Source organism: Gigantopelta aegis, chromosome 11 (assembly GCF_016097555.1).
Source record: "Gigantopelta aegis isolate Gae_Host chromosome 11, Gae_host_genome, whole genome shotgun sequence".
NCBI lineage: Eukaryota > Metazoa > Mollusca > Gastropoda > Neomphalida > Peltospiridae > Gigantopelta > Gigantopelta aegis.
The window spans coordinates 3119140-3191228 of NC_054709.1; the positions used below are offsets into that span (position 1 = coordinate 3119140).

General features: G+C 38.0%; 2 protein-coding genes across 3 annotated transcripts; one reads left to right on the forward strand and one right to left on the reverse strand.

The window, feature by feature from the left end:
- Positions 1 to 204: 204 nt before the first annotated feature.
- LOC121385696 (solute carrier family 25 member 40-like) lies at positions 205 to 27719 on the forward strand. 2 transcript variants are annotated; one of them, XM_041516468.1, is made up of 10 exons: positions 205 to 330; positions 3060 to 3227; positions 8403 to 8575; positions 13025 to 13092; positions 15388 to 15515; positions 19366 to 19539; positions 21250 to 21359; positions 22971 to 23052; positions 24357 to 24434; positions 26678 to 27719. In XM_041516468.1, the coding sequence occupies exons 2-10, from the start codon at positions 3125 to 3127 to the stop codon at positions 26812 to 26814; spliced, it is 1053 nt and encodes a 350-aa protein (XP_041372402.1). In that variant the 5' UTR covers positions 205 to 330; positions 3060 to 3124; the 3' UTR covers positions 26815 to 27719. The 2 variants fall into 2 exon arrangements, with proteins under 2 accessions (XP_041372402.1, XP_041372403.1); XM_041516469.1 differs by lacking the exon at positions 205 to 330 and adding an exon at positions 346 to 523.
- A 12256-nt stretch (positions 27720 to 39975) lies between these two features.
- On the reverse strand, positions 39976 to 47015 carry LOC121385292 (GATA zinc finger domain-containing protein 1-like). Its single transcript, XM_041515912.1, has 4 exons — positions 46583 to 47015; positions 43873 to 43935; positions 42770 to 42950; positions 39976 to 40365 (listed from the first exon to the last, which is right to left on the reverse strand). The coding sequence occupies exons 1-4, from the start codon at positions 46919 to 46921 to the stop codon at positions 40058 to 40060; spliced, it is 891 nt and encodes a 296-aa protein (XP_041371846.1). The 5' UTR covers positions 46922 to 47015; the 3' UTR covers positions 39976 to 40057.
- Between the last annotated feature and the right edge of the window lie 25074 nt (positions 47016 to 72089).

Below are 72089 nucleotides of genomic sequence, written 5' to 3' on the forward strand. Positions count from 1 at the left end.
CAAGCGAGCGTGTTACCACTGGGTTACGTCCCGCCCCCTTCGTGGGCGAAGGTGCATCAAGCGAGCGTGGGCGAAGGTGTCGACTTACGCCGGCTCCTTCGTCCTAGGACAAGATTTTAATGTGATCTGTTTCATCGATAACAGTACTGTCAGTTTCTGTCTGAACAAGAGGAGAGCACTCTGTTAAACAAACATTAAATAACATAGAAAAACGTGACTGAAATTTACATACCAGTTCATAATTTACATAAGGGGACTTTGGTGTAGGGGTCAGAATCTATCAACAAATACGAAGACGCACAATGTGCATGTGGTTTGAGCGTGTTTTAGGTATGCTAACACGAATGTACCAGATAGGTGTTGTTTGCAAAACGGTCGCAGGTAAACGACCGATTTTCTGGGGAACTACCGGAGAAGTGACGGCAGACAGAATCTGCAGCAGAATTTATATCGGAATTATCAACATCCACATTGATCTGCATAACTGTACAGTGACACTCTTCGACGTCTAGGATTTTAATAAGTTTGATCTCTAGGATTTTAATTAGTTTGATCATTTAACATTGTAGCCAACTATGTAAATTTTATTGCAATTTATCTAAAAAAAATAAAATAAAATTTAGAAAAAAGTTAAAGTTAATTATGAAATTTTATGATTTGGAATTGAATTATGATGCAATGATAGTGCAATTTTAATATTATTGAGGTAAAGCCTAAACGCTATCACAATTTCAGCTAGGATTTAGAATAAAATATAATATATTGTATCCATATTAACTAGCTGATGGGGAAAATATAGGTGAGGTTGGCAAGATAAATATTGGAGTGTCAAAATGGCACTCAAAGGAATGAAAGGAGAGAAGGGATAAATAGTAATAACAAATTTTTTTCTTTTCTTATATGTATTTAAAAAATTAGTTTTAGTATTTTTTATATTATTTCATATTATTTTAAAATCTATTTTTAAGAGGTTGAGACAACCCTGGTTGAGTTTCATGCATGCACATTTAACTTGATCATATTTGTTATATATTTGATTCAAAAAGAGAGAGACTACAAAATACAAGGCGTGCGCTACAACAGCTTTCTCTGAATGTGCACGTTAAACTCTCTGACCTGACCAAAATACAATCACTATTGGGTCAGAAATAATAGTAAAATGAATTTTGGAAAACATTTAATGAAACATGTATATATATCCTAACAATACACGGTTGCTTTGTGGAATGACTGCAGGGTATGATCTACCATACATTTTCGGGCCAAGTTCAATTTCAATTTGAAAATGGACTACGGTACTTAAAAACATCTGGTTTTGAGGGAATTCTAGTTTACTTAGGGCCTGGACATATTTGGAAACACTACACCAGACGAAATATCACAATTACCATATTTGACATCTAAATGCTATCTTGAAATTTTAAAATGTTCCGAAAAGGGATTATAGCGAAAATGGATGCAAAAACGGAACAAGAATCATTACAAGTGAATGATGATATACCTTGGGTTCTCACCTGTTTGAACGTACACCAAATTGGACGCAAGGCCCACCCCTTTGCCAACCTTTCCCCCAAGGCTTTGAATTATAAATAGTTTAATATATTGAAGTTAATATTATTTTAAAATTTCCTATTTAGACCAGCCCGACTGAAAAATGCACCAACTAATGTAATTTACTAAGTTCAATAACAGTTATTATTTTTAGGTGCCTTTTATATATTGTTTTTCTTGTGTTTTATGAACAAACAAAATAAATAAAATGCTTTAACTATGTAAACTTATTTACAAAAAACATATTTGTAGGAGGATGGGACAGACTATTGTAAGTATCTCAGGGACGGAATGGATGTTCAGACCAGACATAACATAATTTATTACCTACGAGGTACAGCATAACGAGGGTCATATTTATCGTACGATTTCCCTCGTATGTCATAACTAAATCGTATGTCCTCCTGACATTGTCGTTTAACGATTGGCTGTTGTAAGAGTACATTTCTTTCTGATTAGCTGACACGACATTCCACAGATACTACTTTCTTCATTATTACATTTTTATTTCGAGTGTAAGCTGATCACATGCCGTAATGACAAATACGTGTTTTTAATTAATTTAATAAAACATTAACTTGTATTATATTACGATGTAGTTGTGACACATCAAACACTTAATTATGAATATAACATTCACAACTGTTAGAAATCTATACTAAGGTCGACGAGTCACTTTTCGCACCCTTGTTTTGGCTTCGTACATAATAAATGTAGCATATCTTACCGTAATTTCACTTGAAAGCCATATTTATTAAAAGGTACAATGTTTTAATCACAAGATTTTTTTCAAACACATTCAGGTGCGTTAATAATGTTCAAAAAAAACAAATTCAATAGCAATTTTGCACTGGAATTTTTCCAGCATTCTTAAAACAGAAATGTCATGTACCCAATTTATAGTTATTGTAAGGAGATGCAAAGTGACGTCATTGGAATACTGACGTCATTCAAATTCAAAACTAATTACTTCAATTACTGTGTATTTGTTTGCTTTTTAGTATACACATGCTTTACAGTTTACAGCTGTTGATACATGTGTACTCTTTACTTATGGGCGTATAAATATCACGTAACTTTAGAACAGGTTGTGATTTGGTTTTCAAGACATCAGTGAACAAACATTACTCCGCCGTTAAGGAAACGTTAGTTTGTAAACAATGACTGGAATGTTCATTTAGCAAGACAGTTCTACGGTAATAAACAGAATATTACATTCGTGTCCATGACAGACAATGTTTACGCTCTCGCTCGGGAAATATGATAATTTAGGCACTCGTGTCGTAAACATCGTCTGTCATGGACACTCATATAATATCCTCTATGCATAGATCTTTCAACTGTTAGGTCCTACATGTATATTAATTATTATTATTTTATTTTTTTTAAATTCCGTTTTCGCCAAATTGGTACCGTTTTGCCAACAAAAATGGTTCCGTTTTGGTAGTTGTGCCGTTTTAACCTGATCCCCCGAGAAGCCATTAAAAATGTTCTTCTCCTTCATACAGGTTTTCCCAAGAGCTATGGGAATTGAACCACTCTGTTACACAGACAGAACAAGCTTCAGACCAACATGACGGAGGAATACAAGAAATCAACTCGTCATGGGATTTTCATCACCCCCATCCAGCAGATGATTTCCTCATGCAGCGGTGCTTTTCTTACATCACTGTTTGGTAAGTACACAGGCCTCCGAGACTTGGCAATTTGCATAAACCATTTATCAGTTACGCAAAAACAAATTCAGCTAACCCATTTTGTTTTAACGTAACCCGTCATGACGATGTAAATGATGTCATAAATTCAGTGCGTGAACGAAAAATGGGTTACTAAAAAAAAAACGTTTTACAGGACCTCTGTTTTTTTCTTACCTCCCATTGATTTTTTATTTAAAATGAAAAAACAACTACAAGTACTTACTATTGAGCTTTCTTTTTTATAATTTTCTACTCCTGAAGAATTTGCATTTACACAACCAGCGATAGTTTTATTTCATTGCAAATTAATATCTGTATACTAAATTGTATTCTTTCCTCTATTATACTGGGGCTTTTTTTTGTATTGCTTCTAGAGCTATTCCTCAAGTTACTTTAGAATTTATTGAAAACCTGTTATATGTAATATATCAAGGTCATGTTGACTGCATGTCCTTTATATTCACCCTGGTTGGGGACAGGTCTTACTGTAACAGGGTTTCTGTGATTAAAAAAAAATAAAAAAAAATAAATAAAATACTCCTGCAAGCGACGCGCGAACAAAACTATCGGTCTTCCACTTTTTAGAAGCCTGAGTACATGCAACTTACTTACATCCTATATCTAAACAGGCCACTCAGGGCCAGCTCTGGCTGGTAATTGATAAATGATTGTAGCTGATGATATATAATTATATATGATTGTAGCTGATGATTAATAAATGATTGTAGCTGATTATTAATAAATGATTGTAGCTGATGATTAATAAATGATTGTGGCTGATGATATATAAATGATTGTGGCTGATGATTAATAAATGATTGTGGCTGATGATTAATAAATGATTGTGGCTGTTGATTAATAAATGATTGTAGCTGATGATTAATAAATGATTGTAGCTGATGATATATAAATGATTGTAGCTGATGATTAATAAATGATTGTAGCTGATGATTAATAAATGATTGTAGCTGATGATATATAAATGATTGTAGCTGATGATATATACTCTTCAAAAAAAAGAAACGCAAAAGGGTACAAATGGGTTATAACTCCGATTTTATGTTTCCTACCGGTTCATGCTTTGTGAATATAAGGTCATTGCATGTCCCAAACACATTCCCACGGTTACATTCGATAAAACGCAGCTACTGTACAATAAAGTTCCAAAATGTGAATATTCACAAAAACGCAGCCACGTGCAAACCATGTCACCACTGCACGTGCGTTGTCTGCACATGCAACATGAACACCGACAGTATAAAAGTGCAGGGTGTTCGCTTGCCTGGCCTCTGTATCTGGCCGACAGTTGACAATCCAGGACATGCCACGTCTCAGTAAACCGCAGAGAAACAATGCCATCGGCCGACTAGACACAGGCGAATCCAGAACGGCCGTTGCCAGGGCATTCCATGTGTCCCCAAGCACCATCTCCAGACTGTGGGACCGTTACCAGCAACATGGATCAACACGTGACCTCCCTAGATCCGGTCGACCACGGGTCACTACCCCCGGGCAGGACCGCTACATCCGGGTACGCCACCTTCGGGAACGATTGACTACTGCCACCTCCACAGCCGCAGCAATACCAGGTTTGCGCAGGATATCCGACCAGACCGTACGGAACCGCCTACGTGAGGTAGGAATTCGTGCCAGACGTCCAGTTCGAGGTGTCATCTTAACACCACAACACCGTCGACTCCGACTGCAGTGGTGCCAGATTCATCGACAATGGCCTCAACTGCGATGGAGACAGGTGTGGTTCAGTGACGAGTCCCGATTTCTGCTCCGACGTCATGATGGAAGATGTCGCGTGTATAGGCGTCGTGGTGAACGTTATGCGGCAAACTTTGTGCAGGAAGTTGACAGATTCGGCGGGGGTAGTGTCATGGTGTGGGCAGCCATCTCACACACTGGCAGAACTGACCTGGTCCACGTGCAGGGCAACCTGAATGCACAGGGCTACACTGACCAGATCCTCCGGCCACACATCGTTCCAGTTATGGCCAACGCCAACGCAGTGTTCCAACATGACAACGCCAGGCCTCACACAGCACGTCTCACAACGGCTTTCCTACAGAACAACAACATTAATGTCCTTCCTTGGCCATCGACATCACCGGATTTGAACCCAATTGAGCATCTATGGGACGAGTTGGACCGACGCCTCCGACAGCGACAACCACAGCCCCAGACCCTGCCCGAGCTGGCAGCAGGCTTGCAGGCCGAGTGGGCCACCATCCCCCGGGACATCATCCGTACTCTGGTTGCTTCAATGGGCAGGCGGTGCCAGGCAGTTGTCAACACACGCGGAGGCCACACCCGGTATTGACTCCAGATGACCTTGACCTTGGTGGTGTGTCCTATCACTTACTCACAATGGACTAGAGTGAATTGTGAACAATCCTGCAACATTTGGTAATTATCGGACTCACCATTCAATAATTAAATCAATTCTCCAAATGTTACGACAATGTGGTTTTGCGTTTCTTCTTTTGAAGAGTATATAAATGATTGTAGCTAATGATTAATAAATGATTGTAGCTGATGATTAATAAATGATTGTAGCTGATTATTAATAAATGATTGTAGCTGATGATTAATAAATGATTGTGGCTGATGATATATAAATGATTGTAGCTGATGATTAATAAATGATTGTGGCTGATGATTAATAAATGATTGTAGCTGATGATTAATAAATGATTGTAGCTGATGATTAATAAATGATTGTAGCTGATGATTAATAAATGATTGTAGCTGATGATGATTAATAAATGATTGTAGCTGATGATGATTAATAAATGATTGTAGCTGATGATTAATAAATGATTGTAGCTGATGATATATAAATGATTGTAGCTGATGATATATACTCTTCAAAAAAAGAAACGCAAAAGGGTACAAATGGGTTATAACTCCGATTTTATGTTTCCTACCGGTTCATGCTTTGTGAATATAAGGTCATTGCATGTCCCAAACACATTCCCACGGTTACATTCGATAAAACGCAGCTACTGTACAATAAAGTTCCAAAATGTGAATATTCGCAAAAACGCAGCCACGTGCAAACCATGTCACCACTGCACGTGCGTTGTCTGCACATGCAACATGAACACCGACAGTATAAAAGTGCAGGGTGTTCGCTTGCCTGGCCTCTGTATCTGGCCGACAGTTGACAATCCAGGACATGCCACGTCTCAGTGAACCGCAGAGAAACAATGCCATCGGCCGACTAGACGCAGGCGAATCCAGAACGGCCGTTGCCAGGGCATTCCATGTGTCCCCAAGCACCATCTCCAGACTGTGGGACTGTTACCAGCAACATGGATCAACACGTGACCTCCCTAGATCCGGTCGACCACGGGTCACTACCCCCGGGCAGGACCGCTACATCCGGGTACGCCACCTTCGGGAACGATTGACTACTGCCACCTCCACAGCCGCAGCAATACCAGGTTTGCGCAGGATATCCGACCAGACCGTACGGAACCGCCTACATGAGGTAGGAATTCGTGCCAGACGTCCAGTTCGAGGTGTCATCTTAACACCACAACACCGTCGACTCCGACTGCAGTGGTGCCAGATTCATCAACAATGGCCTCAACTGCGATGGAGACAGGTGTGGTTCAGTGACGAGTCCCGATTTCTGCTCCGACGTCATGATGGAAGATGTCGCGTGTATAGGCGTCGTGGTGAACGTTATGCGGCAAACTGCGTGCAGGAAGTGGACAGATTCGGCGGGGGTAGTGTCATGGTGTGGGCAGCCATCTCACACACTGGCAGAACTGACCTGGTCCACGTGCAGGGCAACCTGAATGCACAGGGCTACACTGACCAGATCCTCCGGCCACACATCGTTCCAGTTATGGCCAACGCCAACGCAGTGTTCCAACATGACAACGCCAGGCCTCACACAGCACGTCTCACAACGGCTTTCCTACAGAACAACAACATTAATGTCCTTCCTTGGCCATCGACATCACCGGATTTGAACCCAATTGAGCATCTATGGGACGAGTTGGACCGACGCCTCCGACAGCGACAACCACAGCCCCAGACCCTGCCCGAGCTGGCAGCAGGCTTGCAGGCCGAGTGGGCCACCATCCCCCGGGACATCATCCGTACTCTGGTTGCTTCAATGGGCAGGCGGTGCCAGGCAGTTGTCAACACACGCGGAGGCCACACCCGGTATTGACTCCAGATGACCTTGACCTTGGTGGTGTGTCCTATCACTTACTCACAATGGACTAGAGTGAATTGTGAACAATCCTGCAACATTTGGTAATTATCGGACTCACCATTCAATAATTAAATCAATTCTCCAAATGTTACGACAATGTGGTTTTGCGTTTCTTCTTTTGAAGAGTATATAAATGATTGTAGCTGATGATTAATAAATGATTGTAGCTGATGATATATAAATGATTGTGGCTGATGATTAATAAATGATTGTAGCTGATGATTAATAAATGATTGTGGCTGATGATTAATAAATGATTGTGGCTGATGATTAATAAATGATTGTAGCTTATGATTAATAAATGATTGTGGCTGATGATTAATAAATGATTGTGGCTGATGATTAATAAATGATTGTAGCTGATGATTAATAAATGATTGTAGCTGATGATTAATAAATGATTGTAGCTGATGATATATAAATGATTAATAAATGATTGTAGCTGATGATTAATAAATGATTGTAGCTGATGATTAATAAATGATTGTAGCTGATGATATATAAATGATTGTAGCTGATGATTAATAAATGATTGTAGCTGATGATTAATAAATGATTGTAGCTGATGATTAATAAATGATTGTAGCTGATGATATATAAATGATTGTAGCTGATGATTAATAAATGATTGTAGCTGATGATATATAAATGATTGTAGCTGATGATTAATAAATGATTGTAGCTGATGATTAATAAATGATTGTAGCTGATGATTAATAAATGATTGTGGCTGATGATATATAAATGATTGTGGCTGATGATTAATAAATGATTGTAGCTGATGATTAATAAATGATTGTAGCTGATGATTAATAAATGATTGTGCTTTAGCAGTGTCATTAACCAAAACAAAACTTTAACTGTGCTGGTAGAATGAGAAAACTGACTGTGTATGTTTGTACATGTTTTTGTAGTTACACCTTTCGATGTCGTGCGAATTCGACTGCAGGCCCAGAAGAAGCCGCTGTCCAAGGGGATGTGTTTCATGTACTGTAACGGACTCATGGATCACGTCTGTGCCTGCGTCAATGGCCAGGTGGCCGAGGCACAGTGGTACAGGAAAGGTGGACACTTCACTGGGGTGCAGGTAATGGCAGACCCAGAAATTATCACTTATTGTAGGGGAAGAGGTACTGTAATGGGGGGGGGGATGGGTACTCAGGGCTTCTAGAATTTTATAAAAAATCCACTAGCCATGGGATCAGTGATTTTAAAAATGTACTAGCCATAATTAAAAATTCACTAGCCGTACTTTAAATAAATACAATTTTACTACTAATAATAATCCGATATGTCGCCTAAAGAGGGAAACTGAGCTTAAAAATCCTTAAGATTGGTGGCGGAAAGGGGGACAGGATATTCATATTTACAAAATATGTAAATGCAGCATTTGACAAGTTGAGGGCACACCCAGAAATTATCACTTATTTTGAGAGGGGTGGGTAAGTACTGTAAAGGACTAGTGATAATGTTTGAGTGGGTGATTTTACCATATAGTTCTGTTTTGTTTAACGACACCACTAGAGCACATTGATTTATTAATCATCGGCTATTGGATGTCAAATATACATGTATGCTACATTTTTTTATTAGTAGCAAGGGAGATTTTATATGCACCATCTGTAATGCACTCATTGATTATGTCTACAGGGCTTCTATAATGTTTATAAAATCCATTAGCCATGGGATCAGTCATTTTAAAAGTTTACTAGCTGTGATTAAAAATTCACTAGCACTACCAGTACTTAAAAGGCATACTGTCACGGATTTAAGGACCTTATTTCTCACAAAATGGATAATAAATGAAAATTACATTAATTTTTTAATACAAAATCGAGCTATCGCATCACTTTAATTGAACCCTGATGGAGTGAAATCCATGTCAATCCTCTTTGGCAATTTTAGTTTTTGAATTATGGACCATTGCCATAATTCTGTTATTTTCACAAAATATCATTAATAAGTGGAGTATGGTGGTTATGTAGATGTTTGAATAAAGTACATTTAGGGGGAAATCAAATTTATTTTTATTAGATGATAATTTGTTAGGCCATTTTATAGGTCAGTGGTCTGTGACAATATGCCTTTAATACAACTTTTCTAATAATAATAATCAAATTTATCTTGCCTTCATGTAACATACTCTAATTTCATTGGTTATTTAGGCTTTGATAAAACCCTTATACCCCGCTTGGGCAGAGTCAAAATCTCTTATACCCCACCAGTAACATCCAACTTATGTTATTGTATTAATGTATTAATTACCGGCCTCGGTGGTGTCATGGCAGGCCATCGGTCTACAGGCTGGTAGGTACTGGGTTCGGATCCCAGTCGAGGCATGGGATTTTTAATCCAGATACTGACTCCAAACCCTGAGTGAGTGCTCTGCAAGGCTCAATGGGTAGGTGTAAACCACTTGCATAACTGGTTCAACAAAGGCCATGGTTTGTGCTATCCTGCCTGTGGGAAGCGCAAATAAAAGATCCCTTGCTGCCAATCGGAAGAGTAGTCCATGTAGTGGCGACAGCGGGTTTCCTCTCAAAATCTGTGTGGTCCTTAACCATATGTCTGACGCCATATAACCGTAAATAAAATGTGTTGAGTGCATCATTAAATAAAACACTTCTTTCTTTTTTTAATGTATTAATTCGTCTGTTACCAATGTAAATAAAATGTGGCTGTCAAACAATTTACCAACCACTCGGAAAATGAAATCGAAGAAAAGCGAGCATTTTAATATGGCGAAGCATTGTAATAATACAGCTAATTTTGAATTTGAATTATGTCAGTATTCCAATGATGTCACTTTAAATCTCCTTACAATAACAGAACCGGCCTCGGTGGCGTCGTGGTTAGGTCTACAGGCTGGTAGTTACTGGGTTTGGATCCCAGTCGAGGCATGGGATTTTTAATCCAGATACCGACTCCAAACCCTGAGTGAGTGCTCTGCAAGGCTCAATGGGTAGGTGTAAATCACTTGCACCAACCAGTGATCCATAACTGGTTCAACAAAGGCCATGGTTTGTGCTATCCTGCCTGTGAGAAGTGCAAATAAAATATCCCTTGCTGCTAATTGGAAAGAGTTTCCTCTCAAAATCTGTGTGGTCCGTAACCATATGTCTGACGCCATATAACCGTAAATAAAATGTGTTGAGGGTGTCGTTAAATAAAACATTTCTTTCTTGCTTTCCTTACAATAACACTAAAATGGGTACATGATGTTGCTGTTGAATTTTTTTTTGTTTGAACATTATTAATGCACCTTGATGTGTTTGAAGAAAATCTTGTAATTAAATATGTTGGCAAGATAAATTCATTGTAGAAGCATCACAAGGGATTTATGGATTTTTATGCCCTCTGTATGCTCTTGTACCCCTACCCGAAGGGGGGATGAGCTTAAAAACAGATTGGGGGTTGGTGTGGAGACAGGATATTCGTATTTTTAGAATAGACTTAAAGGCATATTGTCATAGACCACTGACCTATTTAATGGTTTAACAAAGTATTACCTGAACAAAAATATTTTGATTTGTCCCTAAATGTACTTTATTCAACCATCTTCATAACCACCATACTCCATTTATTAATGTAATTTTGTAAAAATAATTGAATTATGGCAATGGTCCATAATTCAAAAGCTAAAATTGCCGAGAGGTTCAATTAAGGTGATGCGATAGCTAGATTTGGTTTCCAACAATTAATGTAATTTTTATTTATTATCCATTTTTAGAGAAATAAGGTCCTTAAATCCGTGACAGTGTGCCTTTAAATGCAGCATTTGACAACTTTTGTTTCACTAGCCATCGGGCATGGCAATAGTAGTTTTGTACTAGCCCATCATGGAAGTGGAGCTACCATAATGTGACATTGGTCAGGTGGATGAGAAACAATACAGGGATTAACGTAAGACAGGAATAGATATTCAGGATACGTGTCAGTTATGGTGATAAACAATACAGGGATTAACGTAAGACAGGAATAGATATTCAGGATACGTGTCGGCTGTGGTGATAAACAATAAGGGATTAACGTAAGACAGGAATAGATATTCAGGATACGTATCAGCTGTGGTGATAAACAATACAGGAATTAACGTAAGACAGGAATAGATATTCAGGTTACGTGTCAGTTATGGTGATAAACAATACAGGGATTAACGTAAGACAGGAATAGATATTCAGGATACGTGTCAGTTGTGGTGATAAACAATACAGGAATTAACGTAAGACAGGAATAGATATTCAGGTTACGTGTCAGTTGTGGTGATAAACAATACAGGGATTAACGTAAGACAGGAATAGATATTCAGGTTACGTGTCAGCTGTGGTGATAAACAATACAGGGATTAACGTAAGACAGGAATAGATATTCAGGTTACGTGTCAGTTGTGGTGATAAACAATACAGGGATTAACGTAAGACAGGAATAGATATTCAGGTTACGTGTCAGTTGTGGTGATAAACAATACAGGGATTAACGTAAGACAGGAATAGATATTCAGGTTACGTGTCAGCTGTGGTGATAAACAATACAGAGATTAACGTAAGACAGGAATAGATATTCAGGTTACGTGTCAGCTGTGGTGATAAACAATACAGGGATTAACGTAAGACAGGAATAGATATTCAGGTTACGTGTCAGTTATGGTGATAATATAAGTACACACTTCCCGCCGTTATATATGATTTGCTGTATTCTGATTGGACAACGAATGTTATCCTTCAATAAACCTCAGAAGATGATGTCATTACATCAAATGGGAAGGAAGGAAATGTTTTATTTAACAACGCACTCGACACATTTTATTTACGGTTATATGGCATCAGACATATGGTTATGGACCACACAGATATTGAGAGAGAAAACCTGCTGTCGCCACTCCATGGGCTACTCTTTTCGATTAGCCGCAAGGGATCTTGTATGTGCACCATCCCATAGACAGGATAGCACATACCACGGCCTTTCATGTACCAGTCGTGGTGCACTGGCTGGAACGAGAAATAGCGCAAGCGAGCGCTGTACAACTGGGCTACGCCTCACCCCTGTATCAAGTGGGATGTCATTAGTTAAGAAATGTTATGGAAAGGACGTTAGAAACAGATTTTTTGTGTTTTTTAAACTATATTATTAAAAGAGTTTGTCATTTTTGTGCATTTTTAACTACATTATTAAGAGTTTGGCATTTTTGTGCATTTTTAACTAAATTATTAAAAGAGTTTGTCATTTCTTGGTGAGTATGTTGATGTATTACAGTCACAGATTTAGTATAAAATCGCTTTGCTATGCTACTTGATTTTATACAATTTGTGACTGTTGTACATCAATAAATGCACAAAACCCCCCAAACATTTCTTATAGAAAATACAAAGAATGGACGTCTGTTTATGCAGAGGGGTATAATTATATTACATTACTTCTTATAATTTTGATGACTTTAAAAACAAAATGATACTGTAATAATAAAAACTCCTGTAAAAACCCATCAGATATTTTTCCCTTCTTCAAAAGCTTACGGTACATACATTTTGTTTTTCAGGATGCGTTTGTCAAGATTGTCAAAACAGAAGGAATTGGATCTTTGTGGAGTGGCTTGCCACCAACTCTGTAAGTTTAAGTTGAAGAAAAAACCACAGAGAAAGTTGAACTGTATGGTGCATGCTATCGGAGAGGCAGAACGGGACGTAGCCTAGTGGTAAAGTGTTCGCTCGATGCGTGGTCGGACTGGGATCGATCCCCGTCAGTGGGCCCATTGCGCTATTTCTCATTCCAGCCAGTGCACCCCGACTGGTATATCAAAGGCTGTTGTATGTGCTATCCTGTATGTGGGATGGTGCATATAAAAGATCCCTTGCTACTAATGAAACGATTTGATTGTCCTGGACAGCTTGTTCTGAATGTGCACATTAAAACTCTCTGACCCGACCTGACCTAATGAAAAGAACATAGACTAGCCAGACTGAGTAAAGAAATACTCCAGGCAAACTGGGTAATCTAAATATACTAGAAAGAATGAATTATTCATAAGTATTGGGCATATTTAAAAAGAACCATTGGGCTATTTCTTGTTCCAGCCAGTGCACCATGTCTAGTATATCAAAGGCTGTTGTATGTGTTATCCTGTCTGTGGGATGGTGCATATAAAAGATTTCTTGCTGCTAATGAAAAAATGCAATCTGATTACAATTAGCTCTACTGGTCTACCAGTAGATCTAACAACATTGCGTTGACTCCCATGTCCAGGTGACATTTCATCTATAAATAACAATTTAACTATCGACCAAAAACACTTCACCCTTTATAGTATTATTCGGGAGCATACCAATTCTAAAAATACTGGGCGAGATTATTAATGCAATAGGTGAACTTGTTGGGTCTATTTCAACATTAAAAAACAGGGGGAAAAGTGCAGTAATAAACTCTGGATTGTATACTAGTATAAACAGATTTTATGGCTATACCATCAGTTTCTTTTTCGTCTTGGAACAAATTTTATATTGAAATTAGTTTCTGGCATACTTCGTAATTCACCCCAATACTTTTGTATACCCTTGGCATAATCCCGAATGGACATGAGCTCCAACTGGCTGCTGTTAGATCCACATGCAATAGAGAAGCTAATTTCAATTAGATTGTGATAAAATGTAGCAGGTTTCCTCTCTAAGACTATATATATATATGTATATCAAAATTACCAAATGTTTGACATCCAATAGCTGACAGTTAATAAATAGATGTGCTTTAGTGGTGTTGTTAAACAAAACAGACTTTTTAACTTTTGCTACAGATCATGTTTAACTTTCATGGCGATTTACTCATTTTCTCAGAATTATGGCCCTTGAACTTAGGAGATATGACAATTTGTTGGGCCCGGTAAGGGAATTTGCATTGCTTTAGCACTATTCTCAGAATGCCTGTTTTATTTTTACTGTAAGTTAGAAATATTTACATTTACCTTTATATTTATGCTTTTCAAAATATCTTTTTTGTTCGCACATGCTTGAAAAGGCCCTAAATTTGAAGGGTTGGCCTAAAAAGTCCCTATTTTGATGGTCTAGCCCTAAAAAGCCCTATATTTTATGGGCACATTCACAAAAGACCCTAAATTGGGCCATATAAGCCTTGAAATCGATAGATATTTTTCTCTTCCGGAAACATTAAATAAATTGCCAAAAATACATCGATATCTACTTTCATTTGTTGATCTCTGTGCTCGCTTGAACGTTGGTGTGTAAACAATGCCAAAATAATACCAATGATTCATTCATAAAACATCGCCAATGTTTGGTATTGTTGGTAACTTTCGGGGAGTGCATGATTGGTCATTCTAAAATGAAACACGTTTCTAAAATACTTATCAAGAGTCTTAATCTCACTGCAAACTAAATAAAACAGAATATTTTAAAATTATCTGAATTCAATCATACATTTATGCCTATGTGGATTCTACGTATTTATGTTTATGAAAATATGTAGGACAGTTCTCTGTCGATTCCGACGGCCCGCTCAAACACTCCCATTATTTTGTCAAGTTTGAATGTCATTGCATATAGCGGACAGCAAAGTTTTAGTCCCTAAATTTGACTTACATTGACCCTAAAAAGCCCCTAAATTTAGGTTTGAAATTTCTGTATGAACCATGTCTTATGAATCAACAATAGAATTCTAATTGGTAATCTGAGCCCATGCTTATAAAACCAGACTCGATCTCTAAAGATGTCACATGCATATGATTTGTATGGCGTTACCATGACGTCCACATCTTCAGACTCTTTAGAGTCTCGAGTCTAGACTGTAAACGTTTTATAAGCACCAGGCCAAGAGCTTTTGAGGCAAGTGAGTTATCACTCACCTGATCTTTTTAAAACGTGAAGAACTGATGTGTTTTTTTTTTTACCTCAGAGTGATGGCCATTCCCGCGACCGTGATCTATTTCTCATGTTACGAGCAGCTGAAGGTTGTCCTGAAGTACCAGGATGGACAACGGTCAGATTGGTGGAAGCCCATGGTTGCTGGAGCTTCTGCTCGAGGTGAGTAGACTCAGACTTTTTCTCGTTCCAACCAGTGCACCATAAAATAGACCCAGCGTTTTTAATTCTTGCTTATTTCCCTTTATATGTAGAGGTGGGATTTAGCTCAGTCGGTTGAGTGCTCGCTTGAAGTGTTTGTGTCGCAGGATCGAACCACCCAGTGCATCCATTAAGCTGATTGGGGTTTTTTTCTCATTCCAACCTGTGCACCACAACTGGTCAAAGGCCATGGTACGTGCTTTCCTGTCTGTGAGAAAAGTGCATATAAAAGATCCCTTTCTGCATTAGGAAAAATGTAGAAGGTTTCCTCTGATGACTACGAGTCAGAAATTACCAAATGTTTGACATCCAATAGTCGATGATTCATTAATCAATGTGCTTTAGTGGTGTTGTTAAACAAAACAAACTTCTTCTTTATGTGTATTAAAGCTACTTGGGGCAAAGTATAACCAGGGTCAGGCTGGTTGTGCTCCCTTACACATGCGAGCGTGGGCAATCCCCCTCTCCAACCCACCCTAAACCATTTCCTGTCCTGGACAAGAAATAGATCAATGGGTCCACCGATGGGGATCGATCCCAGAAAGACGGTACATCAAGTGAGAGAGTTACACCACTGGGCTACATCCCACACCTGGCTGAGACAAGAAATAGATCAATGGGTCCACCAACGGGGATCGATCCCAGAAAGACCGTACATCAAGTGAGAGAGTTACACCACTGGGCTACGTCCTGCTCCTGGCTGAGACAAGAAATAGATCAATGGGTCCACCGACGGGGATCGATCCCAGAAAGACCGTACATCAAGTGAGAGAGTTACACCACTGGGCTACATCCCACTCCTGGCTGAGACAAGAAATAGATCAATGGGTCCACCAACGGGGATCGATCCCAGAAAGACCGTACATCAAGTGAGAGAGTTATACCACTGAGCTACATCCTGCTTCTGGCTGAGACAAGAAATAGATCAATGGGTCCACCGACGGGGATCGATCCCAGAAAGACCCTGAGAGAGCACCTACATCCTGCACCTGCTGAGACAAGAAATAGATCAATGGGTCCACCGACGGGGATCGATCCCAGAAAGACCGTACATCAAGTGAGAGAGTTACACCACTGGGCTACATCCCACTCCTGGCTGAGACAAGAAATAGATCAATGGGTCCACCGACGGGGATCGATCCCAGAAAGACCGTACATCAAGTGAGAGAGTTACACCACTGGGCTACGTCCTGCACCTGGCTGAGACAAGAAACAGATCAATGGGTCCACCGACGGGGATCGATCCCAGAAAGACCGTACATCAAGTGAGAGAGTTACACCACTGGGCTACGTCCTGCTCCTGGCTGAGACAAGAAATAGATCAATGGGTCCACCGACGGGGATCGATCCCAGAAAGACCGTACATCAAGTGAGAGAGTTACACCACTGGGCTACGTCCTGCTCCTGGCTGAGACAAGAAACAGATCAATGGGTCCACCGACGGGGATCGATCCCAGAAAGACCGTACATCAAGTGAGAGAGTTACAACTGAGCTACATCCTGCACCTGGCTGAGACAAGAAACAGATCAATGGGTCCACCAACGGGGATCGATCCCAGAAAGACCGTACATCAAGTGAGAGAGTTACACCACTGGGCTACGTCCTGCTCCTGGCTGAGACAAGAAATAGATCAATGGGTCCACCAACGGGGATCGATCCCAGAAAGACCGTACATCAAGTGAGAGAGTTACACCACTGGGCTACGTCCTGCTCCTGGCTGAGACAAGAAATAGATCAATGGGTCCACCGACGGGGATCGATCCCAGAAAGACCGTACATCAAGTGAGAGAGTTACACCACTGGGCTACGTCCTGCTCCTGGCTGAGACAAGAAATAGATCAATGGGTCCACCGACGGGGATCGATCCCAGAAAGACCGTACATCAAGTGAGAGAGTTACACCACTGGGCTACGTCCTGCTCCTGGCTGAGACAAGAAATAGATCAATGGGTCCACCGACGGGGATCGATCCCAGAAAGACCGTACATCAAGTGAGAGAGTTACAACTGAGCTACATCCTGCTTCTGGCTGAGACAAGAAACAGATCAATGGGTCCACCGACGGGGATCGATCCCAGAAAGACCGTACATCAAGTGAGAGAGTTACACCACTGGGCTACGTCCTGCTCCTGGCTGAGACAAGAAATAGATCAATGGGTCCACCGACGGGGATCGATCCCAGAAAGACCGTACATCAAGTGAGAGAGTTACAACTGAGCTACATCCTGCTTCTGGCTAAGACAAGAAACAGATCAATGGGTCCACCAACGGGGATCGATCCCAGAAAGACCGTACATCAAGTGAGAGAGTTACACCACTGGGCTACGTCCTGCTCCTGGCTGAGACAAGAAACAGATCAATGGGTCCACCAACGGGGATCGATCCCAGAAAGACCGTACATCAAGTGAGAGAGTTACACCACTGGGCTACGTCCTGCTCCTGGCTGAGACAAGAAACAGATCAATGGGTCCACCGACGGGGATCGATCCCAGAAAGACCGTACATCAAGTGAGAGAGTTACACCACTGGGCTACGTCCTGCTCCTGGCTGAGACAAGAAATAGATCAATGGGTCCACCGACGGGGATCGATCCCAGAAAGACGGTACATCAAGTGAGAGAGTTACACCACTGGGCTACGTCCTGCACCTGGCTGAGACAAGAAATAGATCAATGGGTCCACCGACGGGGATCGATCCCAGAAAGACCGTACATCAAGTGAGAGAGTTACACCACTGGGCTACGTCCTGCACCTGGCTGAGACAAGAAACAGATCAATGGGTCCACCGACGGGGATCGATCCCAGAAAGACCGTACATCAAGTGAGAGAGTTACAACTGAGCTACATCCTGCTTCTGGCTGAGACAAGAAACAGATCAATGGGTCCACCAACGGGGATCGATCCCAGAAAGACCGTACATCAAGTGAGAGAGTTACACCACTGGGCTACGTCCTGCTCCTGGCTGAGACAAGAAACAGATCAATGGGTCCACCAACGGGGATCGATCCCAGAAAGACCGTACATCAAGTGAGAGAGTTACACCACTGGGCTACGTCCTGCTCCTGGCTGAGACAAGAAATAGATCAATGGGTCCACCGACGGGGATCGATCCCAAAATGACTGTGCATCAAGCAAGCACTTTACCACTGGGCTACATCCAGCCCTACCTATCCGCTAAATATAAATACACTCGGCTACATGTTGCATTGTTACTGAATATAAATACACTCGGCTACATGTTGCATTGTTACTAAATATAAATACACTCGGCTACATGTTGCATTGTTACTCAATATAAATACACTCGGCTACATGTTGCATTGTTACTGAATATAAATACACTCGGCTACATGTTGCATTGTTACTGAATATAAATACACTCGGCTACATGTTGCATTGTTACTGAATATAAATACACTCGGCTACATGTTGCATTTTTATTAAATATAAATACACTCGGCTACATGTTGCATTGTTACTCAATATAAATACACTCAGCTACATGTTGCATTGTTACTAAATATAAATACACGGCTACATGTTGCATTGTTACTAAATATAAATACACTCGGCTACATGTTGCATTGAAAGACCGTACATCAAGTGAGAGAGTTACACCACTGGGCTACTGAATATAAATACACTCGGCTACATGTTGCATTGTTACTGAATATAAATACACTCGGCTACATGTTGCATTGTTACTGAATATAAATACACTCGGCTACATGTTGCATTGTTACTAAATATAAATACACTCGGCTACATGTTGCATTGTTACTGAATTGGTGATTTTGTTTATACTTATGTCAGTGTGGGCTGTTTCTTTGATAAGTCCAATGGAGATGATCCGTACCAAGATGCAGTCGGAACAACTGACGTACAAACAGATCCGCGAGGCCGTTAGGCGAACCATCAACAACAGAGGAGTGCTCTCCCTTTGGCGAGGCCTGGCCCCAACCCTTATGAAAGACGTTCCGTTTTCAGGTAAAGAACATTAATTTCACTCGGGACAGATAATGAGTAATTCCTCGTAACTTGTAAGTTATTGTCTATGTATTACAGTGTTTATTTGGTATTGATTAGAACATACATGTTATCCTCGTAACTTGTAAGTTATTGTCTATGTATTACAGTGTTTATTTGGTATTGATTAGAACGTAAGTGTTATCCTCGTAACTTGTAAGTTATTGTCTATGTATTACAGTGTTTATTTGGTATTGATTAGAACGTAAGTGTTATCCTCGTAACTTGTAAGTTATTGTCTATGTATTACAGTGTTTATTTGGTATTGATTAGAATGTAAGTGTTATCCTCGTAACTTGTAAGTTATTGTCTATGTATTACAGTGTTTATTTGGTATTGATTAGAACGTACATGTTATCCTCGTAACTTGTAAGTTATTGTCTATGTATTACAGTGTTTATTTGGTATTGATTAGAATGTAAGTGTTATCCTCGTAACTTGTAAGTTATTGTCTATGTATTACAGTGTTTATTTGGTATTGATTAGAACGTAAGTGTTATACTCGTAACTTGTAAGTTATTGTCTATGTATTACAGTGTTTATTTGGTATTGATTAGAACGTAAGTGTTATCCTCGTAACTTGTAAGTTATTGTCTATGTATTAGTGTTTATTTGGTATTGATTAGAACGTAATTGTTATCCTCGTAACTTGTAAGTTATTGTCTATGTATTACAGTGTTTATTTGGTATTGATTAGAATGTACATGTTATCCTCGTAACTTGTAAGTTATTGTCTATGTATTACAGTGTTTATTTGGTATTGATTAGAACGTACATGTTATCCTAGTAACTTGTAAGTTATTGTCTATGTATTACAGTGTTTATTTGGTATTGATTAGAACGTACATGTTATCCTAGTAACTTGTAAGTTATTGTCTATGTATTACAGTGTTTATTTGGTATTGATTAGAACATACATGTTATCCTTGTAACTTTTAAGTTATTGTCTATGTATTACAGTGTTTATTTGGTATTGATTAGAACGTAAGTGTTATCCTCGTAACTTGTAAGTTATTGTCTATGTATTACAGTGTTTATTTGGTATTGATTAGAACATACATGTTATCCTTGTAACTTTTAAGTTATTGTCTATGTATTACAGTGTTTATTTGGTATTGATTAGAACGTAAGTGTTATCCTCGTAACTTGTAAGTTATTGTCTATGTATTACAGTGTTTATTTGGTATTGATTAGAACATACATGTAAGTGTTATCTTATGGTTCAGCCACGAGTTTATGAACACATGTTTTGTGTTGAGAAAGTTTATTGGTTCAGGTTTGAGAATATGTACACGTTTTTGTACTGCAGAATTCTATTGCTTCATCAAGGAGAACATAAAAATACATGTTTCTGTTAAGTCATTCTATTGGTTCAGCTACAAGGAAACATGTTTTGTATTAAAACATCCCACTGGGTTAAGACTAAAGAAAATGAAAATAGATTTTTGTATTAAATTATTTTAATCTAAACAGTGATTAGAACATAAGTCTGATATGTTTTAGTATCCAAGCTTTTTAATTATCTAATGGTTCAAGTATGAAAACATGTTTTGTAAGAAATGTTTTTGTATTGCAAAATTCTATTCGTTCAGCTAGGAGACAATTAAAAAGTTATATTAAAGCATTCTATTGGTTGAACTAGAACACAAAGCTTATGTTTTTGTATTACAGCATTCTATTGGTTCAGCTACGAAAATATGAAAACGTATGTTTTGTTAACACGGGGAAACGCAGACATGACTTTTCTTGACAGTTTTTCGGCTGGAGCATTTTCTGGAACGGTACGTATCAACAAATCTCACACGTTCACAAGTGAGAATATTATTATTAGCACAGTGCTTTATATTGGTTTGGGATGTAGCTCAGTTGTGATCTTTTCCCCATGGGTGCTTTGTAGATTAGTTGGTTCTTTTCCCATTCCAACCATTGCCGCACAACTGGGGTACCAAAGGACATTAAAAGGCGAACCGCATCAACTTTTGCAATTAATTTATTATTATGTTTTTAGGTTGCGCTTCATGTCTCATAAATTATAAGTCCGATGAAACTTTGATCTTAGTGCATGTTAATTTAGATAAAAAGACAGACACACTGATGACTGACAGAGAGAGAGAGAGAGAGAGAGAGAGAGAGAGAGAGAGAGAGAGAGAGAGAGAGAGAGAGAGAGAGAGAGAGAGAGAGAGAGAGAGAGAGAGAGAGAGAGAGAGAGGGAGGGAGGGAGGGAGGGAGAGGAGGGATGGAGTGGAGGGAGAGAGAGAGAGAGAGAGGGGGGGGGGGGGAGGGAGGGAGTGGAGAGAGAGAGAGAGAGAGAGAGAGAGAGAGATATCAATAATTTTATAAATGACAAATTTCTATAAACAAATTATTTTAAAATGTACCTTTGATGTTTAGAACATTTGTAGACATGGCTGTGAGGAACCAAATCAGCTGGTGATGGGCTGTTTATATTTTATGTTAATATTTCTCAGGTTATCTGTCGTTTGTCATGATCATCTTAATATCAGGGGAGGGATGTAGCCAGGCATTTCTGGCTACTCCCCCCTGACTTATGTACCGGTATTCAAGGATTTACCCAGGATTTTTCACCAGCGTCCCATGTCTAATGGGATTGAGAAAATGATTGCGAGTAAATCATAAACCACTGTTGAATTAATTCATTACAACAGACATAATTAAATATATATATATTGGGAATTTTTAGCATAGAAATTGGGAATTTTCAGTGCCACTTTCTTTTGGTAAGATTCCTATCTCTTTGGACCCACAGAATGCCTGGGTAAATCCATGGTAGCCCAGTGGTAAAGCACTCGCCTAATGCGTGGTCGGTGTGAGATCGATCCCCATCAGTGGACCCATTGGGCTATTTCTCATTCCAGTCAGTGCTCCACAACTGGTATAACAAAATCTGGTATGTTCTATCCTGTCTGTGGGATGCTGTTGTAGGAGAGAGTGGTAAAGTGTTCACTTGATGTGCGGTTGGTCTGGGATCGATCCCTGTCAGTGGACCCATTGGACTATTTCTCATTCCAGTCAGTGCTCCACAACTGGTATAACAGTCTGGTATGTTCCGTCCTGTCCGTGGGATGCTGTTCTAGGAAAGAGTGGTAAAGTGTTAGCTTGATGCGTGGTTGGTCAGGGATCGATCCCTGTCAGTGGACCCATTGGGGTATTTCTCGTTCCAGCCAGTGCACCATGACTGGTATATCAAAGGCCATGGTATGTACTACACTGTCTGTGGGATGGTGCATATAAAAGATCTCTTGCTGCTGTGGCGGCCACAGATTTCCACTCTCATTATCTGTGTGGTCCTTAACCACTACGACTTATGACCATAATTAAAAGGTTTTGAGGGCATCGCTAAATAAAACTTTCCTTTCTTCTTTTTTCTCCAGATGACCGCGATTCTGACACAACCCTTTGATGTGATCAAAACTCACAGACAGATAGAACTGGGAGAAATAATGACGCATGCACGTAAGTTTATTCATGTTGTAGAAATAAAACTTTTCACAATTGATCATGGGTTACCTGAGAAATAATGACACCTGCATGTAAGGTTTATTTATGTGTTATGTGCTGTCCTGTCTGAAAAACTGCAGCAGGTATTCTTTGAACACTTAATTTGTTCTCAAATGTCATGGTATGTTTTGTTTTGTTTTGAGATATTTTATTCATCAAAAAAGAATCAAAAGTGCTCTCCTAAACAAGATGGACATCCTAAACAAGATGAATATCAGACAATATTCATAATCATATATATATCTAAAGCGTAATAACAATGTCTAATGGCATAAAATATTTAACATAATTAATATTTTTTAATATATAGTAATAAGAGGTACAGAGTAGATAGAATAGAAATGGGATAGTCGAGAAAAATATAGTAATTATCCTATTGTTGGAGCTAACCTTATATGGGGCAGTAAGATCAGAATAAGTTAATTCAACTCGAATCTCTTACTTTCAGCTGTATATTTATGTACTGCCTTAAAAATTAATTTGTTTTCTTCACGCTGGTAGGTTTATTGACCCGGATAGTAGTAGATCAATGTTTAAGATATCAAGGTAATTCCGTAACGATGCAAATAAATCATATCTTTGTCTGATGAACAGAGGGCAGAAATAAAAATAATGAAAATTATCTTCACAGTTATCTCCACATGCACAACTTGGGTTATCAGAAAGATGGCTTAAAAATAAATGATAGTTTAAGTTACTAGCATAGTTACGAAGCTGACAATGGATAATGTTACATTTACGATTTCCATAAAGATAGAGAGTAGATGAAGGATTGGGATTTCCCTTTTTTATTAATTTTTAATGGTTCATTTTGAGTTAAATTGTCAAGATCATTCCATAACTCCAAAATATTAGGAATAAAGCTGTTTTTATATGAATATATGGTCATGGTATGTGCTGTCCTGTCCTGTCTGAGAAAGTAGGAATGATCCCTTGCTGCTAATGAAAACCCACCGAAGGTATTATCGGCAGACTGTTATCAATTGGTGTTGTTACAGAAAATAGGGGCGGGATGTAGCCTAGTGGTCAAATGCATGCCTGATGCGTGGTCAGTCTAGGATCGATGCCCGTCGGCGGGCCCATTGGGATATTTTGCGCTCCAGACAGTGCACCACGACTGGTATATCAAAGGCTGTGGTATGTACTATCCTGTCTGTGGGATGGTGCATGTAAAAGATCCCTTGCTACTAATGGAAAAATGTAGCGGGTTTCTTATCTATGACTGTCTCATCTACCAATGTCTTGTTTCTCTTACACAGGGAATAAGGAAATCACGTCAACTTGGGTGTTGATGAAAAACCTGTACGAGGTTCATGGAGTAAAGGCGCTGTATACAGGTACGGTCGTAGAATCTTAACCTCTAGTTTACTGGATTAACTTTTGACAAAAACCACATTGAGTGGGTACAAGTTTATAATTTTTACTCACATATATTCACGTAAATGTTTTATAAATACATAAAATAAAGTTCATATTTGAATCGGTAAGTATTATTTTCGTGTAATTTTCTAATTTTTGTTATTTTAGATCAGTTATTGGTGATTAAAATTAGGCAAAAAATCGAAAAAGTCGTGTTTACTTGCGGGCATTTTTGGCCAGTTGTCCAGTATTTATGTCCATTATTCCCAATAACAGTGGCTTTCTGACCAGAATATTTTTTAAAAACGAACTATGATTCATATCCCAATATATGGTAATTTTCGTTGTTGGTAAAACTATTAAATTTATTATCAAATTAGCTACCACAATCAGCTATCGATCCCTGAAAATGACCGCGACATGCCGCCATTGTTGTCAAGCGAAAATACTTGCCGAAAACCACTGTTTGAATTCAAAATTTCAAGCCATTTTATAGTGAAAAATCCGGTGAGTTTCATGTGCAAAACGGCGGGAACTATGAATTGGGGAATACACTGAATACAGTGTACAATATGTCGACTGGCGTGACGTCGGGCAAGATATCTGGCCTGCAGTAGTCAGAAGGTTAAAGTATTAACTGGTTCATTTACTGCAGGACTTCTAGATTATGGTAGCCCCACTCCCATGGCTATGAATATTCAGTGTTGGACTAGTAAATAACTACTATCGCCATGCCCGACGTCTAGTGAAAATATTTTGTCAAATGTTGCAGTTAAGTCTATTTTGTAAATATGAATATTCTGCCCACACCCTCAACCCCCAATGTTGGTGTTTTTAAGCTCTATCTCCGTCTTTAGGTGACATATCCGATTATTACTATTATTTAGTAAGATTTTATCATTTATTATCTTAAGTTAAGTAGGGATAGTGAATTTTTAATCGTGGCTAGTACATTTTAAAAATCACTGATCTCATGGCTAGTGGATTTTATAAAAATTTGAGAAGCCCTGTTATTTACTTAAGTATAAAAGCACCCACAATGCAGCATGACAGCTCACATAACGTGTTATATAAAGTAGAGTCTGTCTAAACTGACGTGGTATGTGCTATCCTGTCTGTGGGATGGTGCATATAAAAGATCCCTTGCTACTAATGAAAAAATGTAGCGGGTTTCGTCTCTAAGACTATATGTCACAATTACTATTTGTTTGACATCCAATAACTGATGATTAATAAATGAATATGCTCTAGTGGTTTTCTTAAACAAAACAAACTTTTAACTGTCTAAAGCGGATTCAGGGGGAGGGAGGGCAGTTGAAATGCACCAGTATACACAGAGTGCTGAAATAGACAGATGTAGCCCAAGCTATTGTCACTGGACGGGACTTTGAGATCAGGCAGGTTGACACAAGAGTCCACTGTATCTATAGGTGCTCTTCCCCAGATCCGGTCAATCCTCTTGCCCCTCTCTGTCTCTCCTCTTCTCCCTCTATCTCTCTCCTCTTCTCCCTCTATCTCTCTCCTCTTCTCCCTCTATCTCTCTCCTCTTCTCCCCTCTACTCTTTCCCCTTTATCCCTCTTCTCTTCTCCCTCTATCTCTCCTGTTTTTCCCTTCTATCCCTCTCCTGTTTTTCCCTCTATCCCTCTCTTTTCCCTTCTATCCCTCTCCTGTCCTGTTGTCCCCTCTGTCCCTCTCCTCTTCTCCCTCTATCTCTCTCCTCTTCTCCCTCTATCTCTCTCATCTTCTCCCCTCTATCTCTCTCCTCTTCTTCCTCTATCTCCTCCTCTTCTCTCTCTATCTCTCCTCTTCTCCCCTCTATCTCTCTCCTCTTCTCCCTCTGTCTCTCTCCTTTTCTCCCTCTTTCTCTCTTCTCCCCTCTATCTCTCTCCTCTTCTCCCCTCTATCCCTCTCCTCTTCTTCCTCTATCTCTCTCCTCTTCTCCCTCAATCTCTCTCCTCTTCTCCCCTCTACAATGTATCTCTCCTCTTTTCTCTTCCCTCTTCTTCCCTCTCTATCTGTCTCTCTCTTCTCTACCCCTCTCTATCTCTTTCCTCTTCTCCCCTCTATCTCTCTCCTCTCTTCCATCTATATCTCTCCTTTCTATCTGTCTCCTCATCTCCCCCTCCCTCTTGTAATCTTTATCACAATGTGGATACCTCAGTAGTAGCAGACTCGCTTTAGAACAAATTAAAATCACAGATTTCATTTCTCTTTTCGCAGGACTTCTTCCGAGAATTGCCAAGGTTGCCCCAGCGTGTGCCATCATGATCAGTTCATACGAGTACTTCAAGAAGTTCTTTCGCAATTTGAATGAGAGCAAACAAGCCCAATCTGAGCCCAAGCGTCTGGATTCGTGACTGTGAACGAAAATCATAACAACTGTGTTTGAACCAAAGATTAACACTTGTAATATGATTTTCAAGTCGGAGGTCTACATGAAAACCAATAGTTTTGTTTAGTTAAAGAAAGACACTATTTTAAAGTGACAGTCCCTAGTTTTTAAACACTATGACATATTTGTCACTAACAGAGCTGTTTTTGATAGTTGAAATTGAATATTGATTAGATTTTATTGATTAGATAATCCATTGCCGTACTTCTGAAGTGTTTTTGGTCATCCTGGTGTTTCTAATACCACGAAATGCATTTAAAAAATATATATATACCTGTGAGAAGTAACGGTTATGGAGACAATTAAGCTCCAGTCTATTTTTGAAGGGTATTTCCCTGTTTCAATGTCACAGACTCTTGTTTTAGTATATTGTAACTTTATCCAAGTGGGTAACACATTTATAAAGTTAAACAAACTTAGTGTCCAGTTTCACTGGTTGAAACTAGAGTCTGTGACGTTAAATGATCAGTCATCAAATGGCTTTGTTTGTTTTAATCTCGTAACTTGGAGAGAAGACCTTTAATTTGTTTTATATGCAACACTATAGTACATGTGCATGTTGAAGTCCAGAAACAGTCGTATAGATAACAGTATTTTTAGCTATACAATCTCACTTGGATTGGGTTTTAAAAAAGCTTGTGAAACAACGAAAGTTGTGCTTAGTTGATATTGTTTTAATCAGACGTTATTTAGTAGTAAGTTTGCCACATTGTTAACAATGTGGGGTGTGAGTTAGCTCAGTAGGTTTAGTGCTCGCTTGAGATGCTTGCCTCACAGGATCGATCTACCTCGGTGGATCCATTAAGCTGATTTGGGTTTTTCTTGTTCCAGTCAGTGCACTACAGCTAGTCAAAGCCCATGGTATGTGCTTTCGTGTCTGTGGGAAAGTGCATATAAAAGATCCCTTTCTGCATTGGGAAAAATGTAACGGGTTTCCTCTGATGACTACTTGTCAGAATTATCAAATGTTTGACATCCAATAACCGATGATTAATTAATCAGCGTGCTCTAATGGTGTTGTTAAACAAAACAAACTTTAAAATTTTGTTAACAATGTGTAAGTACCAGGGTTGTGAAAAGCTGTTCAAGAAATACTATAAATCATAAAATATTAGAGATCTTAAATTTTAGTGAAATCCAAACGTGACATATTAGGCACACAAAAAAAATGTCCTGTCTCAGACCAAAGTTTCAGAATTGATGCGGTGATGCAGCTTTTTTTTTTTTTAAAGCATGGATTGCACAGAAAATGTGGGTATATTTGATACCGAAATAAGGGGCATATTTAAATTGCAATCAGAATGCACGTCCTAGTTCATGCACAGTGACATTTTGGATACTGAAAGAAAAATATGACCTCAAGTTGTAAGACCACCTGAAATAATCCTTTTGATCAATTTTGATGTTATGCAACGTGCAGACAACTTAACACTGGTAAACATTTTTGCAATAATTTACATGCAAACTAACTATTGTTTGCTATTCTTTTTATTTAATCTACAGGGTTCAAGCTAGGCTAGAAAAACTTCTAAGGGGAAAAAAGCCAGAATCATTGTGATTTTTTTTGGATTTTTTTAAAAGAAGGCGACTTAGAACTTCGCCATGGATGAAAAATTATGCGACGGTTAGTATGAAAGGGCGATTATTTATTTCACCCACGCCACCCCCTTGCCTGATCTTTGATCTATAACATGAAATAAATTGTTTTGTGCTCATCTAATCACTGACAAAACGTTTTAATCACGCAAGCATTTTTCGGAACAATCTGTTGTGTGTATCTTTAAATTTTGCGTCATGAAATATTAGCGTCTTGTATGCATGGCCTTGCTAAATTTGCTAAAATATTTTGCTCGCTAACATTTCCTGAAGTACGGGATTGTTTCCCTGTTGGTAATTCTTCGTGAAAGAGGTGGGGGGAGTCTGATGATATAACCACAGCGCCATCAAGGCCGGTTTACTGTAACTTTGGTTTTAAATAATTGTGTAGACAGGTAACCCAGTTGAATTATAGTGTCTCGACTCCACCATAGAGGTTGTGGCAATTGGACACTAAAACCTTGTCAAATAAAAAAGTATAAAAAATCTAACCAATAAACTAAAGAAAGAGTACAGATCAATCTAATTAAAATTAGCTCCACTATTACATGTGGATCTAACGGCAGCCTGTTGGAGCTCATGTCCAGTTGACTTTTCATTCGACAAATCACAACCTTACTTGTAAAATCATGCCAGTGATATGAAAAGAATTTGAAAACATTCGGAATTATGCCAAGGGGATACAAAATGATTCGGGTGAATTATGAAGTATATCGGAAACTAATTGCAATATAAAATTTGTTTAAAGACACAAAAAAAACCTGTGATGGTATAGCCATAAATCTGTTTATACTAGTATACAATCCAGAGTTTATTTCTACACTTTTCCCCCTGTTTTGTTATGTTGAAATAGACCAACAAGTTCACCTATTGCATAAATAGTCTCGCCCGATATTTTTAGAATTTGTATGCACCCGAATAACGCTATAAAAGGCGAAGTGTAATTGGTTGATATTAAAATTGTTATTTATAGATGAAATGTCACCTGGACATGGGGAGTCCACGCAATGCTGTTAGATCTACTGGTAGACCCAGTAGAGCTAATTTTAATCAGATTGAATACAGATGATAAACAAAGTGAATTGTACAGGACCATTTATGAATGTAAATTATGTTTCAGTTTGGTTGGGTTTACTTTTACAAATAGTTAAAAAAAACCTTTTGTTTTGTTTAATGGGATGGAGCATATAAGAGATTATTTGATACTAATGGAAAAATGTAGCAGGTTTCCTCTCTAAGACTCCATGTCACAATTACCAAATGATTGACATCCAATAGCCAATGATTAATAAATCAATGTGCTCTAGTGGTGTCGTTAAACAAAATAAACTTTAAACTCTAACACTCTATCAGTCTATGTCATAATTACCAAAAGTTTGACATCCAATAGCCACCGATTAATAAATCAATGTGCTCTAGTGGTGCTATTAAAGAAAACAAAACTGTTTTCATCATTTAACGGAGGGGTGAGAGAATTTCTCCAGAATTATGATTTAATTTTATTCTTTAGGGATGAAAACAACCTTCCCTGTACCCACCCATTTGTAGATATGCTCCATGGTGATTTGTGTCAAATTGGGGTGTCACGATACACCACGATACTACCGATGTCGATTCCTAGTTTGACTATGTATATATTCCTATTTTAATTTCCTATTGGTTTTCCAACACCAACTGAGATGCACTTCTTGACAAGTTATTTACGTCAAGGACAGACCGAAGTGGAGAGAGAATATTATATTATGTATCCTGATACGTATCGTGGATTATGTGTATCGTGACGTCCCTAGTGTAAAACCATGCAGTAAAAATCAAACAAGACTTGCTTTGAATGCACAATCGTCGTCTGCTTCACATACCTGGACCAGCTCCAGCTGCTTGTATGCCAGTGCACCAACTAAACAATACTGTCATGTTCTGGGTAGATTATCATGGTTCAGTCCCAGGACAGCTCCAGCTGCTTGTAGGCCAGTGCACCAAGTAAACAATACTGTCATGTTCTGGGTAGATTATCATGGTTCAGTCCCAGGACAGCTCCAGCTGCTTGTAGGCCAGTGCACCAAGTAAACAATACTGTCATGTTCTGGGTAGATTATCATGGTTCAGTCCCAGGACAGCTCCAGCTGCTTGTAGGCCAGTGCACCAACTAAACAATACTGTCATGTTCTGGGTAGATTATCATGGTTCAGTCCCAGGACAGCTCCAGCTGCTTGTAGGCCAGTGCACCAACTAAACAATACTGTCATGTTCTGGGTAGATTATCATGGTTCAGTCCCAGGACAGATAGCTTTTAACGTAACTGGGCCCAATTTCACCAAGCATTGTAAACCTAGTTTTGTACATAGACATAAATATAAGACTAAACCACAGTTCTTGTTACTATTATTATAGTACAACAAATATAGTTAGAAATACACATCATTTCATTTTCTTTTGTCCTTAAAATACTTCATTTTCCGTAATGATGTAATTTTATATGTGGTATACATGTAGATGCCACACACTTGTAAATGTATGTCTGGTGTAACTGCTAATTGCAGACGTAAACTTACGATGTTTTGTGAAATTGCCTCCAGGTCACTAGGGTCTCCACAAGTTAATGTTAGGTGCTGTTTATGGAGGGGGAAGGGGGAAGTGTTTTTAACAATTGTATAGAGAAATATATTTAAGCAAATTTCTCCACAACTACCAGACCATTTGCAAATAAATTTGGTGCAAAGCTTCCTTGACCCATGGAGAATTTTTTTTTTTAATTTTATCATCCTGACCTCTCAAGAAAAAACGGTGTTAGGCTCTCGATTAATCTTGTACGTATCTTCTTTGTTTTTGGTATGGTCGACAATTTACTCAGGTGGCCTGTTGAGCCCATTGCCTTTGTTTCATTTTGTTACGTTGATGCAATTTTTATTGGTGCATGATTTTATCCTATGTGTTGCAGTTGTGTACTTTGAAGTGAGTGATATTATAGATTATTTTATCCATATGCTTACTAATGAGAGGATAAGGGATGAATGCAGTAGCTTTAGTATTGTTCAGCTGACATCAGCCATTGGCGTCTTAAATGCTATTAAATATTCAAATCCATGTATATACACAGATGAACACAATTTTGGTCAAACTCACATTTCGTTTGTTTTTGTTTATTTTAATTGTTATTTTTATTGCATTTTTATTGGCTGGATAAACTAGTACAGAATTAATGACGCATAAAAAATGTTAATCTAAATTAAAAAAAAAAAAAAAATTATGACAAGAGATGTACATATATATTATTATATGAGAGCAGTGCCCTATGAAATTTATGAAACATGAATTATTTTATTCCCCGAGTGAGATAATGGGATATAAAACCATTCTTAAATGAGTTCCATAAATTTTGTGTAGCATTTATATAAATGTGGTAATTTATTTGTTACATGTATTAACAAACTGTGTAATCACTTCACGGTCGAATGTTGACAACATTCAATAAGGCCAGTTTCAAAGATGCTGAATAATGTCAATTTCACAAACCATAACTACCGCAAGCTGGCAGCTGCCACACAGACTAGTGATGTCATAAATGTGCCATAACAGTATTCAGTGTATCATTATGATCCATGCCTTAAAGATAGTGTGATAAAATACAATATTTATATTACCATATATGTGGGTTGTAATGAGAAATGTTTAATTTTAGAAGAAGTGACAGAATTGTAATGTAGTATATGTATGGAACAGAGGGGATTCGAACCATGGACCATCAGTATGAATGTCCAGTGTTCTACCAATGGAGTTAATAGGATATTCCCCTATTTCTGGAGTCCATGGTTCGAATATATATATATATATATATATATAATATATATGAAGAGAATACTACGTGAGTGGCTGTTAGATACTATTTATCTCACGAGTTATTTTAAAAGGTATCTTAACGAGCAAATGTGAGTTGGGTACATTTTTAAATGAGTTCCAAGATAAATGGTATCTAACAGACACGAATGTATTATTCTATTTCTTACATATCCTCAAAAACCAAGTTTTAACATCTCTTTTGACTAAAAGATATTTACAACCCTTTGCACTTGTAGCTGACTTATGCGTCACAGTGTAATCCATTTCCATTGTGTTGTTTTTCATTGGATATATGGCATTGGTGACATGGTCATCACCTAGGAGCAGCCAGTCATATGTCTTGAAATTGTATGTGTGTAAACAATGTATGTGTTATAATAATGCATGGTGTTCTCACCATTGGGTGTGTAAGAAATAGTTATTACCAGTGTGTTTTGGTATCGTCAATATGATATATTATGAATTAAAAGTGTACCGGTAATACATTATTTTTATTCCCAATATATGATATTTATGATACCTAAACAAACATGGTCAATAATCTCTTTATCATATAATCTCAAGCTTAATACATATTTTTGTTAACTGCATATGCAACTTTGATTCCAGTCAGCCATTATGCGATATTCAAATGACATAAGAATATGTGACTTGGGGCCTTTCTGAATGGGAATTACGTCAAACTTGAATGATGTCATTTTGGATATCCTTACATAAAAAATAAACTAGTGCTTAACGTTTTTTTGTTTTCTGAATGCTGGGTAGCTTTTAGTGTAAAGTTGCTGTTGAAATGTTTTTGTTTGATGACTATGAATGTATACATCAATTATAGAGTGTCACCGTAGTACCTTTGCTTAAATGTCAATAAATGTAATGCAGTGACCTCTATTAATTTATATCTAATTGGCAAAGTTATCAAATTCTGAAAATATGTGATCTGAAAAATATCACACTTTAATTACACTGCTAGCTATTATATGATGAATATAAATATCTACAACTGTGTTTGTCATATGTTTAACCATATGTCCGACGCCATATAACCATAAATAAAATGTGTTAAGTGCGTCGTTAAATAAAACATTTCCTTTCTTCCTGGTATTCAACTCATTTGTATACTTGTATATAGAAAGCTTTTATGAATAAAAAGTTAAAATTTTAGTCTCTTTTTTTATTCTTACTCAGTAGAACCATTCTCTTGATTGGATTTTTCCCTATCCCAAGCATTACTTCATGACTGACATATATATATATATCAAAGGCTGTGGTATGTGATGTTCTGTCTGTGAGCAAAATCATATAAAAGATCCCTTGCTGCCAATGGAAAAATGAGTTTATAAGTTTCCCTCCCCTCCACTTTGACATTTAAAAAACAACAAAAACATTTTAAATGATTTTTTTTAATGATTTACAATGAATCACTAAAAGACATGAGAAGCACCAGTTTTAAGATTGTATTTTTATTCTCTGTAACTCATCTCTCTATCTCTCCCTCCCATTCTCTGTCTCTCTTTCGCTCTTTGTCTCACTCTCTCTCTCTACGATTGTGTATTAATACATATACAGTGAAACCTCTTCAAACCGGACCCTCTGTAAACAGGAATTCCCTCAAATCTGGACATTTTTCACGGTCCTTTTTTAAAAATCAGTAAAGAACGTAACCTCTCTAAACCGAATACCTCTTAAAACCGGACATTTTATTTGGTCCCTAGGGTGTCCGGTTTAGAGGGGTTTCACTGTATATATATATATGTAGGGGCGGGATGTAGCCCAGTGGTAAATGTGGTCGGTAAGAGATCAATCCCCGTCTGTAGCCCATTGGGTTATTTCTCGCTCCAGCCAATGCACCACGACTGGTATATCAAAGGCTGTGGTATGTGCTATCCTTTCTGTGGGATGGTGCATATAAAAGAGCCCTTGTTACTAATGAAAAATGTAGCAGGTTTCTTCTATAAGACTGTTGCAATTACCGAATGTTTGACATCCAGTAGCTGATGATTCATAAATCAATGTGCTCTAGTGGTGGGGTCTGGAGAGAATTAAAATTTAAATAATGTTTTTCAATCATGACTTACATTTGTATAATTGGAAATAGTTTGGTCTAATTTTTGCCGTATTGGTGATCCATTATGATATATGGATAGATTTTCAAGGAATTTTAAAATAGATTTGCAGTGTTTCCCAAGGCAGGGCAGATTATGCTTTAGGTAAGGGGGTCCATGCAACTCTGAAACCCCCCATAATCCGCCCCTGCAAGGACTAGACACCAGTCTGCCAGGAGAGGCAAGTGATCAATCACTCCAATGGAAAGTTTTAGGAGTGACAAACTGATCACCATCCTGCAATAAGATCTTAATACATTTTATTTAAAAGTCATGGGCAGGATTTATAAAGTCTGGTGAGATTTAAAAAGTCATGGGTAGGATTTATAAAGTCATGAGTAGGATTTAAAAAGTCATGGGCAGGAATTAAAAAGTCATGGGTAGGATTTAAAAATTCATGGTCGGGATTTAAAATGTCTGGTGGGATTTAAAATTCATAGGTGGGATTTAAAAAGTCATGGGCGGGATGTAAAAAGTCATGGGCGGGATTTAAAACGTCAGGTGGGATTTAAAAAGTCATGGGCGGGATGTAAAAAGTCATGGTCGCGATTTAGCTCAAGTCGGTTGAGTGCTCGCTTGAGATGCTTGCATTGCAGGATCGAACCACCTCGATGGATTCATTCAAATGATGGGTTTTTTCTCGTTCCAACCAGTGCACCACAACTGGTCAAAAGTCATGGAATGTGCTTTCCTGTACATGGGAAAGTCGTATAAAAGATCCCTTTGCTGCATTAAGACAAATGTAACAGGTTTCCTCTGATGACTACGAGTCAGAAATGCCAAATGTTTGACCGATTATTAATTAAACAATGTGCTCAAGTGGTGTCATTAAAAAAAAAAAAAAAGGAAAAAGTCATGCGATTGCTCACTTGGCACTATTTCAAGAAAACCATATTCAGTTTGTCTTGATTTTATGTATAACAAAGACTATACCTGTAATCTACCTCTGCATGACGTAGCCCAGTGGTAAAGCACTTGCTTGATGCGCGGTCGGTCTTGGATCGATCCCCATCCATATCCTCAGTAGGCTACTTCTCGCTCTAGCCAGTGCACTAGGACTGCTATATGAAAGGCCGTGGTATGTGCTATCTTGTTTGTGGGATAGTGCATATAAAAGATCCCTTGCTACTAATGGAAAAATGTACTGGCTTTCCTTTCTAAGACTATACGTAAAAATTACCAAATGTTTGACATCCAACAACCGATGATTAATAAATCAATGTGATGTAGTGGTGTCGTTAAATAAAACAAACTTCTTTTTTTAACTATAACTTTCAGGGCTAGTTCATGCACTTGTGCCCACTTCAAATTTTAAAAACAATTGGCAAATTTATTTTAATTTGGCGAATACATTTTATGTAATAAGTGATATTTTATTACCCCAGTGGTCACTCATAACAGGGAAAATATTTTCCATATTTTCTCAGTGAGAAATATTCTGCATTGGTTTAACGAACAATATTATTGTACAATTTGACGCTTACAAACCAATGACTTTGTCGGTACTAAATATGACGTCATTACGATTTAACAAACTCAAAATGACGTCATGTAGTTTAAAGAGTTTGCCTTTACGGGTCTCTGTTTTTGGTGTTAAATTAATGACAAAATGTCATTTTAATGCAATTCATTATAGATATTGAAGCAGAATAAAGAGAACTTGTGTGTTTTTTAAATTATCTATGAACGTGATTAAATTACAACGTTATAGTAATTCTCAGAACAGTGCGTCTTTAGTAGTTTACATCATTTCTATACAGGTTGGCCTTCGTGCATGTGCGTGGAAAATAAAGGTTTTTAGAAGAAAAAAATAGCGGAGGTAATAAATAGAATAACAAACTCGGTTCCAGTTATTATCAAAGCTAAAGCTAAAGCTCGTGACAAGTGAAAATTATTTCACTCGGGACATAAATTTGATAATAACTGGTAAGTCGTGTATTATCGTCTATGTATTACGAAATAACTGGGTGTTTGTATTTATTGACTTAGCCCTGAATTGTCCTAACTTCCACTTTCCATTAACACGGTTCTGTGCCTAACTTCCACTTTCCATTAACACGGTTCTGTGCCTAACTTCCACTTTCCATTAACACGGTTCTGTGCACAGAAATGTGCTACCGTGCATTTCCACAAGCCAATTTCTATTTGACATTGAAGTGACCGTTTAAGCCACTAGTAAGTATTTTCCATTATTACATCATACACTAAAAATGTTTCATCAATCAATCTTTATTTCAGTGCACTGAATGCCTACAAATGGATTTGCGTTAATGGAAAGTGGAGCCTAAAGGCTAGACATATTGGACCAAATTTACGACAAAACCGATTTTATCTTAAGCGCAGGTGTTTAAGCATTGTAAATATATGTACATGTAGTGACATGTGTTTAAGTAAAAAACAGGCTTCGTAAATTCGACCCATATGATTCACACACTTACCACTCGAGTTTATAAACAAATATTCACCGTTACTCACTGACAAGCAATCCCATGTGTTCACTAGAGCTGTGCGGTATTGAAATTTCAGGTTCGTATCAGTATCGGTATTTTGGAGGTGATTTACCTCGGTATTGGTACAGTATTCGGTATAGATACAATACCAAACGGTATTTTTAATATACTCTGCTTTAAATGCATGCTCAAGTTAGACTTATCCACTAAATAAAATTAAATTCCATACACAAGGCCCTCATATCTCTGTCTGTGTGTGTGTGTGTGTGTGTGTGTGTGTGTGTGTGTGTGTGTGTGTGTGTGTGTGTGTGTGTCTCTCTGTCTCTCTCTCTCTCAACTTTTTGCGTTTGTCAGATATATTGTTAGTGCTTTACTAAATGGCGAATAACATTTTTCAATACCAAAATTTTGGTAACTTGAGATTTACTCAGAATGGTAGATCAGTACTGACATGATACCGATACTGAACAGTATATATATATATATATATATATACGGTATACCGCCCAGCTCTAGTGTTCACTCAATCATTTTGTGTTTTCACACACAAACATGACATCCAGCTTTTTTGTGTAAATTGTAAAAAAAAAAAAAAAAACAAAACAAATGTTTTATTTAACGATGCACTAAACTAATTTTTTATTTACGGTTATATGGCATTAGACGTATGGTTAAGGACCACACAGATATTGAGAGAGGAAACCCACTGTCGCCACTTCATGAGCTACTCTTTTTCGATTAGCAGCAAGGGATCTTTTATATACACCACCCCACAGACAGGGTAGTACATACCATGGCCTTTGATAAACGAGTCGTGGTGCACTGGCTGGAACGAGAAATAGCCCAATGGGCCCACCGACGGGGATCGATCCCAAACCAACTGCACATCGAGCGAGCACTGTACCACTGGGCTACATCCCCCCCCACCCCCTTGTAAAAGAAGTCATAATCAGACTACATGTAAGCCTTTAATTGGGATGAAAAATAACAGAAATGTATTTACATCTGTGCACTAAATTAAAAAAACGTAAATATAAATTTCAAGCACTTGAAAAAGACAAAAATTCAAGTACTTTTAAACGATAAAATCCATATTTACAAAACTTAAGCACCATTTTAAATCAGTGTTTATGCCAGAAATGTTTTTTTTTTGGGTATGGCACTATGGAACTGAATGCAACCATAGTCAAAAGGGGGTATGGGGGGGGGAAGACCTCCCCCAGAAAGAAAAAGGGTTAAGTTTAGGGTTAGGGTTAAGAAAACCTGCAAAATATTTGGGTATGGCGCCATACCCATTTTTACCCTCTGGCAGAAACCCTGATTTTGTAATTCAGGAACATTTCAAGATGCATGCAAATATTTGGCAGACAAACATACACGTAGTTCTAGTGAATGGCAAAACAAAGAGAGACCTAATTAATATGCAGCAGGATTCGAAATAGCGGCCACGTGTGAAAAGCAGTTTATTTTTCAGACGTAGCTGGTGAAATAGAAATTCACCGGTTCGAAATAGCGACCACGTGTGAAAAGCAGTCCATTTTTTAGACGTAGCTGGTGAAATAGAAAGTCACCTACTAAGTCTACCCCAGTATCACAGACCATTTTTCAAGAGACAGTTAATAGTTTGTTTTGTTTAACAGCACCACTAGAGCACATTGATTTATTAATCATCAGCTACTGGATGTCAAACATTTGGTAATTTTGACATAGTCTTAAAAAGGTAACACACTACATTTTTCCATTAGTAGCAAGGGGTCTTTTATATGCACCATCCTACAAACAGGATAGCACATACCTTTGATATACCAGTTGTGGTGCACTGGCTAGAGCGAGAAATGCCTAATGGGGATATGGACAGGGATAATTTTGACATATAGTCTTAGAAAGCAAACCTGCCACATTTTTCCATTAGGTTAGGTCATAGGGTTTTATGTACACATTCAGAACAAGCTGTTGTAGTGCATGCCTGTCATAGGCACAGGTGCCAGCCTCAGACAGCTCCTCTATTCAGAACAGGAAAAGGGTTGGGGAGGGTGGGAGAGATTTTTCCATTAGTAGCAAGGGATCTTTTATATGTCCCAATAATACAGACAGAAAGTGCATACCACGGCGTTTGATATACCAGACATGGTGTTAAGAGACAGATAATGTCATGTTATTTAGCTTGTGAATCTGTTCTATTTTAGGGTGAAATGTAGCCCAGTGATAAAACACTCGCTTGATTGACGGTCAGTTTGGGATCAATCCCCATTGGGTTATTTCTCATTCCAGCTAGTGCACCACAAATGGTATATCAAAGGCAGTGGTATGTGCTGTCCCATCTGTGTGTCCCATATAAAAGATCCCATGCTACTAATACTAGTAATAGAAAAATGTAGGGGTTTCCTCTCTACGACTGTGAAAATTACCAATGTTTGACATTTTGACCTGATGATCAATAAATCAATGTGCTCTAGTGGTGTCATTAAACAAAACAAACTGTTCTATTTTAATTCCATAATGATCTAAAAATATATCTTGGAGAACCTCAACAGGGCTCTCACTGTAAAAAAAAATTGGTTTAGCCAATTATGAAATATGTAGAGAATTTCTTTGAAAATTATTACAATGTCGTCAATCTAAGAAATATTTTATTAGCCAAAGACTAAAAGTTGTAGCCACTTTGTATAAAAAATTAGCAATTGGCTAATTTAGCAATGCACAGAGTGAGCCCTGACTCATTTTCTGTACACTAAACTAAAAATTCCACTCATTCCATGTGGTCTTATTTCCAGCAGCCATAGTTTTTCATACAGCAGGCCACATTTTTTTTGACCTGCTATTTAAAATATTTAAAACAGCAGGCCATATTTTTTAGGAACTGCTATTTAAAATATTTAAAACAGCAGGCCATTTTTTTTTTTACCTGCTAATTAAAATACCGGTATTTAAAACGGCTCGCCATATTTTTTTGGAACTGCTATTTAAAATATTTAAAACAGCAAGCCATATTTGTTTTGACCTGCAATTTAAAATATTTTGTAAAAACCAGGCCATATTTTATTTCCTATTTCGAGCCCTGTGCAGACAATTGGAATTCACAACAAAACAAAAATCTTAACAGTAAAATGAACAACAGAATGACATGTCAACATCTTCACAAAGTTCACGAATACTTTTATAGCTGACTAAACATCATGATTTACAGTGCGGATTGTTCTTACACCAAGCCCTACAATAACGGCTATGAAACCTCTTTTTCAGTTTTTATAACTTTAGCTAAATCCGTTTTCTCCCTTTCTTTATGTTTGTCCTTCGCGGTTTTCTCCTTGGCAACCTTTCCGCCAGCTCGTGGGACTGGCTGTATGTGAAACATTTCGTCAAACGCCGGCACAGGCTGCACCTGAGAGCCCATTGATGTCCACACGTAACACAGGCTGTGGTCGGATGTCACGGTGTGATATGGAGCGTGGTAGGCTCGGAAATAATCCGATGGAGCGTGACATACGAACTCCATGAAGTCCAGTTTGCGCGGAAGATCTTCTTCAGGACCTAAAAATAAACCAGGAAACAAATGTCTGTGACGTTGAAACGGGGAAATTTCTGCTTAAAAACAGACCAGGGCTCATCGCCATTCGACCTGAGCAAGATAAAGCCCATATCTTAAGACAGTAACCAGTTATTCCCTATCTATCTATGAACTGTGAAGTGCAAGTTCAGTACTTATAGGATTATTAACCTTCAGACTATTGGATTAACTTTTGACGAAAACCACGTTGAGTGGGTACAAGTTTATAACTTTTACTCACATATATGCACCTAATTTTCTTAAATAAATACATAAAATAAAGTTCATGTTGAATTAGTAAGTATCATTTTCGTGTTGTTTTTTTTAATGATATTTTAGATCAGTCTTTTTCTTCTTCTTTTCATTCGATTGTTGACTACACATCGAGGCCAGCAGTGAAAGAAAGAAAAGAAATGTTTTATTTAACGACGCACTCAACACATTTTATTTACGGTTATATGACGTCAAACATATGGTTAAGGACCACACAGTAAAGTTTGTTTTATTTAACGACGCCGCTAGAGCACATTGATTTTTTTATCTTATCATCGGCTATTGGACGTCAAACATATGGTCATTCTGACACTGTTTTTAGAGGAAACCCGCTGTCGCCACATAGGCTACTCTTTTTACGACAGGCAGCAAGGGATCTTTTATTTGCGCTTCCCACAGGCAGGATAGCACAAACCATGGCCTTTGTTGAATCAGTTATGGATCACTGGTCGGTGCAAGTGGTTTACACCTACCCATTGAGCCTTGCGGAGCACTCACTCAGGGTTTGGAGTCGGTATCTCGATTAAAAATCCCATGCCTCGACTGGGATCCGAACCCAGTACCTACCAGCCTGTAGACCGATGGCCTGCCACGACGCCACCGAGGCCGGTCAAGGACCACACAGATAATGAGAGAGAAAACCTGCTGTCACCACGTCATGGGCCACTCTTTTCAATTAGCAGCAAGGGATCTTTTATATGCACCATCCCACAGACAGGACAGCATATACCACAGCCTTTGATATACCAGTTGTGGTGCACTGGCTGGAACGAGAAATAGCCCAATGGGCCCACCGATGGGGATCGATCCCAGACCAACCGCGCATTGAGCGAGCGATGTACCACTGGGCTACGTCCCGCCCCAGGCCAGCAGTGACTATGAACGATACATTTCTTTTAGATCAGTTAATGGTGATTAAAATTAGACAAAGAATCGACAGACATTTGTGGCTAGATGTCCAGTATTTATGTCCATTATTCTGAATATCCGTGTTTTTCTAACCAGAATTGTTTTTAAAAATGAACTGCAATTCATATCCCAATATTTGGTGATTTTCGTTGTTGATAAAACAATCAAATTTGTTATTAAATTAGCTGTCACAATCAGCTATCGATTCCTGAAAATGACCATGAAGTGCCACCATAGTTATCAAGCAAAAGTACTTGCCGAAAACCACTTTTTCAACTCAAAATGCCCAGGTATTTTCCATTGAAAAACTAAAAATGCCATACTGTCAAATAATATACTTCCTGTGAATGGTCACCGTTTTCTGTGAGTGCCATGGGTAAAATGGTGGGAAATATCTCGCCTGCAGTAGTCAGAAGGTTAAACAAGCTTACATTTTGTATCATATTATATCATGAGTGAAATAATTTTCAATTGTCAAGAGGGACATAAACATGATATGAAATGGTAGCGAGTTTAATATCCTATTTATTACCCATAATAGTTTTTAATTTATATCACTGATCTCATTTTGTTGACATTCTGATAAGACTGTAGTGCACCAATCGATGACATCAACGTTTAATATCCTATTTATTACCCATAATAGTTTTTAATTTATATCACTGATCTCATTTTGTTGACATTCTGATAAGACTGTAGTGCACCAATCGATGACATCAAGTTTAACTTCCCACCAGACGTTCTAGTGGATATAACACTTTAATATTTACCAAGATATTTTTAACCGTGTGGGTAATAAATAGAGATTATTGCACAAGCTTGTGTGCTGTACTGATTTCAAGAAACAAGTGTCGGGATTTTTGTATGGCCCGAGCAAGAGCTAGGGTAATACATGAATCCTGACACAAGTTCCATAATATTGGTACGAATCACATGCGAGTGTAATAATTCTTTATTTTCAATATATTTTTTTTGTTTGTTTAATGAAGTTTCAACCACAACTAGAAGGAGACGATGAAATGATGTCATATTTCACATGCACAGTCTGAACATGGACTGGGGAAGTAACGTCATATTTGAACATCACTTTCCAAAATTTACGTCATTACACATTATTATATGTGTGCTTCATATGTTTTTTATTAACTTGGTTATGTTGACCTAATATCTCCCTCACTGGAGAACTTTCCTCCTGAAACGACCTACCTAATATATAAGTGGATGGATCAAATCTGTGCCGTGGACTGCCTTGAGTGGGTAGAAGCCACGTTATCACTGCGCTCTTCTCGCTGTACTGATCCTGCATAAAGCCGCGGAGTTGTGCGTAGTACACCGAGCCATCGTGATCTACGAGAGATACCACATCCCCTACCTGGTAGTACATGCCCTGGAAACAACACAACAAGAGCATCATTGGGTCATGGGTCAGGGCTTTTGATTGCACCAAAGTTCACACACGAAAATTATGCCCAAAATAAAAAAGCCCAAAGTAAGTAGAAACATGTTGACCTTAAAAAACATTTGACCTCAAAACCACTGAAATGTTGGCAAGACTTCCGAACGTTCCAGCATTCAGTTCATTCAAGCTTAGGTTTAGTGATATTATTAGCATGCATACATGCTGGAATGTTCGGAAGTCTTTCCGAAATGATAAACTGTTATTAGATTAAAATAACTTTAAATGCATTTCTGAATATCTACAACTCTTTGTTACTTATTATTAACATTGTAAACTCAGGCCTGTAGGAACCACGAGGGGTGAGCAGGGGGCTGTCTCCGACTTGATGACGAAAATGAAAAATGTTTGTGTGCTACTCTGTATAAAGATAAACAATGTGACTTGTAGGCCCAGCCCCCACAAGACTAGTAGAGACTGTGGGCCCCATAGTAGAGATTGTGTCCCCCCACTCCACTCCAGATATCGTCCTACAAGCTTTTTTTGACTGCATTCAAAAGATTTGTGTGCTCTAAATTAAGAAAAAATCTGTTTTGTCCAAATTACAATGCAGATCTATATAAAACTACACTGTCATTTGCATTTATTCCCAATTTTTAGAGAAGAAAAAAATCCATATTCACTTTAAGTCACCAGATGACGACCTTAGTGAACATCATTTATAAACAAAGATTGTTTAAAATTAAACTTGTACCATACTGTATTAACTGGTCAGCTGGTTCAAATGAGCAATGCTTGAAGAACTTGATTAAATTGAGCATTATTAATTTATGGGACGCAGTACTTATTATACTTGTGTTTACATGTAGATTCTGTGACACCCTGAGGCCATGTTTACTACCAAAATACTTACATCATGAAAGATACTTTCTCCTGTAACTATGGTGGAAACAGCAATAGGAGCCTTCACAGGTTGCTAAATCAAAATCCAAAATAAAAATCAAGCTATTAGTATATTACAAGCCATAAATATAATATATTATATACCAACATTGTTGATACATTTTCTTATAAATACACATATATAACATGTTAATGTTCAACCGGGGAATAAGATTACTATGCATGTATGTATATTTCCCTTTGGTTGGTAAATTTACTTCTTTTTTTTAAAAGAAGAAAAAAGTTTGTTTTTGTTTAACGACACCACGACTAGAGCACATTGATTAATTAATTTTTTCTCTAGCTTGTTTTAGCATGGTGCGGCACCATGCCTCGATAGTCTAGTGCCATCGGGATGCAGTCGATTCGTCCACTGGACAATTCGTCCACGGACGATTCGTCCACTGAAAATTTGTCCACTGAGGAACTCGAGACGATTCGTTCACTACACAAAATCAGTTCCGGACGATTCGTCCACTGGGTTTTTATTTCCCTAGTACATTTCGTCCACGGCCTAAATAATGTGTACTACATGTACATGGGGGCTAAATAAATTATTAGATATATTTTACCCCGTATGTTTTTTGCTGTGTCATAAATTTACAAAGGTGAAAATAAATGATATTGCATTAGATTACGCTTGGTAGATGTTTTTGTAACAATGCTCTGCAGACATAATTCTTTGGTGTTTCTATTTATTCGGTTTTTGTTTGTTTCTATAATGTACGCCTTTCACGCTACATGTCGTAGGATGTTATTAGTACAATATACCCAGTAAAGATAATCTTTAGCCCTTCTCTTTCAACTTGTTTGGTTTCTGTTTGCTTTACCAATTAAGTGTACAGGTGTACTCTATTGTGATATCGTGAAGTAATTAGCAATACAGGATCATTACTGCTTAAGCTTGTTTCACCAAGTTGGATCCAGTAGCATCTAAAACAACACGCCTTATTTCAAAGCTGCACCGCTAACTATCTGTATGGACGGAATGAATGAATGAATGAATGAATGTTTAACGACACCCCAGCACGAAAAATACATCGGCTATTTGGTGTCAAACTATGGTAATGCAAACAAATAAGGTGATGACCAACATCAATATAAAAATTCAAGATTTAAATAAAAACACTGTAAAGAATTGTGCAAAAATAAAATATCACAGATAGATACTGACTTACTAAAAATTTCAATTTGTGCTGTATTGGCCATTCTCAAAGAGAATGTTACACCCCTGCACCACGGTGAGGTTACAGCACGCTCAGGGGTGTATGGACGGATGCAACGGCTGAAGCATAGGACCCAGCAGGGAGAATTCTTTGCCATTTGGAGACCAATGATGAAATTACTGCCAAAGAATTGATTCGTGCTGTTACGAGATTATCCATTCATTAGTCGGCTGACTGTTGGACGTTTCTCTTCCAGTGATATTTGAATGGATAATCTCCTACAGTGATTTGTGCAGTTAACAACGACGAAATGCCATTCATCGATTCTTCACTGATTTAAATGACCAAAAACATTCACTTGTGCATTTCTACTACTGTCAAATATGTTAACTTTTGAATGACATTTGTTGTTTTGTTGAATTGTTTTTTAATGTACATTTAATTAAATTGGAATAGAAGACAACAAGTTTTCATTTTATTTCGAGGTTATTAGGCATATGGGGATAATGTGACGAGGGAGGGTACAGTGGATAGAATTTACGCCATTGAAGGAGAACATGATGGGAGGGGGGCGGGGGGTAATAAAGTCTTCCGACACGGAGGCTTGCATTACCTATTTACCACATCGTGTACGAGCGAGTGGACGAATCATCCGCATGATAATGAATACAAACAGTTAATAAAAACTGGATAGTAATGTTGAATTCTAACTCTATTTTACTTTTTTGGTTATAGTATACCACAAAATAATGTTAAGAAACGATTACAATGTCAAAGAAATAACTATTAATATGTTTGAAAAAAAATGCAGTCGAGTGGACGAATCGTCCGGTGGATGAATTGTCTGGAAAGCGTGCCATCTTGCCTTAATCAGTGCCATGCTGCCCTGAGATTAAACAAGCCCTTTTCACTAATTAATTCTAAAATTGCCTTTATAAAACAACCAAAAAGGTATTATTATTTATAAAGTATGCCTTTTATACATTTTGCCATTCATTTATTAGAGCAAGCACATAAATTACATTAAATTTTTATTTCAATTAATTTTTGTGTATTTTTAATGAAAAACAAGTGCCCCGAAAATGCCCTAATAGTGTTTGGTCTACCATGCCGTGCCAAATTTCTAGGGAAATCACTATACTGGGTGTCAACCATTTGGCAATTCTGAATTGTAGTCAGACATTTTTCTGTTAGCAGCAAGGGATCTGTTATAGGCACATTCCCACAGACAGGAAAGCAAATACCACCACAACCGTTGACCATTTGTGGTGCACTGGTTGGAACGAGAGTAAAAAAAAAAATCAGTTGAATGGATCCACTGAGGTGGTTCGATCCTGCGACACAAGGACCTTTCCAGAGTCAAATCACTACTTAATTATTTTTTTTTAAATTATTATTGTATATATATAATTAATAATAATAAACAAATAATTAGCCTAATTTAATGCTAAAAAAATCACTGTTGTAAATTAATAAAATTAAAATTAAACCAAACAATAATAATATCGGACATACACTTTTCTTAAAAATTATTCTTCTGCTTTTCCCTTTGGTAGCTAAAGTTTTCGTTGCTGCCTGAAAGCGACTTTTTCTTGGACGAATACGGGAACTTTTTCTCAAAATGGGACCAGCCATGTTTGATCCTCCATTTCCATTGTTACCATTTGCAGACTTGGCACCCTGGAGGTTTACGCCGTCTCCTTCTGCCCCATTCCCATCTTTCGCGCCGTTTCCATTGGTTTTACCTTTCACAACGCACGAGTTACACAAAACAGTTTCTTTTTCCCCTTTTCTCCATATTGCCGATGTTGTTGTTTTGCAAGAAGCACAGATGGGTTTATATCCCAAAGGCATTTTGTTTACGTAATTAACCGTTTAAGGGAATGAAATAACATTTAGTAAAAGAACAATCACAAAAAAGCTAACATTTTGCCTAACGGAAGTGACACTAAAGCTGCCTTTCTTTGGAGAGTTATGCAGGGAGATAATCAGGAAATTTAAATAATACTACTGCAGTAGTTATTCGTATTAAAGTAGCATCACCATGTTGTAAAGATAAGTAATGTTTTATTTAACGACGCACTCAACACATTGTATTTACGGTTATATGGCGTCAGACAAATAGTTAAGGACCACACAGATATTGAGAGAGGAAACCCCCTGTCACCACTTCATGAACTACTCTTTTCGATTAGCAGCAAGGGATCTTTTATTAGCACCATCCCATGGACAGGGTAGTACATATCACGGCCTTTGATATATCAGCCGTGGTGCACTGGGAGATGAAATGTATAGTGTTATATTTTCTTTACATCTTTATTTTTGCTACCAAAAAACAATAAATTCAAGTTCTATTTACATTAATCCATTGCCGAATGTATCTTTTTAAAAATCTAATGTCGTTAATTACCGTAGGTTTTGATTCGGTCCGGCAGGAATTTCAACCCCTGATAGTTGTCCTGAATGCGACCCTGTAAGCAGAGTACAATTTCGACGTTTATGGCCCGGGAAGTAGATAAACTTGTATAAATGGTCCTAAAATGAATTCTACGTAGTGGGACAACTAGGTATTTACCAATTACGAATATCTACTTCCCGGCCCCATTACACGTTTGTTGGTGTGTGCAGTTAAAGGGTAGGCCTAACGACGTGTTGATACTGTATCACAATACAAATATTAATACTACGAATTCAAATGGCTGGTTACATCGTGAGTATTAATAAAAAAATATATATATATATAATATAAAATAAAATAATTAGGCTAATCCAAGAGCTAAGACCCCAAATTTGACCAATTGGTACCATCCAAGGGAACCAAACGTAACTGCTTTTACAATAGATGTATATATCTAGATTTCAAAATAATATTAATCATACAAACTGAAATGCACTTGTCAACATTTAGCAGGAATTCATTTTGAACCATTCCCAGCTTATTGAGGCATTAATCCAAGACGGCCGCCACTGTAGAAGCTAGAACAAGGAAGTCGCAATTTACCGCATTTTACATCAACCAGGATGAGATTTTTGTGTTAGTGGTTTAAGTTTATGGGTCATAGAATTCATTTATAACGACCTCTTTGCTAACTGAGATATTGTGTCATCTTTTAGATCCAAGGTGACAATACAAATAGCCGCCAAGAGTACGAAATGCCAATTTCTTACATTCGATATATCCCCCCCCCCCCCACACAATTATTTTTACTTCAAATACAAGGCTTTTTATGGCAAGAAAAATGCATGAACCCAAAATGGCTGCAAAAACAAAGAAATGACAACTTTATATGTTTAACATCACCAAAAACAATCATTTTGAAACCAACTGCTAAGTTTTAACTTTAAACCAATACTTTTTCTAAAACAAACCGTCTACTTATAGAATTGCTAGTTATAGGCCAATAGTTCACAATGCCAACCTTGCTTTAATAAATAAACATAAGCGCGCAAATTACAAGTGACTGATGTTTCTATTTTTATCATTTCCATATTTCCATTTTCTATCTCTATGTAATTTATATATACTATATCATTGCATTTTTCGACAAAGATATTTTATGTCACAAACTGTGAAATAGTGCGACGACAAAAGTTCTCACCATAACAATGATAACGTGGCAATTACAAATATACTAGTATACCATATATTCATAGCATTCCAATAACGACAAAAAGATTGCTGATACTGCATCACAGTACTTTAATTTAAAAGTACACCACCCAAATGATCAGTGAACCAATGATAAATGACCCAACACAGTAGATTTTTCATGATATGCATGTCATGTGTTCAGCCTCTTCATTTTCATCCTCCACGTAACATTGAGTAATATTGCTTCTTTATACAGCGGTTGTTCGAACATTTTTCCCATGACAGATATAGAACATTATATGGTAAATAAGCTCATAGTCTGTTTATTAATTGAAATATGAAATCTTCGGTACAAAGAGTATTGCATTTTAAAAGTGATTCAAACTATTTTTACTGTGTATATCTAGGTTTATTTATTTATTTATTTTTAATCTTAAGTAAGTATAGTTTAAATTGTAACAATGCACGACTTGTTCACAGAGCCGGTTTATCCTAGTAGCACATGTAGCACGTGCTACGGATTCCGCGCTTCAAGGGACCCCGCAGTGATGTGCACATTTATTTTCCCCAGGTCATATATTGCAAAATATATATCCTGAGAAAGGTACCCCGCTGTTATTTGTACTACATGCCCGCGGATCCTTAAACCGGCTCTGCCTATTAAGGAGGGCGATCGATCCCGGTTGATTTTGCGTCTGATGTTAAAGTTACATTCTCTGGTTACCATAGTATAACATCATGTACAAATATGAAATACAAGCTCAAATGCACTTTTAAAAAACTCGTGTGTGTTCGCTATGAACGGAGTTCGTCAAAAGTATACGCTCGATTCGTCGCCTGTGCCGACACAGCCCAGCAAAGCACAAACGGCAGTCTGTTGTCAGTTTCAGTTAACACGTGCGTTTGCCGATTTCAAATTGTAGGGTTCGTCTCAAAAAATTAAAAGAGAAATATTGCGCTGTACGAAGAACGTTCGGTTGAGAATACGGTACTAAAGTCTTTCGTTAAAACCGGTTTGATCTTGACAACGTATTATCGACAATCGTACCTTTCTACTAATTAATATTTTATAAAGTGTTAGTAGAACTTTAAACGTTTATTTTGTATACTAGTAACACATTAATCATGTATATATTTAAAAAAATATATATACTAAAGTAGACAATGAACATTTTCACTTCTTAATCTTACGTGTTAAAATCAACAAATTCAAATAAATATTCTTTCGTTTGGAAAGGGTAAAGTTAGGGTGTGTGTGTGTTTAACGACATCAAAGTTAGAGCATATTGATTTAATAATCATCCGACGCCATACAATCGTAAATAAAATGTGTTGAGTGCGTCGTTAAATAAAACATATCCTATCCTTAATTCCTTCCATCTGCTGTTGGATGTCTAACATTTGGTAATTTGACATATAATCTTAGAGAGGAATCGGGTGCATGTGCAGGGGGAGGGTATTGGAGGTCGAAGCTTAAAAAAAATTGAAATGTATTTTTGAGGGGAGCATGGCCCCTTATAAACTCGCTTAACACAGTCTATAACCCCAACCCCGCTGAAATCCCTGCACACGCGCCTTGGAAACCCGCTCCCTTTTTTTTTTTTTTTTTTTTTAGCAAGGGGTCGTTTATATGTACCATCCCACAGACAGGATATCACATACTATGGTATTTTATATACCCGCCGATGGGGATCGATCCTAGACTGACCGCGCATTTAAAAAAACCACATTTTTAAGTCTAAGTAATGAATAAAAATAACATATAGTCTTGAAAAATGTTACGTAAATCGAACACAGTACCCTCTTCCTCTACTCCTAGAGCGTTTCGTAATTAGTAACACCCCCTTACATGTAACGCGTATGCCAACAGCTGGTCACTGTCAAAATTTCAAGGCAAACCCCCCACTCACCGACCCCTGGAAAGGCGTTGTACCATACCTCTATGGATATAAATATGTTTTGGAGATATGAGACGACCCCTCAATCAAGACAGTTAAATTTGTTCAAAAAATGCGAAATCTCACGTGATCTCTTGTTGGGGAATTCTTTACTTGTGATAAGCCAATGATAACCGAGATCGGTACGAGCCCGTCAAAAGTGTCCCACTTTCAAAATACTGGCTTTGTTTTTGACCTGGATAAGCTAGCGTAGTGAAACCAATGCGGAGTGCGGCGTCATATATGCACCAAACGTAATTGGATTTTCTGTTCTATATGCTTAAATAATAAAAATATTCCGGATACTGCCGCTTTAAATAAATGTCAATCTGATTAAAATTAGCTCTACTGGTCTACCAGTAGATCTAACAGCATTGCGTGGAATCCCACGTCCAGGTGACATTTCATCTATAAATAATAATTTAAATATCGACCAATTACTCTTCGCCCTTAAAGGCTTTATAGCGTTATTCGGGAGCATACAAATTCTAAAAATATCGGGCGAGACTATTTATGCATTAGGCGAACTTGTTGGTCTATTTCAACATTAAAAAAACAGGGGGGAAAGTGTAGTAATAAACTCTGGATTGTATACTAGTATAAACAGATTTTATGGCTATACCATCACGGGTTTGTTTTTTTGTCTTGAAACGTATTTTATATAATTTTTTATATTGAAATTAGTTTCCGGCATACTTCGTATACCCTCGGAATAATCCCGAATGTTTTCAAATTCTTTTCAAATCACTGGCATGATTTTGAAAGTAAGGTTTTGATTGGTCGAATAAAAGGTCAACTGGACATGAGATCCAACGGGGTGCTGTCAGATCCACAGGTAATTAACCAGTAGAGCTAATTTTAATTAGATTGAATAAATGTGTGATATGGTATTGATAGAAAACGATGGTTCGTGAGCGCTCGGCCTCCTGAACACCACACATTATTGTCACTCACAGCGGATGAACGGCTGCACGACTGCACGGACTAATCATGCATCTCGTTATCATAACGGTTATGACTAATGTTTTGTGTGCTCTTCTATTTAAGGTTGTATTTTGTATTTATTATTGTCAAAGTCAGAATTCTGCTAGGTTAATTAAGATATTAGAGGTAGAATAATAAGCCTAAATACAAAAACGATACAAGATCCACTAAAAAATAAAGACCGCGGAGTCGCAGACACTTTCTAAATATGACAATAATGATAACGATTTTTTACTGTATTTATGGAATACCTTTAAAGGCGCTCTGTCACGGATGGTTGACCTAATTAAAGACCTAATAAAGTATTATCTTAAAATATATACATTTGATTTGTTGGTTGCTAAAAGTACTTTATTTAACCATCTACATAACTACCCAATCTAATTAAAATTAGCTCCACTATTACATGTGGATCTAACAGCAACCCGTTGGAGCTCATGTCCAGCTGACCTTTCATTCGACCAATAAAAACCTTACTTGCAAAATCATGCCAGTGATTTAAAAAGAATTTGAAAACATTCGGGATTATGCTGAGGGTATACAAAATGATTTGGGTGAATTACCAAGTATTCCAGAAAATAATTTCAGTATAAAATTTTTATATAAAATTTGTTTCAAGACGAACCCCCCCCCGTGATGGTATAGCCATAAAATCTGTTTATACTAGTATACAATCCAGAGTTTATTACTGTATTTTCCCCCTTGTTTTTTAATGTTGAAATAGACCAACAAGTTCGCCTATTGCAGAAATAGTCTTGCCTGATATTTTTAGAATTTGTATGCTCCCGAATAACGCTATAAACGGCGAAGTGTAATTGGTCGATATTTGAATTGTTATTAATTTTACAGATGGAATGTCACCTGGACATGGGGGTCCACGCAATGCTGTTAGATCTACCAGGGTAGACCCAGTAGAGCTAATTTTAATCAGATTGATAACTACCATAACCCACTAATCACTCATATTTTGTAAAAATAATTGAATTATGTCAACGGTCCATAATTCAGGAAAAAATAACGGCTATTTGGAGCGAAGAGGTGTGACGTATTATTTTTGTAGTCACGTGATGGGCAACCCCCGAATAACTGCAATGTCAAAACGATTTGCCAAGCTCGTGTAACGAGAACACTTGACCGTCCTATGCGACGTAGGGTAAATCGAAAGAAAAACAATGAAAATAAGTTATAAAAAGATATATAAACATGTACTGAATGATAATAAGCTTATACATTAATTTATTGTAGCAATAGAAGCATTTTAAACGGCGACTATTCAACTAGTTAGGCCTTTGCATGTACATATAAATTTATCGTTTGTTGTTCGCAGAAAAATCTAAACACCTAAAAAATCTAAACACCGCATTCATTTTTCAGTTTGTCAAATTTATTATTATATAAAATATGCCATAACCCCATGGGTAATTACAAATAGCTTGGAATAGGAATTACTACATTTTTAAAGAATACTGTGAACCAGACAGTGTTTATATACGAAGTGGCTTTATATACGACAGCCGTGTATATGGCCTCTTCTAATAAGGACTGCCTATAAACACAGCAAAAATGTATATAGGCGGTAAATAAGTATTTGATTTATCCATATTGCCGAACCACTTAGAACAAAAGGAATACATACTAAGTACAAACAGGGGAATGGGGGTTGAATATGAATCTAGCGGACCCTTTTGTGTACGTTTTCCATAGACACCTACCCAGTGTTTCTGACGGAAAGAATGTTTTGGGTATGGCGCTATGAAATTAAATATTTACAATGTGTTTGCTGAATGCAACAGCAGTTGATAGAGGGTATGGGGGCCTCCCCCAAAAATAATATGGATTAGGTGTAGGGTTAGGGTTATGAAAATCACACACAGGCTTGCAAGCGGGTCCTTATTTTCCTAATTTTCCTTATTTTTGACAGCAGCCCTAATATTCCTTATTAAAGCTTCAAAATCCTAAAAAGCCCTAATTTTTTGGTGAAAATCCTAAATTTTCAAATTTTTACATTTTTTGATAAATGCAACATAAAATAAGTGTTAGAATTAATTAAATCTAGCCTTAATATACTTTCAGATAATGAATATGTTGAATTAATGTATTTCTCAGAAGACATCTTGGTGGTTATCAGCATCATATTCAGCATGGATTTGCACCATATCAGATTACTTTAATCTGGTTGTATTGATATGCTGAATATCGCTGTTGATGACTGTGACGGAACATGCTCTTAATTTTGTTTTCGCCTGTGGCGATATTAATTGTTTTAGAGGGCCGTGTGCAGTTCCAATATGCACTTAAGCCCAGGTGGGCAGTAGTTACGTAATACCTCCGCGAGTGCGTTTTTGACGACCGTGATTTTGGCGACTAGGCGTCAGCAAGTCTGGCAATCTAAGAAAAATATGCCGGCTTGGTCGCTGTGGAAATATCACTTGATAGGGGGAGGGCCGCGATGTACCCCCAGGCGATATTCGGTTTTATAATAAATAGCTAGGGTTTTAGAGATATCAGGGAGAAACATATTGGAAGGCTTCCAGGGATCGTTGTCCGTCCGGACTGGTAATTATATATTTTCTGCTCTGTGTATAACCTTGATGTGATTGATGTGACTTTAAATATTTTAATACTGTATTATACCAATATTATTTAGACGGTGCTGCCGGTCATCTGACGCAGTAAACTGTAGGCTCACTGTCTAAATAATGATTAAAGCTTAGCCAGTCATCCTAGAGGACCTAGGTAAACTGTAGGTTATTGTCTTTATTGTGATAGGTACCAGTATTAATTCTGTGTTACAAGGTTATTGAATGAGTAGTTAAGGGTTAATTAAAAATTACCCAGTTAGGAATAGAGTTGTAATTCCTTTATTAATTAAGTTCCCCTGGAAGCGTTTCTCAATTATCACACATGTGGGTGTTGTGTCATGGTGAAGTGATTACAATATTGTGTAAACTAGACACCTAGAGATTAACTAATTGAGTGATCAGTTCTGGGTTGTTATTATTTGTTGTTGTTAATTAACTACTGCGGCAGTACATTTGTCAGCGTAGATTAATACAGATTCCAAAGTGTATAGTGTTTTTGTTGTGTTTCTAGTGAACTAAACGTGCTATATTACATATACTTTATATATAGATCTTATCTCTGATCATACCTAGAGCCGAGTCACTCGGGTATTAGACTGCCTGTTACAGAGAGATCTAATAGATATACAGTTAGTAGAGATATTTGGATAATCGTGTTTCATTCAGTTACGGGTATTATAGGATCCCCGTGACAATGACCATTGGCATGATCTTCTGAGTTGGTAATTAGCTTTTGTATTTATGTTCTCCCTGGAGGTGAGTACAGAATGTTTTTCTTTTATATTGATTATTGAATTTCAGTCCTTATTTTTGTAAAAAAAGTCCTAAAAAGTCCTAAAAATAGCCCTTATTTTTTAAGAATTTTACCCTAAAAAAAGCCCTTATTTTTCACAAAATCTTGCTTGAAAGCCTGCACATAGTAATAATAAAAAGTCATTAATTTTGTGAAGGTTAACTTAAAACATTTAAATCTACAATAAAATTTGGGTATGGCGCCATACCCATTTTACCCTGCTACCATATATGAATAGCGTAATAATAATAATAATAATAATAATAATAATAATTATTATTATTATTATTATTATTATTATTATTATTATTATATATGAATGAATGAATGAATACATACAAATAAATAAAATTATCAGCTTCTGAGATTATCTGAAAAAAAACAACAAAAAAAACACACACACTACGGACAGTACACAAATTAACAGCGGGAGCTTGTAACTGGAAACAGTCGGAAGGAAACATAATATCTGTTTTCGAACCGTCAATGTACCATTATTGTTACAGATAAGCATAATTAATAACTATGGTTCGGTAACAGTACTAACAGTTTAGCTAGTTTCACAGATCGGTACATTAGAGGACATTATGTTGTGTATTAAGCAAAGATAATTGTGCCTCAATGTGTTTTTTAGCTATGTAGGCACATACCCATCTCCTTGTACAAGTAATTTTTTTTGGTGATAAATTTTTCGGGGAACATGTCTCAACCCCTCACTGTAAACTTTGCTCGCCTCCGTGTAGACCTCCTCCCCATGCTAAAATCCCAGCACACGCGTCTGCAGTGGTACTGTGTATGGAGCTCCGTAAAAACAAAAACAAAAACGAACAAACAAATTAAACAACAAAATAACCCTTGTTCCCCCCTCATATCCCCCCAAAATAAATAATAATCGCTTGCTCAATCCCCTGCTTAAGCAAATTTTGTTTTCTGTTGCTTTATCCCCGATAATTGTCCGGTGGAGCGTCTCACCCCCTATAAATGTTGCTCACCTCAGTCTAGACACCCCCCCCCCCCCCCGTTGCTAAAATTCCTGCACACGCACCCACAGTGGTCCTGTGTATGATAGCTCCATAAAAAAGAGAAAATCCTCCCCCCCCCCAACCCCCCAATAATAAAAACAATAAAAATAAAAATAAACCAAATAAATAAACCAAATAATAATAATAAACAAAAATCAACAGTTTATGTTCCAACTATTTATTATTTTATTTCAGCGTATTCACAGGGTTTTTTTCTGGTTTTTTTTTGGAGGGGGGGGGGGGGTTGTCAAGAAATAATATATTTTAAATTATTTTGAAATCTCTTTGGCAGCCATGCACTGTATATACAATTCAAAAGTACTTTACGCAACTGTCATATATATAGCCTCATCAATATTCAGTTTTGTTGTACGTTTCAGACTCCTAATAAAAGAGTTCCAATTTTTAAAAATGAAGCTGCTCACAGGTTGTCATGGGATACCCTCAATCATGGTTCAATTAAAATGTTTTGGGTGATAAAATAGCAAGGTGTGGTATTCCAAATTAATGTAATTGTCATTTATAATCCATATTTAGAGAAATAAGGCTTACTAAATCTGTGATTGAGCGCCTTTGAAAGAACTATTTTCCAAAACAAATGTAAAAATTAACCCCTAAGCCCTAATCGTTACCCTCTAAAATGGAATTTTTTTATTAAGGGGAAATAACTCCGTTTAGCAAAAAGTGACAGAAGACCTACAAATTTGGCACAGTGAATGTTTTTAAATTTAAGCCTTATTTAGGTTAAAATAACTTTATTATTCATTTACCATATAAATATTTACACTAAATTGTCATTAAAATAACCTCAAATGTTCTTTTCAATGCCAAATAAGGACCAATCACTTACCTCAAGTACAATACTATATATATGGTACATTAATTCAGTACCAGTAGGCCTATATCCATTTTAATAACTTTTCAAAATTAATTTTATCAATGTAATTGGACTTATATGCATAATACATATATAATAATCAACCACAGATCCAGGGGAAGGGTTTTAGGGGTATATACCCCCCCCCACCAATTTAAAATACTTAGAAAATCTGCTGTTTAACAAATAAATAGATGTGCAATTTATTTTTTAAAAATTAGTCTGGGTATGTAATATCTTGGTCAGCTGAATGTCAATTAATGTAATTGTGACTTTGTTGGGTGCTCTTTTTCTACATTGTATCCACACTGAGTACTATATAGCTGCCCTTTTTAAACCTTGCACCCTTCCCTAAAAAATCCTGGATCCACCCTTGATAATATACATTATACATGTATTATGCATATGGTCCAGTCGAAGAATACAATGACTGATATTACAGACATTTTCATAAAACTTGTACAGTTAAAGTCAACTGTAGATCTTTGAACATTGAAGATAAAAATGTAGTAGAGTGCTCCCTTGATACGCGGCCAGTTTGGGATTGATCTCGATCAGTGGGGCCATTGGGTTATTTCTCACTCCAGCCAGTGCACCACAACTGGTATATATCAAAGGTCATGGTATGTGTTATCCTGTCTGTGGGATAGTGCATATAAAAGATCCCTTGCTACTAATAGGAAAATGTACCAGATTTCTTCTCTATCACTATATGTTGAAATTACCAAATGTTTGACATCCAATAGCCGATGATTAACAAATCAATGCGCTCTAGTGGTGTCGTTAAATAAAACAAACTTTACATACTTTACATATGCCATTGCCTCCCACCCCACTTGATATATTGACCATCAAATGACATTTAACTGTAAATTTATTGGGTTAATAATGTGAATGTTTTTGGTGCTGGGGAAAATAACAATTTGCTCCACATCCCCGCACCCAGCCTCGACTAACATATGGAAAGTTGATTTGATGCTCTGTACAGAACAGCTTTTTAAAAAAGAAAAGAAATTCAGTCTGTATTCCTAGACGGTTTGCAAGTTTTGCAACGCATGGCATGCTTTCTAATTAAGAAGAGGCATGTTGTCTTATTAATGATGTGCAAATTAACTTTTTAGGGACCGTCTTTTTGAATCTATTTTAGCGCTATGAAATCATAAAACCATAGTGACATCCTAGCTTACGATGGTTTTACAATTTTGTAGGCTAAGATTGCTTTGAAAATATAGGCCCTGATGGGTGAAGCTCCGGCCTTGGTGGTGTCATGGTTAAGCCATCGGACATAAGGCTGGTAGGTACTGGGTTCACAGCCCAGTAACGACCTTGGTGGTGTCATGGTTAAGCCATCGGACATAAGGCTGGTAGGTACTGGGTTCACAGCCCAGTAACGACCTCGATGGTGTTGTGGTTAAGCCATTGAACATAAGGCTGGTAGGTACTGGGTTCACAGCCCAGTAACGACCTTGGTGGTGTCATGGTTAAGCCATCGGACATAAGACTGGTAGGTACTGGGTTTACAGCCCGGTAACGACCTCGGTGGTGTTGTAGTTAAGCCATCGGACATAAGGCTGGTAGGTACTGGGTTCACAGCCCAGTACCAGCCTCAGTGGTGTCATGGTTAAGCCATCGGACATAAGACTGGTAGGTACTGGGTTCACAGCCCAGTACCAGCCTCAGTGGTGTCATGGTTAAGCCATCGGACATAAGGCTGGTAGGTACTGGGTTCACAGCCGGTAATCGGAGCCATTGAACATAAAGGCTGGGTAGGTACGGCCTCGGTGGTGTCATGGTTAAGCCATTGAACATAAGGCTGGTAGGTACTGGGTTCACAGCCGGTAACGGCCTCGGTTGTGTCGTGGTTAAGCCATTGAACATAAGGCTGGTAGGTACTGGGTTCACAGCCCGGTAATGGCCTCGGTTGTGTTGTGGTTAAGCCATTGGACATAAGGCTGGTAGGTACTGGGTTCACAGCCTGGTAATGGCCTCGGTTGTGTCGTGGTTAAGCCATTGGACATAAGGCTGGTAGGTACTGGGTTCACAGCCCGGTAACGGCCTCGGTTGTGTTGTGGTTAAGCCATTGGACATAAGGCTGGTAGGTACTGGGTTCACAGCCCTCGACCTGGTGTTGTGGTTAAGCCTGGTAGGTACTGGGTTCACAGGTAACTCGGTGGTGTTGTGGTTAAGCCATTGAACTAAGACTGGTAGGTACTGGGTTCACAGCCCAGTATGACCTTGGTGGTGTCGTGGTTAAGCCTGGACATAAGGCTGGTAGGTACTGGGTTGGTTAAGCCTCGGTTGTTGAACATAAGGCTGGTAGGTACTGGGTTGTAATGGTTGTGGTTAAGCCATTGGACATAAGGCTGGTAGGTACTGGGTTCACAGCCTGGTAATGGCCTCGGTTGTGTCGTGGTTAAGCCATTGGACATAAGGCTGGTAGGTACTGGGTTCACAGCCCGGTAATGGCCTCGGTTGTGTTGTGGTTAAGCCATTGGACATAAGGCTGGTAGGTACTGGGTTCACAGCCCGGTAACGACCTCGATGGTGTTGTGGTTAAGCCATTGGACATAAGACTGGTAGGTACTGGGTTCACAGCCCGGTAACGGCCTCGGTGGTGTTGTGGTTAAGCCATTGAACATAAGACTGGTAGGTACTGGGTTCACAGCCCAGTATTGACCTTGGTGGTGTCGTGGTTAAGCCATTGGACATAAGGCTGGTAGGTACTGGGTTCACAGCCCAGTATTGACCTTGGTGGTGTCGTGGTTAAGCCATTGAACATAAGACTGGTAGGTACTGGGTTCACAGCCCAGTGACCTTGGTGGTGTCGTGGTTAAGCCACTGGACAAAGTCTAGTAGGTACTGGGTTCACAGCCCAGTAACGGCCTTGTTGGTTTTGTGGTTAAGCCATTTGGCAAAGAGATGAAAACAGCTGAAGCTCCGGCCTCGATGGTTTGTTTTGTTTAACGATAGAGTACATTAACACTTCATACATGTAATATATAATACCTATTGTTTATATTTCTTTCTGAGGTGTTTTAAACAAATATTTTGTTCCTTTCCAAGTCTATGATGTTAAATAACAGGAATAATGGTTTGGTGCTTTAACTAAAGAAGTTTTAAATTGATAAATTACTTCATAATGGACTAGGAAGCCATTGAAATGTGACACATTCAAACCGGTCACATTCTATCTATCTATACTCTTAAAAAAAAGTAGGGAAACTCTAAAAAGAATTTACAATTGCCAAAATTGTAAGGTATATTAGCTGTGGGGAATGGTTATATGATAATAGCGAATTAATTGAGCAAACATTACAACCAGTATTTCAGTATTACAGTAGGTTTTATGACCACCAAACATCTTGAACGATTGGGGTCAGAAGTGAAATTTGAAAGTTGACGGGTTTTTATCAGTAAATCGCAAATTCAAAAAAAAAAATCCGATTGGAGTCAGAAGTGAAATTTGAAAGTTGACGTTTTTTTATCAGTAAATCGCAAATTCAGACAATAAAAATGACTAAAAACAAAACAATAACAACTGTATGATCAACAGAATGAAAAAGATTGACAGAAATAATGTTGCACAGTGATTAATGGACCTTCCTGGAAATTGTCAAAATTGAGAATGACACCCCACGCACGTGTACGGTGTAACTGCATGATACATGTGCAAACTATGGAATGTGTTTCAGTGTGTTGATAAACAGACCTGAACATTCTTTACTAGGATGTCTGTGGTCAAAATGTATGTTCGGTCTAATAGTTGATATTAAAGGGACACACCCTGGTCAGTAGTGAAATTTGAAAGTTGACGGGTTTTTATCAGTAAATTGCAAATTCAAACAAAAAATACGATTGGGGTCAGAAGTGAAATTTGAAAGTTGACGTTTTTTTATCAGTAAATTGCAAATTCAAACAATAAAAATGACTAAAAACAAAACAATGACAACTGTATGATAAACAGAATGAAAAAGATTGACAGAAATAATGTTCCACAGTGATTAATGGACCTTCCTGGAAATTGTCAAAATCAAGATTGACACCCCACGTATGTGTACGGGGCAACTGCGTGATGCATGTGCAAACTATGGAATGTGTTTCGGTGTGTTGATAATCAGACCTGAACGTTCTTTACTAGGATGTCTGTCGTCAAAGCGTATGTTCGGTCTAATAGTTGATAATAACATTAATATTTCAGGTTCCCCTACTTTTTTTGAAGAGTATATTACAACCAGTATATATTTGACTCTTAGTAAAAATCTGGCTTCATTTGAAGAACTGCCATTAAGTTTTAGATGTATGAGAAAAATGCATTCGGTGAAACCAGTTTAAAACCATAGTCTTATTCTGGAGGCAGAGTGCTCGCAAGTGCATGCACTCTAACTAGACTGGTTTTTGCTCCTGTTAACATTATGGGTTCTATAGGACAAAATCAATTTTCTTTGAGGCTTTGTTAATAAAATTGATATATATTAAGCAGTGTATGAACACACCGTGGACAAGAAGATGGAAAAAGTCTTTAAGTCAACCCAGGATGATTGGTCCTATGTCTATCACTGGGTTGGGTGGGATTTAGCTCAGTTGGTTGAGAGCTTGCCTGAGGTGCTTGTATCACAGGATCGAATCACCTCAGTGGATCTATTGAACTGGGGGTGGGATTTAGCTCAGTTGGTTGAGTGCTCGCCTGAGGTGCTTGCATCACAGGATCGAATCACCTCAGTGGATCTATTGAACTGGGGGTGGGATTTAGCTCAGTTGGTTGAGTGCTCGCCTGAGGTGCTTGCATCACAGGATCGAATCACCTCAGTGGATCTATTGAACTGGGGGTGGGATTTAGCTCAGTGGGTTGAGTGCTCGCCTGAGGTGCTTGCATCACAGGATCGAATCACCTCAGTGGATCTATTGAACTGGGGGTGGGATTTAGCTCAGTTGGTTGAGTGCTCGCCTGAGGTGCTTGCATCACAGGATCGAATCACCTCAGTGGATCCATTGAACTGGGGGTGGGATTTAGCTCAGTTGGTTGAGTGCTCGCCTGAGGTGCTTGCATCACAGGATCGAATCACCTCAGTGGATCTATTGAACTGGGGGTGGGATTTAGCTCAGTTGGTTGAGTGCTCGCCTGAGGTGCTTGCATCACAGGATCGAATCACCTCAGTGGATCCATTGAACTGGGGGTGGGATTTAGCTCAGTTGGTTGAGTGCTCACCTGAGGTGCTTGCATCACAGGATCGAATCACCTCAGTGGATATATTGAACTGGGGGTGGGATTTAGCTCAGTTGGTTGAGTGCTCGCCTGAGGTGCTTGCATCACAGGATCGAATCACCTCAGTGGATCTATTGAACTGGGGGTGGGATTTAGCTCAGTTGGTTGAGTGCTCGCCTGAGGTGCTTGCATCACAGGATCGAATCACCTCAGTGGATCCATTGAACTGGGGGTGGGATTTAGCTCAGTTGGTTGAGTGCTCGCCTGAGGTGCTTGCATCACAGGATCGAATCACCTCAGTGGATCCATTGAACTGGGGGTGGGATTTAGCTCAGTTGGTTGAGTGCTCGCCTGAGGTGCTTGCATCACAGGATCGAATCACCTCAGTGGATCCATTGAACTGGGGGTGGGATTTAGCTCAGTTGGTTGAGTGCTCGCCTGAGGTGCTTGCATCACAGGATCGAATCACCTCAGTGGATCCATTGAACTAGGGGTGGGATTTAGCTCAGTTGGTTGAGTGCTCGCCTGAGGTGCTTTAGTCATAGGAATGAACCACCTCGATGGATCCGTTCAACTGATTGTTTTTTTTTCTCTAATTCTATCAAGTGCACCGCGCATTAGGTGAGTTCTCTACCACTGGGCTACGTCCCACCCTCCTCAGACAGGCACTCTAGTGATTAGACTGACCGCGCATTAGGTGAGTTCTCTACCACTGGAATCACCTCAGCTACGCTAGGTGAGTTAGCTCAGTTGGTTGACCCCACCCTCCTCAGACAGGCACTCTAGTGATTAGACTGACTGCGCATCAGACGAGAGCTTTACTACTGGGCTATGTTCCACCCTCAGACAGGCACTCTAGCGATTAGACTGACCGCGCATCAGACGAGAGCTTTACTACTGGGCTATGTTCCACCCTCCTCAGACAGGCACTCTAGCGATTAGACTGACTGCGCATCAGACGAGAGCTTTACTACTGGGCTATGTTCCACCCTCCTCAGACAGGCACTCTAGTGATTAGACTGACCGCGCATCAGACGATAGCTTTACCACTGGGCTATGTTCCACCCTCCTCAGACAGGCACTCTAGTGATTAGACTGACCGCGCATCAGACGAGAGCTTTACTACTGGGCTATGTTCCACCCTCCTCAGACAGGCACTCTAGTGATTAGACTGACCGCGCATCAGACGAGAGCTTTACTACTGGGCTATGTCCCACCCTCCTCAGACAGGCACTCTAGTGATTAGACTGACCGCGCATCAGACGAGAGCTTTACTACTGGGCTATGTTCCACCCTCCTCAGACAGGCACTCTAGTGATTAGACTGACCGCGCATCAGACGAGAGCTTTACTACTGGGCTATGTCCCACCCTCCTCAGACAGGCACTCTAGCGATTAGACTGACCGCATCAGACGAGAGCTTTACTACTGGGCTATGTTCCACCCTCAGACAGGCACTCTAGCGATTAGACTGACCGCGCATCAGACGAGAGCTTTACTACTGGGCTATGTTCCACCCTCCTCAGACAGGCACTCTAGCGATTAGACTGACTGCGCATCAGACGAGAGCTTTACCACTGGGCTACGTCCCACCCTCCTCAGACAGGCACTCTAGCGATTAGACTGACCGCGCATCAGACGAGAGCTTTACTACTGGGCTATGTTCCACCCTCCTCAGACAGGCACTCTAGCGATTAGACTGACTGCGCATCAGACGAGAGCTTTACTACTGGGCTATGTTCCACCCTCAGACAGGCACTCTAGCGATTAGACTGACCGCGCATCAGACGAGAGCTTTACTACTGGGCTATGTTCCACCCTCCTCAGACAGGCACTCTAGCGATTAGACTGACTGCGCATCAGACGAGAGCTTTACCACTGGGCTACGTCCTGCCTGTAAACAAAACAAAAACGTGATATATTTGGAACACATATTAGCCAGCTTCTGATGAAGGTCAGGTCAGGTCAGGTCATAGGGTTTTTCGTGCACATTCAGAACAAGCTGTTGTAGTGTACTCCTGTCCTGGGCACAAGAGCTGGCTCCTCTGTCCAGGACAGGAAAGGTGGGGGGAGGGGGGGGGGGCAGAGAGGAGGGACCGCCTGCACTGGTAGGTGCAAGTGAGCACTAGCAGCCCGACAGTGGTCGGTAGCAGGCGGAAGGGAAGGGGGGTGTGATGATGCTATGGAATTTTGAATGGAGCAGAAATGATGAAGTTTGAATGTTGCTATTATCCCGATAATCAACTTATGTGCAAATAAAGTTGTCTTACATTTTGTTTTCCCTTTTAATTTAATTTACAAGTATATAGCTTTTCATGACACTACTACAACAAAAAACACACAACAAGAACATGGTATTTTTCAAAGCTTGATGGAAACTAGGTCATCCTTGAAATAATATTATATGGTATTGTGGCATTCACAACAGTGGTGAATACGACCATTATGAGTGAAATATCAATGATAGTTAACTGTACATTAGCTATTTACTTGCCGGTGACAGGTGTTTCGGCATAACGACATAAACTGCATTGTCTGGTGTAAAGTAATTGATGAACATTTTTTTTTTTAATACCGATATGCTGTCAGACGAATTGAAAAGTGTAAATTAGAAATGCTGCTGTTGTATAGCAAGAATTTAAAATTGTAAATTAGAAACGCCTAATGATTTGTGAGCTGTCAGGGGAAAAACATGCATGAAGTCATAGATTCAGAAATAACGGTGCTAGTAACTAAAGGAAGTTATAGATTTGGAAATAACAGTGCTAGTAACTACATGAAGTTATAGATTTGGAAATAATGGTGCTAGTAACTACATGAAGTTATAGATTCAGAGATAACTGTGATAGTAACTAAAGGAAGTTACAGATTTGGAAATAACAGTACTAGCAGCTACATGAAGTTATAGATTTGGAAATAATGGTGCTAGTAACTACATGAAGTTATAGATTCAGAAATAACTGTGATAGTAACAAAAGGAAGTTATAGATTTGGAAATAACGGTGCTAGTAACTACATGAAGTTATAGATTTGGAAATAACAGTGCTAGTAACTACATGAAGTTATAGATTCAGAGATAACTGTGATAGTAACAAAAGGAAGTTACAGATTCACAAATAACGGTGCTAGCAGCTACATGAAGTTATAGATTTGGAAATAACGGTGCTAGCAGCTACATGAAGTTACAGATTCAGAAATAACGGTGCTAGTAAGTACCTGAAGTTATAGATTTGGAAATTAACGGTGCTAGTAACTACATGAAGTTATAGATTTGGAAATAACGGTGCTAGTAACTACATGAAGTTATAGATTCAGAGATAACTGTGATAGTAACAAAAGGAAGTTACAGATTCAGAAATAACGGTGCTAGCAGCTACATGAAGTTATAGATTTGGAAATAACGGTGCTAGCAGCTACATGAAGTTACAGATTCAGAAATAACGGTGCTAGTAAGTACATGAAGTTATAGATTTGGAAATAACGGTGCTAGTAACTACATGAAGTTATAGATTTGGAAATAACGGTGCTAGTAACTACATGAAGTTATAGATTTGGAAATAACGGTGCTGTTAACTGTATGAAGTTATAGCTTTGGAAATAACGGTGCTACTGACTACATTAAGTTATAGATTCAGACATAACTCTGCTAGTAACTACAGGGAGTTCTAGATTCACAAATAGCATTGCTAGTAACTACAGGAAGTTCTAGATTCAGACATAACTCTGCTAGTAACTACAGGAAGTTATAGATTCAGACATAACTCTGCTAGTAACTACAGGGAGTTCTAGATTCAGAAATAACTCTGCTAGCAACTACAGGGAGTTCTAGATTCAGACATAACTCTGCTAGTAACTACAGGGAGTTCTAGATTCAGACATAACTCTGCTAGTAACTACAAGAAGTTATAGATTCAGACATAACTCTGCTAGTAACTACAGGGAGTTCTAGATTCAGAAATAACTGCTAGTAACTACAGGGAGTTCTAGATTCAGAAATAACGTTGCTAGTAACTACATTAAGTTATAGATTCAGACATAACTCTGCTAGTAACTACAGGGAGTTCTAGATTCAGACATAACTCTGCTAGTAACTACAGGAAGTTCTAGATTCAGACATAACTCTGCTAGTAACTACAGGGAGTTCTAGATTCAGAAATAACGTTGCTAGTAACTACAGGAAGTTATAGATTCAGAAATAACGGTGCTAGTAACTACAGGAAGTTCTAGATTCAGAAATAACGGTGCAGGAAAATATTTCGCAGTAAATAAATTAAATGACAAAGAAGCAAATTCCCTTGAAGGAGAAATTACTTATGATGAATTGTTAAATGCTTTAAAAAACCACACAAAATAATAAGAGCCCTGGCACAGATGGATTTGCCCACAAATTAAAAAAACAATTCTGGAAAGATATTGGCATCTACTTGCCAAGATCAGTAAATGAAGGTTTTAAAAAAGGTGAACATTCTGTCATTCAAAAGTAAGGAATTATTATGTGTATCCCTAAAGGTGATAAACCAAAACAATTAAAAAAAAATTAGCATCCAATCTCTCATGAGCTGCTCTCTCAAACTACTGTCTTCAGTCATTGCTGAACGTCTAAAAAAGGATTCTTCCAAAATTAATTAGTCGAGACCAAACTGATTTCATGGCAAATAGATATATTGGTGATAATATTCGTTTAATATATGATTCGTTGGTTAATACTGAATTATTTAATATGCCAGGGATGCTATTTTTAGTAGATTTGAAAAAAGCCTTTGATTCAGTATCCTGGTCCTTCATTAAAAATAAAGTAAAGTTTGTTTTATTTAACGACGTCACTAAAGCACCTTGATTTTTTTTATCTTATCATCGGCTATTGGACGTCAAACATATGGTCATTCTGACACTGTTTTTTAGAGGAAACCCGCTGTTGCCACATAGGCTACTCTTTTATGACAGGCAGCAAGGGATCTTTTATTTGCGCTTCCCACAGGCAAGATAGCACAAACCATGGCCTTTGTTGAACCAGTTATGGATCACTGGTCGGTGCAAGTGGTTTACACCTACCCATTGAGCCTTGCGCAGCATTCACTCAGGGTTTGGAGTCGGTATCTGGATTAAAAATCCCATGCCTCGACTGGGATCCAAACCCAGTACCTACCAGCCTGTAGACCGATGGCCTAACCACGACGCCACCGAGGCCGGTTTCATTGAAAATACTTTATCTTTTATTGGCTTTGGAAATGACATGAGAAGATGGATCCAAACATTACATACAAATATTAAATCTTGCTTGATAATTAATGGTACATTGTACCTTATCTCCATGGTTCGAAATTCATGGAGGCTGTAGACTATGATGAGGACCAGGAGAAGTGATGGATATTTAAACATATGAATGTATTATAATTGATATATTATTCTTACATTTATTACACAAAATTATCATATACTACTAAATCAAAATCAATTTACAGAGAGAGAGAGAGAAAAGAGTAAAATTTGTACGTTAATGGAATTTCAAGACAATTGTGACACTGAAATATTGTTTGTGATTTATTATGGTGTTGTTCAAGCATTTAGAAAATATTTCTCAAATTTAAAAATTGTACAACCAAACACCTTTACTGGATGACACTATTGTTATGATTAAACTCATCTCAATTAAAAAGGGCTCTAAACAATACTATTATATATTAGCAAATAAAAATAACATAACAGCTGAATCAAAATGGGAAGAATTATTTCATTCGGATATCGACTGAACAAAAATATATTCCAAGCCATTAAAGACAACCTCAGATACAAAGTTACGATGGTTTCAGTGCAGGTGACTACATAGAATTATCACAACTAATCTGTTTTTATTACAAATCAACAAAACTGATGATAATCTTTGTACATGTTGTAAAGGCACTCCGGAAACTATAGTTCATCTCTTCTGGGAGTGTATTCCAGTCAAAACATTTTGGAATGCTTTTGTCCAACTGATGCACGATAACTGTCAAAAAATTTATAACTTGTCTCTTGAAGCCGAATTGATTCTTCTTGGTGAAAATAATAAAGCAATAACAGATGATATTTTTTTATCTCTTTTTATTACTTTCAAATTCTTTATTTACAAATGTAAAGTAACAGATACATTACCAAATATTGAACATTTAAAATATGTTCTAAAATCAAGATATATAATTGAACCAAGCATCCATCATAGTAAACATTTACACCATACATTTCAAACAAAGTGAGCTATGTATCATAATGTATGTAATATGTAGCCAGGCAATAATTGGACAGAATTTTATAGTAATATTTTGTTTTTGTGTGTGTTTGTATTTCGATTGTCATATACATGCTAGATATACAACCCAATTATAATGGTGTATGTTTTTGTGGGGTTTTTTAATGCAATGTTGTATGTGTATATATCAATGTATGGATGGATGGATCGATGGATGGATGGATGGATGAGTGAACATGTATGTGTGTGTCGGTGTACATCAAATATGTAAATATACCTTTTTTATCTTAATGTCTATATATGTTTGCGTGTGTGTAATGGAAGGAATATTTTAATAAATAAATCTTTGCAGAACACCTTTTAAGATTTAACTAGCTTACAGTTTAGATTCTCTCTCTCTCTAATATATCAAATATGGAAATAATGGTGCTAGTAACTGCATGAAGTTATAGATTTGGAAATAACGGTGCTAGTAACTGCATGAAGTTATAGATTTGGAAATAACGGTGCTAGTAATTGCATGAAGTTATAGATTTGGAAATAACGGTGCTAGTAACTGCATGAAGTTAAAGATTTGGAAATAATGGTGCTAGTAACTGCATGAAGTTATAGATTCAGAAATAACAGTACTTTAAACTGTAGGTACAGATTTTTAATTAACAGTCATGCAGTTTTGGGCTAAAAGTATTGAGCTTCTGAAGTAACAGTGCTAATAGTCTACCAGTATATATCTTTTGATGTCACAGTCTTATAGGTGTTGGACTAACAGTGCAATGTTTTTAAAGTATCAATAGTAAGTAATGTCTTATGGAATAGATGCTTCAGTTTTTGGGGTGACAGCTATATATAGTGCTGTATTATTTTTAGTAATAGTGGTATTGTTAAACAAACCAAACTTAGTTTTGTTCAGGGTCTGAAAGGAATATGTAAATAAAAACAACAAGCAACAACTTTTTTTCTTTTTCTTCAACAAACTTAAATGTATCAAAGTTAGACAAATGACCCACTATAGAACAAATAAAATCAGGGCTTGAGATCTCACGAATTTGGTCTCAACAGGGACTTTTGTCTTTTCTCTACTGTTGAATTTTTATATTGATGTTGATCATGACTTTAGTTTTGCATTAACCATAGTTTGACACCCAATAGCCGATGTATTTTTCGTGCTGGGGTGTCGTTAAACATTCATTCATTCATTCATTTGTCTGTTCTCAGTGCAGGAAAGTCATTTTAGTTCCGATTTTAGTAGTTATGAGTGAGAGAGAAGTCTGTGTAGTGCCTCACACCTACCCACCAAGTCATTAAAACTCTCTCCGAGTGGGAGCCAGTACCTGGATGTGAACCCAGTACCTTCTAGCCTGTAGTCTGATGGTTTAACCATTACACCACAGAGACTGGTACATCCCTCTCAAAACATTTAACGACACCACTAGAGCACATTAATTTATTAATCATAGGCTATTGGTAATTTTGACATATAGTCATAGATAGGAAACACTGCATTTTTTCATTAGTAGCAAGAGATCTTTTATATATGCACCATCCCACAGACAGGATAGCACATACCACAGCCTTTGATCTATCAGTCATGGTGTACTGGCTGGAACGAGATGGGGATCGATCCCAGACCGACCTAATATCAATTTTAAAAAAAGAATTTTACATGTAAAACTAGTTATGGTATATCTACATGTATAGCTAATTTAAGAATAACAAGATCAAACATGCTCAGTAATGTATCCAGTACGACGTGAATCGTACAATAAATGTATGAATGGAACATGCTAGTAACAAAAGACTTGTATAATTAGACTGATATCTGCTGTTTTTTTCCACAGTCTCTGATGTCCAGTCATCCGTGACATTGAACTGATTCTGAACAACGGAACAAACCTGGAGCATATCACTAATTGAATTCACGTGTGACAGATACAGTGGGTAAGTTTTGACATTATCACTCGACTCAATAGTTTACTAATTTTCACAGTTAGAGATTTAAAAATGTTTTAGTTTTTTTAATATTACTTAATTAGGCCTGTTTTAGAAGTAATATCACATGTTTTAAGCAATAGATAATTGAACAAAATGACGGAACATATTGCTAATAGAATCATGTGTAAGTCTTATATATACTCTTCAAAAAAAGTAGGGGAACTCTTATAAGAATTTACAATTGCCAAAATTGTAAGGTATATTAGCTGTGGGGAATGGTTATATGATAATAGTGAATTAATTGGGCAAACATTACAACTGGTAGTTCAGTATTACAGTAGGTTTTATGACCACCAAAGATCTTGTAGGACGATTGGGGTCACAAATGAAATTTGAAAGTTGACATTTTTTATTAGTAAATTGCAAATTCAAATAATAAAAATGACTAAAAACAAAACAATGACAACTGTATGATAAACAGAATGAAAAAGATTGACAGAAATAATGTTCCACAGTGATTAATGGACCTTCCTGGAAATTGTCAAAATTGAGAATGACACCCCACGCATGTGTACGGTGTAACTGCGTGATGCATGTGCAAACTATGGAATGTGTTTCAGTGTGTTGATAAACAGACCTGAACATTCTTTACTAGAATGTCTGTGGTCAAAATATATGTTCGGTCTAATAGTTGATATTAACATTAATATTTCAGGTTCCCCTACTTTTTTTGAAGTGTATATATATATATATATATATATATATATACAGTAGAATCTCATTGGCTCGAACGCCCAACGGTCGAACCTACAGGTATTCTCGAACCAAGAACAATGTCCCGATTTTTTTCTCTCTATTAAACCCTTTTATTTGTGTGCTGATTGGTCGAATACCCCTAGGGTCGAACAGAAGGTTTCTCTCGAACCAGTTTATTAGTCCGAACTGTAAAATTAAACATATATAGCTCGAACGACTACTGGCCTTTAATATTCCAGTAACGGAGCACTGATTGAGACGGGGGGAAAATATCAATCAGAGAATGCGGCCTCCAAGGAGGTTCGATCCTATGACCAAAGGACCTCAGCCAAGAGCACTACAGACTGAGCCAGATCCATGGACACACTAATACTATATAGATCTACAAACACTGATAATGCTTAATGTTTTCTTTCCACCCTATGTGGTATGTGCTATCTTGTCTGTGGTAAAATGCATATAAAGCATCCCTTGATGCAGGAGCTGAACGTAGCCCAGTGGTAAAGCACTCACTCGATGTGCGGTTGGTCTGGGATCGGTGGGCCCATTGGGTTATTTCTCGTTCCAACCAGTGTACCACGACTGGCATATCAAAGGCTGTGGTATGTACTACCCTGTCTGTGGGATGGTGCATATAAAAGATCCCTTGCTGCTAGTCGAAAAGAGTAGCTCATGAAGTGACGACAGTGGGTTTCCACTTTCAATATCTGTGTGGTCCTTAACCATATGTCTGACGCCATATATAACCTTAAATAAAATGTGTTGAGTGCATTGTTAAATAAAACATTTCCTTCCTTCCTTCCCTTGCTGCATTAGGAAAAATGTAGCAGGTTTGCTCTCATGACTACATATCAGAATGTTTGACATCCAATAGCTGATGATTAATTAACCAATGTGCACTAGTGGAGTTGTAAACAAAACAAAGTTTCTTTGCACCGAACATGTGTTTTGTGTTCCGTGTTCCGACACATTTCTCTTACACTGCCTTGTCAATAAACAGTATGACAAGAACTGGACAGGATCCACAAGTTTTCTCAACTGGCAGAGGATCTCTACATCTGAAACAAATTTTCATTACCTACATGTATTCACACACATATAGCCTGGTGATTTCACTGC

What these genes read in the sequence shown, in the direction of transcription:
- LOC121385696 (XM_041516468.1), top strand. Translation starts at nt 3,125, where the DNA reads ATGACGGAGGAATACAAGAAATCAACTCGTCATGGGATTTTCATCACC. An exon ending in GACACTTCACTGGGGTGCAG is followed by an intron (nt 8,576 to 13,024) that starts GTAATGGCAGAC and finishes TTTGTTTTTCAG; the next exon opens with GATGCGTTTGTCAAGATTGT. An exon ending in CTGGAGCATTTTCTGGAACG is followed by an intron (nt 21,360 to 22,970) that starts GTACGTATCAAC and finishes TTTTTTCTCCAG; the next exon opens with ATGACCGCGATTCTGACACA.
- LOC121385292 (XM_041515912.1), bottom strand. Translation starts at nt 46,921, where the DNA reads ATGCCTTTGGGATATAAACCCATCTGTGCTTCTTGCAAAACAACAACA. An exon ending in GAATAATTTTTAAGAAAAGT is followed by an intron (nt 43,936 to 46,582) that starts GTATGTCCGATA and finishes ATTTTGATTTAG; the next exon opens with CAACCTGTGAAGGCTCCTAT. An exon ending in TCCATCCACTTATATATTAG is followed by an intron (nt 40,366 to 42,769) that starts GTAGGTCGTTTC and finishes GTTTATTTTTAG; the next exon opens with GTCCTGAAGAAGATCTTCCG.